This window comes from Impatiens glandulifera, chromosome 1 (genome assembly GCF_907164915.1).
Source record: "Impatiens glandulifera chromosome 1, dImpGla2.1, whole genome shotgun sequence".
Classification (NCBI taxonomy): Eukaryota; Viridiplantae; Streptophyta; class Magnoliopsida; order Ericales; family Balsaminaceae; genus Impatiens; species Impatiens glandulifera.
In genome coordinates this window covers 131,434,096-131,506,184 of record NC_061862.1, presented here as the reverse complement: position 1 = coordinate 131,506,184, position 72,089 = coordinate 131,434,096, and the positions used below count along the sequence as shown (strand labels likewise).

The 72,089-nt window shown below is 34.2% G+C and overlaps 2 protein-coding genes and 1 pseudogene across 3 annotated transcripts; 1 reads left to right on the top strand and 2 right to left on the bottom strand.

Annotated features, from left to right (window-relative positions):
* Positions 1-2,912: 2,912 nt before the first annotated feature.
* On the bottom strand, positions 2,913-6,557 carry LOC124919796. 2 transcript variants are annotated; one of them, XM_047460133.1, is made up of 4 exons: positions 4,566-6,557; positions 3,649-3,850; positions 3,360-3,556; positions 2,913-3,269 (listed from the first exon to the last, which is right to left on the bottom strand). In XM_047460133.1, exons 1-4 carry the CDS (start codon positions 6,391-6,393, stop codon positions 3,205-3,207), a joined length of 2,292 nt encoding a protein of 763 aa, XP_047316089.1. In that variant the 5' UTR covers positions 6,394-6,557; the 3' UTR covers positions 2,913-3,204. The 2 variants fall into 2 exon arrangements, with proteins under 2 accessions (XP_047316089.1, XP_047316088.1); XM_047460132.1 differs by having other exon boundaries at positions 3,354-3,556; positions 4,566-6,555.
* A 29,285-nt stretch (positions 6,558-35,842) lies between these two features.
* Positions 35,843-36,430, top strand: LOC124943437. Its single transcript, XM_047483944.1, has one exon. The coding sequence runs from the start codon at positions 35,843-35,845 to the stop codon at positions 36,428-36,430; it is 588 nt and encodes a 195-aa protein (XP_047339900.1).
* Positions 36,431-41,335: 4,905 nt separating this feature from the next.
* On the bottom strand, positions 41,336-42,175 carry LOC124932839 (annotated as a pseudogene).
* Between the last annotated feature and the right edge of the window lie 29,914 nt (positions 42,176-72,089).

Sequence of the window (72,089 nt, the reverse complement as noted above, 5' to 3'; positions counted from 1 at the left end):
TAACATAATGCAAATTCAATTATTGAAAGCATGATATTGATAGAGAAATTGAGAATATTACGAGTCGATATGACTATTCTCTATTCAATTGAACCTTGTTGATCTAAGATTACTTACAGGAGAAAATATTTGGGTGGAGAGGAAGATGAAAAGTTGATTTAAGTTTAATTGTAGTTATATACGTTGATATAATCATTATTTAATGTTAAATTAAATTAATAGATAATTATAATATGATAACTGAAAGTTTTTTTTATTCTTGTATATTTTTATATTTAATATTTAATGTTAAATTAAATTAATATAAATATTTTTTTTATAATTAATATAATATATTAACTAAAACTCTTATTCTTAATATATATATAATATTTTAGAGAAGAATTATTAAATTTATTTTAAAAATAATTAATAAAATATATATATATATATATATATATATATATATATATATATATAAAAGTATATATATAAAGGAGTAACGGATCTAAAATAATCAATGATTAATAGAATTCATGAAAAACAATTCATAAATGAAGATAGAGAAATATGAAAAAAATATCTTGTGATATGAGAATCATTTTGGAGAGAGCGTGATGTACACCCTCAACATTTCAATAAATTAATAGATAATTATAATATGATAACTGAAAGTTTTTTTAATCTTGTATATTTTTATATTTAATATTTAATGTTAAATTGAATTAATATAAATATTTTTTTATTATTAATATAATATATTAATTAAAACTCTTAATCTTCTTGCAGTTTTTTTATAAAAAATCAATTAATATATATAATATTTTAAAGGAGAATTTTTAAATTTACTTTTAAAATAATTAATAAAAAAATATTAATATATATATATAAGTATATATATAAAGGAGTAACCGACCTAAAATAATTAATGATTCATAGAATTCATGAAAACAATTCATAAATGAAGAGAGAGAAATATAAAAAAATACCTTGTGATATGAGGTGATATGAGAATCATTTTGGAGAGAGCGTGATGTACACCCTCAACATTTCAAATTAAGCGTTATTTTGGACATAATATGTGACTCCGAAAGTTTTTTTAACAAAAATTATATGAAATTATCCAAATGAACAATTTGTAACAATGCCTCAAATGAAAACTATCTATATATTTCCAAATGCCAACGCATAACGAGACGAGAACATTTGTTTACATCCTACCAAAGATAAACTTTATTACGGGACGAAGTCTCTATAATTTAAATTTATATAATAATTCAACATTCATATTTTATAATAAAGATAAAAGTTCAAATCTCTCTAAAATAAAAAAATAAAAAAAATATATATATATATAAGTATATATATAAAGGAGTAACCGATCTAAAATAATTAATGATTCATAGAATTCATGAAAAACAATTCATAAATGAAGAGAGAAAAATATAAAAAAATACCTTGTGATATGAGGTGATATGAGAATCATTTTGAAGAGAGCGTGATGTACACCCTCAACATTTCAAATTAAGCGTTATTAGATATATATATAGATATGTTACTTCCCATTATTATCATTGTTATTGTTTGTTTCCTGAATATTAACAAAACATGACCTTGTTAGTTCTCCAAACAAAACAAAATATTTTATTTCGTACAAAATATGTTAAAACGTACTATTTTTGCGAGCTACGGAGCTTGTTTCCGACATAGATTCGTGAAATAGGTCTCCGACAAAAAAATTGTAAATCATCTATATAGTGAAATCATAATCGTGATAAAATAATAAAATTGGAAGAGATCAGATCTGATGTGAAACAATTATGGAGATAAATTGACAGCGGGAAAATATTTGGGACTAAAACGGAATGATCAAACATTATTTTGGATTTTTTTAACTCGACTCATTTTAAATAATAAAAAAATTAGAAGCATTTTGATTGGTTAGCAATAGGGACACAAGGATCTTCTGCAATAGAAGATCTGACTGGACTCAATCATCCGATCACGTCCTCATTTGGATTGCATGGTGCATCTTTATATCGGTCGCACCACGCATCACGATCCATTGCGTGTCCCGTCTTTTTCGCCCATTGCGCGCCAAGTTTTGGACGAGTCAACGAGCCTCCGTTTAATTCAGTGAGCCCGATCGAGTTGACCAAGCGACTGAGTCTCACCTCAACCTACTCCTCCATTGTTCCTAGTTGTCGATGACTTGCCAAAAAATCCAGACTTAGCGATTCAAATCTCAAATCCATATTCTCATCATCATTCTAACATATTTGTTCAAAACATTTATCCAATATATCACAAAATAGTTTAATTCTAAAAAAACCTGCAAACTCAATTCTAAACTATTTTTCAAAATTCTTGATCTTTTGAATTTGAATTATTAATTTTAATGATAATATTTTTGCAGAAGAACATTAATGTAAATAAGACAAACATTTAATAAAATTAAAGTTGTGTCGACTTAAAAAAAGAATGTTATGAAAGTATTGAGAGAGACAATTTTGTTAATCTACACCAATGGTATTAAATAAAAGGAAGGTTACAACCTTTTATTTTGTTATATATTATTTTAAGTTTATGTATTTAGCTCCTGTTAAAAAAGGATAACACCATCTAACTGTTTTGTTTATTTTTTATCAAAAAAAAAAGTGAGAAACTCAAATTTAATCTATAAAAGTCTAGTTAGTAGTACACAAATTTGACATTAATTCAATACACAAATTCAATATTTTTAATTATTGGCTTAGATCAAGCATATTAGGGAATGCTTTGAGTCGAGATTCCCTTGTATAGAGTTTAACCATCCTTTGTATCGGAAAGATATGCTAGATTAAGATTATATACTTAGTTTTAAAATATGACCAAAAAATTTAACATAAATGACATTTCCAATTGAAAACCATGATCATGATCACATTATGGAGTTGAGAAAAATCAATTTATGGTGCACCTATAATGAATAAATGGATTCAATAACATAAGGCTACAACCCTTCTATGCCATACAACATGAAATTACTCTACTTAATTCTAAGCAAAAACAAAATCCTCTACATAATTACAATAATGCCATATCACCCATCAACTAAATACACTCACCACCCCACCCAAAAAGTTGGCCCCAAAAATAGTAAGAAAACTAACAGGAGATTGAGGAAGTAAACAAAATTTCTAACCAAAATTACTCAAGCAAGCTGATGGGGATACCTTATCTTTGCTATCTTTCATCATTATCCTCTCTACATTCCTTAACCCCTTCAAAAATCTCATAATCCTCGAATCCTGTAATATTGAAATTGAAGATTATAAAAAGAATATGAACATCATTATATATGAGAATAAATAAATCAAGAGAGTTTGAATTACCAGTACCCAGTTCTTCCACGTCATCAGTTGCTGGACCTAAAAGTGTTGGGTTTCCAATGGGTGGGTCAACTGCCATCCAATCGGAGCTGGCATAATCATCCAAGCATTCTTCCTTCACCATAACCCAGTCTTCTGAAACACCGATATTCTCATATGAAGTGGGGTCAACTGCCTCCTGTTGTTCTCTGTTCTTCCTACTACTCCTGCATATTTTAATTTCATCTTAATTAGTTTTTTGCAATTTGTAGACAGACCAACCAGTATTATGTTTTGTTTTGTTTTTGTTTCAACTTACATTTGCCTGAGTTGCAAGTTGTATTGGATGAAAGCAAGATCGCCAAGCCTCTGATGCTCAAGGCAGTTCTTTGTTTCACTCATTTGCTCAATGGAAGTCCTTTTCGGCTTACACATGTTCAAACTGCAAGTTTGACTGAGTATGCGGATTGCCAAACGAGCCAGATTTGGACACCCCCCTCCATATGTTGACCACCACTCATCTAACACAGCCAAGTATTAGTATAAGAAATTCAGCTTACTGCTCTACATAAAACACTTTTGTATAATGTGGCCGAGTAACAGCCAATATTGTTTCTGCTTACAGATCTGGATAGATTATTCCTATGATTGATCTTCTGATTAAACTCTGCATCCCATTTTATGGGTTAGCTGATGGCATTCCATGGAATTATAGTAGGTTAATGGTGAAATAAATAAAGTTTCCTTCAGTTTCCTTTTCATGTAAGTCAGTTATGAGGCTTTTCTAGGTTGAATTTAGTTGAATTGATTGAGTAAAAGGAAAAAATAGAATTTTTGTTATTATAGGAAACATTATTGAATCCGGTTTTCTTATATGGGTGTGGATCCAGATGAGATTCTTAGGTGTATTTGAAATTTAACCCTCCTACATCTAGATTTAGATCCAGATAAAAAAAAGAACAATTCTAGCTGCCTCATTTGAAAACACCTGTTTCTGGATTCATTTCAAGACAAATCAAATTCGGAAATTTATTATTGATTTTGTATCTGGAAACGAATAATCACCTTCATTCAATTTGGTCTAATCCTTTTTTATACTTTTATAAGGTTTCAGATAGATCAAATTAGTCAATACTATATTTATGATATAGGCTTATATTAGATGAACATCTTAAAAGACTTCAAAAACATGTTTGAAAATTACAGAGAAACTACCAACAAGGATTAGAGTATCACCTGGAAGTAAAGTATCTCTAGCTCTGACAGCCATTTTCCGCCCAAAATCTCCAACAGCATTCAGATAAGACGTTGTCTCTTTCACAATTTTGTCCTGAATTTTAGGGTCTGAAACAAGTTTCTCAATGCAATCATACACAGACGATCTGATCTGATGGTGTACGTCACCTTCTACACTGTAGAAATACTTAGGATTAAGGTAAAAACCAGCTGCAAGAAGAGGATGATACTGAAGTTGACCTAATCTATCGTCTATAATATTCCAATACACCATATAATCCTTTTTATCAACAAGCAACTTCTTAATCAACTCTTTCAACCGATAAATCGCTGCATAAGAATATCCCATAGCAGGCCTCTTTTCACTACTAACAATTCTGATCAGCCTTAAAACTGGCTCGGTTAACTGGACTATTAAGGCGCATGAAGACCAGAACGACGAACTGCTAATACAATCTAACATGGCAAGGCCACCTTGAGTCTTTGAAAACGGAGATTCCATCCATTCCTCAGATGTAACCATTGATTGCAAATTATGTTTAATTGCCAACATTCTTTTCAATGTCATAAAGTCTGTTGAGTAACGGGTACATCCTATGTCAATCAAATCAACACCGTAAGTGTACCTTCTCATCATATTCAAAACAACACTGTGATTGTGGATAAATCTAGATAAAGACTTGGATTGCTCAGTTATCGTGTTTATCCAATCAAGCTTGCTGAAATCTTGAAGAATTAAATCAACACTATGAGCTGCACACGGAGTCCAAAAAATTGTTGGTAAATCGTCGGTTAGCTTCTTTGCTGCTACAGAGTATCTTTCTTGGTTAAACGTAACCACTTGCAAGACATTCCTTTCGCCAATCTCTTCCACTACTTCTTTAAGCAAGAGATAAAGAAAGTCTGGGGAATCAATTGATACTGATAAATCAACAGACCTCAAAAACGTCGTCCCTTGAGGACAATACACTAGAAAATCGACGAATATCTTTCCTTTCTGAGAGACCCATTCGTCCACCAAAAGAGTGCATCCGTTCTTTCCCCATGTACCCATGCACTGATCAACATCGTTCCTGACTTCTTGAAGTGAATTCTTCAATACAATACCACGAAGATCGTGATAAGAAGGTGGAACAGTCATTCCCACCCCCTGTGCAGCAATTGAATCAACCATTTGCTGAAAAGAAGTTGAATTTAAAGCATCTAAAGGAATCCCCACTTCGTAAAAGAATCTACCTACAGCTGTACTAACATCACTATTTATCCTCTTAACCATATTTACCCCATTCAAAACAACATTGTTAGCAGCCGAAGAACGAGATGCTTTCCTTACTCTCCCTTTTTTCCTTCTTCCTCCATCTTTAACACCATTATCATCCTCTCTCACCAAAATCAAAGAATTCGATTCATCTTCTATCTGAACCATAGCCAATGACACTTCAGAGTTCAATGCACACTGATTATTGTTATTATCATTATGATCATTATTATCAACTACTAAAGCCTCAGCCTCAATTGGCTGCGGAGGAATATAATTGGTCATCTCCTCAGAAAGTTTTTGCTTCTTCCTCTTTTTCGCTACAACCCCATTCAAACTCTCCTGCATTAAGAGGCGAACATCAGGCTGAACTCTCAAGCAGGTAGATGCATTTCCTTTCTGACCGGCAAGATGTTCCTTAATCCTATGAATCCCTCCACCCTTAAAAATTTTCCCACAATACATACATTTAAGCTGAACTTTATCACCATGTTTGAACATCTGACAATGTTTCCATGCCGGGTCATGTTTCTGAGAAGTAACGGGTATAGGTTCCAACCCAGAAGCCATTTTCTTCTATCTCACAAAAAATGTTTATCTAAAACCTAATCTACCCACAATTCCTTTCCTCTAAACATGAAATTGAGGAGCAAAAAACACGAAGCTTGAATCAAAACCTATTAAAATAAAACGAACGGATTCATTTTTCAATACATGAAAAGAACAAAGAACAGGAACAAGAAGACAGAAAGGATATTACAGAATTTTTAACGTACCGGATTAAGGAGAGAGAAGCAGCCGAGTCAAGGGAAAGAATCGGGAAGGGGAATATATATGAAGGATGAGAATCGATGATAACCGGATGAACCGGTTAGGGTAACCAAGATTAGCTCGGGCTTACCGGATAATCCGGTTACAATGATCCGGGTTCATTTGTGGGCCGAATTGGGCCGGGCTTGAGGAAGAGTGGAAAACCGGGAATTTCGCTTGCCTTTATTGGGAAAGACCAGAGGGTTTTCTGCGGCGATTCACGGCCGGGTTTTGGACCGGTAGATTGTATCCGGTCTGTGATAATTTGAATTCTAGAGGGAGATTACATCCATTAAAATGATTTCTCTCTCTAATATATTCTGATCTCTGATAATAGGGTTTTGGGAAGAAGGAGATGGAAGAATGAGATAAATATATCTTCGTTTGATTATTAATTTTCATTATATTTTTTTTACCCAAAATTTTTATAAATGGGCAGAAAAGCATAACAAATACTTCAATCTACAATAGAATAATCTTTTGACATTTAAAAAAAATCTTAATCTTTAAACTTTGAAAGTCAGTTAACTCTCCATAATTCATTCTATGCATTCACTGATTTAAAGGAAACAAAAAAAAATTATATTTTTTATTTGAAAAGGAAATTCCATTTAATTAAAATCAGTGTAAATTGGACTAAAACATTTTTAAAAAACTAATATTTATAAATGGGTCAAAAATATGTGTTTTTATAAATGGTATGGTGTGAAGGCTTAAACTCATTGCACAGAGAGAAATCAGGTACGAAAATAGGTGAGCCTGAAAAAAAATATATATATATAATGATGATATTATTTTTAATTTCTTAAATTTTTTTAATATAATTAATTATTTGTTTATTTAATTATTAAAAATAAATAAAATTTATTTTTATTTACTCATTTTTTCTAAAATCTTTTAGTTATTATTTTAAAATCACCTTAAATTTTTTCAAGTCCACCCAAACTTTAAATCATAAGTCCACACTAAGAAAAATATATCTACGTTAAAGCTAAGGTGAGTTCAAGCCTATTCCGAATTTTTTAATTTGTTACGCTATGAATGTGATATAAACACTTAATTTCTTAATTTATTTCACTATTTATTATCTAATTCTCAAAAATATGAAAAAACTTAGGTTGTATACTTGTTGTATTTGTAATTTTTTTTTAAAAAAAATTAAGTTTATCTCAAACTTTTTTCGAGTTCATTCCCAAAATTTTAATTCCTCTATGGTCCCTGAAATATGGATATGAGTATATATTTTACTGGTCAAAAATGTGTTAAAGTAATAAAATATTTTAAATGGATTGAAAACTTATTACTTAAGTCAAAAAAGATCATAAATGTATTAAATTAGTTAATAATATATTAAAATTATGAAGAGAGATAAGTTAAACAATTACTATTCTACATATATAGAAATTAAATGGGAGGAACAATTGTTTACTTGTTCATTCAGTTGTTTACTTGTTCATTCAGTATAAACACTGTAATTAACAACAAAATTAAAATATTCTTACTAAAAACCAATTAAAAGTACAATAAAATAAAAATAAAACAAAATCTAATAACTATTGATTCATTCTTTTACTAGAAAAATGATTATGGTTTATTAGCGTATTTGTATTGAATTTAAATAATTTGAATGTTGCGACAATTATATAGTTTGTTCTCTTGAATAAAATGAAATTAAACTATTATGTGAAGTTAAAATTTACTCGTCCCACTCACTTTTAATTTTTAATGAAAGAAACTTAAATGGTAAAATAAATATGGAGATCATCCGTTAATTTTACTTTTTAAAACCTAAACTGAGAAGTATAAGCAAATTTAATTTATTAATTTATTTTTTAAATAGAGATAATGCACTATAGATAGTTGAACTTACGATTTGGTCAATTCATTGAGTAACAACTATGTTGTGTGAAGTGATCAGTCTCAACATTTATAGTTAATTTTTCCTTAACAATATTATAGGTTTCTTGGAATTTGTTTTTTTTTTTAAATAAAATAAATTATTTAAAAAGTAATGATTTTGAGAAAGTATGAATGTTTAAAAATACTATAAACTCAAGACACTTATCAGAAATCAAATAGTCAGATAGTCTTTTTTTTTTTTTTTTTTTTATTTACTGAAATACTATTGGAAACCTAAATGTATATAACTACCTAAAAAATATTCATTGTAAATATAAAAAATTAGTATCTCTACTATCTCTTTCAATTTGATAATAGAGCTCATTTGGACACGATCCTGTAAAATTGTTCTAAATATCATCCATTTTCTTCATTCCTACCCTCTATCTCTATGAGATTAGATCAACACAATTTTGTTATATAAAAATCGCAAATAATACCAGTTCTAATAGGAAGTCGACTATTCAGTTTTGTCTCCCGCACGAATCCTGCCCAAGACGCCACAACTAAATATGATGTCACTGATGACGAGATAAAACCCACCATCAATATCAATCACGCATTTGAAGCATGGGAAGAACAAGATTAAAGAATTATAAGATTATAAGTTGGTTACAATCAACTCTAACATATTCTTCTTCAAATCATTGAAGATGCAAATGAAACATATCACCGCGTCTGAACTACCACAACAAAAATAAGTCTGAAATGTGACACTAGTATTTACGACTGAATTTTTATTTAAAATGACACTTTACCACTTGTTCAACTATAGAAGTAACCTTACCCATAATATTTATGACATTTCACAAATCAGTCGTATAATAGATGTGTCTAACTCTACAACTCAAGTTATAATTTAATATGCGATAGACTTTGGCATAATTTATTATCAATAAAAGTTGCCAGTTGTTATTTATTTATCTGAATATTTTAAAATAGTAGTGAAACAATTTCTATTGATATAACAATAAATTTGTTATATATATTATTTATTGTAATTTTTTTTTATTTTAAGAGATAACTTTTTGTTAAGAATACCCATTGATTTTGTAATAAAAATGAGTTTCGAATATAGAATTTAGCATTACTAAGTAGAATAATTTTTTCGACTATAATTTATAAATATGAGAATTTATAATAATTTCTAACGATAAAAATTAAAATGAATAATTTTCCAATACGAATTATATTTACCTACTTTTGTTTTAAAATTTGTAATGAAAAGATAAAAGTCACTAATGGGAATTGTCTGCTTCATTCAGAAATATAGTTAGCGATTCAAAGTTCAAGCATTGGTTGAAAATCAGTTTAACAAAAAAATCAAACATATTCAAAGTAATTGTGTTGATGAATTTTGCAATCTTGTTGCTCTAACGGATAGTTGTGGGATTCAACATCGACTATCATGTCTACGTACAAGTGAAAAAATGGTATTGTTGAACGAGAAATGTGACACATTACATAAACTAATCGTGCCTTCTTAATGTCTACATGTTGCAAGAATATTAGAATGATGTTTTCTTACTACAACATATCTTAATCGGCTTCCTATGCCAGTTCTGCATAATCGATTCTCGTTTAATTTTTGTTTGAGCGCTTACCTAATTATGCAACTTTGAGAGCTTTTGGGTGTGCTTGTTATCTCTTCACTCATCCTTACAATCAACACAAACTTGATTTTAGATAAATCCGTTGCATTTTTATTCGTAACAGTCCTAATCATAAAGGTTAACTATGTCTTCATATTAATATTCATATTAATATTGGTCGCCTTTATATCTTATGTCATGTTATCTTTAACGAAATATTATATTATTTCTCTGTCTCCTCATATCTCAGACCCCTATCATCATCACAATCCTCACCTTCACCCCCATTTATCCTCCAAACTACCATCGTCTCTCCAAATCCTACTCATTTAACACCTTCTACACAATCACATATTCCACTTTTACAACCACCTTACCTATGCATACTAAATTTACTCAATCTTCCCCTATCATCCCTACTTTTCATGCAAATATAAATATTATCTCCTTTTCCACTTGTCATTCTCCAATTTGTTGTGCTCAGTCCTACTCTATACATCTAATGACCACACGAGCGAAAGCTCATACATATTTAATATGAATTAAACTATTTTCATTAATTAAATAGAAATAAAAATTTAATCAAAATAAATTTCATACCAAACTCAAATGAAAATTAATAATAAATTTAATCCAAATGAAATTCACACCAATTCAAATGTAAATTAAAGTGAAATTTAATTTAAATGAAAATTAATTTGTTAATTGTTACAATTAACATTAACGTATTGAATGAGAAAATTAACAAATGAAGTTAATTATTATTGTAACTATAAATACTTATTTATATCAATTGCTATTAAGTGCTAGCAAATTGACAATTTAATTAAGAGGTCATCAAGACTAACCATTTGATGAATGAATTAGTGGTAGTTGGATTAAAGAATTGATGAATGATTTTATGTTTAATTTCCAGCTATATATATCCATTCACTCTAATATCAAACCACTACATCATCTTATCATTTTTCACTCTAGAATTCTAAGAGTTCTTTTCTTATATTTGTGAAGGATCTTCGAGTTCTTGAATGAACTATTTCTGTTGAAACTTGGTAATCGATTCAAGTACTTTGTCTTATTCACTTCTTAGTGATTCAAGTGCTAAATCACTACTATATTCGTTGCACCTTAAGAGACAACTATCTGTGATAATTTCCAGCATAAGGGGAGACGAATGAACTATTTTATGAGAAATGTGTCTAACACATGTCTCGAATCAACATTGTATTCCAGTAATTTTGTTCATCATACATTGTCTTTTATTAATTTCTTTGTAATATTATTTAATATATATTTTCTGTAATTTTGAAGAAGAATACTAAGTTACTAACCATCTTAAAATAGTTGTGTGTGCTAAGTTATTTAGTAGCTTAAGCTATTAAAAATCTTTGTCTTTGATGTTTCAAAAATACGAATTGTAATGTTACAAAAAAAGATATGAATGTTACTTGAAGGATATAGCCGATTTTGAATCCTTCAAAATGAGTGGTTAATAGTTATTGTTAAATAACGTTAATGATGAAAAATGACAGTATCGTTAATATTTCCTTTATATATATTACTAAAGATAATATATATACATGTAACTAATAAAAAGACTAATTTTCAGAAAATAAGCTGAAAAAATCAGTTTTGATTTCTAACGAATTAATAGTCATTTATGATAATTAATTTGTATAGTAATTTAATTAAATATGACTAAAATAAATAGTGTTCATTTTAATTAAAATTAACCATGTGAGTTAAAATCATATATATATATATATATATATATATATATATATATATATATATATATATATATATATATATATATATATATATATATATATATATATATATATTGAGTGGTTGCTTGATATCTTTTGCTGATTTTAGGTTGAATCAAGAAAAAAAATGAATGGTTGACTGCTATGTTTCTTGTTTGAAAGCAACTACTTTGGGGATTTAAAGAGGAATAAAACATATTATCCAAAGAAAATATTGACATTATTTAATCCTAGCAAGATCAATTACTACCTATTATAAATAAATTAATTAAGCATGTGATAAAAGTGCTACAACATCGGATGCAAACGTTTGCATCACAATCAAAATATAAATGTTCAAACGGCTTCGGCCAAAAATACTTCAAACATTATTATTATTTCTTTTGTATAAATCATGTGGCCCTAGTAAAAAAAAGTGTTAATCGCGAGCGAATTCTCCGATAGGTCTAAAGACCAATCACTATTATTCAAACAATAGCGATTTAGTGTTCTTCGAGTTCTTGACTTAACTATTATTTCTCACTCTAGAATTCCAAGAATTCTTTCCTTATGTTTTTAGTGTTCTTTGAGTTCTTGACTTAACTATTTCTATTAAAATCCAGCGACCGATTTAGGTACTTTGTCTAGTTCGTTGTGTAGTGATTTCAGTGTTGAATCACTACTAAATTTTTTGTACCTTGTGAGACATCAATCTGCGATAAACTCTACCATAAGGGAGACGAATAAACTGTTTTAAGATAAATGTGTCTAATACATATCTCAAATCAACATTGTATTCCAGTGATTTCGTTCTCTATACATTGTATTTAATTGATTTCTTTGTAACATTATTATTATTATTATATATATATATATTTATGTAATTTTGAAGACTTATAATATTAACATTTTTCTCATCTGCTAACATTACTAAAGCCTCTACACTTGAACCAACTTGTGTCTCTACCGCCATTAAAAATCAAGTTGGAGAATATTCTGACTTCAGAGTATAATGCTCTACTACAAAATTAAACATGAGATCTTGTCCTCCACTCTCCTACTTAAAATGTTATTGGTTGCAAATGAGTATTCAAACTCAAACACAAATTTGTTGACACTATTAAATATTACAATGGTTGCTAATCAACCATCAAACATTTATTATATATGAAGGGACTTTTAGTCCTATTTTCAAGCCAACGACATTTAAAACAGTTCTTTCTCTTACTATCACTCGTCAATAGTCTATTAATCAACTTGACGTGAGTAGTATATTTTTTATTGCGCTTTACTTGAAGAAGTGTATGGAATAACCTCTGGGTTTATTATCAAGAACTCTGAATCATGTTTTTCATCTCAAAAAAGCAATGTATGAACTCAATCAACTCCTCGTACATTAAACTCCACACTCCGCAATGCCTTGTCAATCATTGGAATTGTTGAATCCAAGTAGGATACGTCATTATTCTTGTATAACACTAGCAATATATTCATAATTGTCTATATGGATGACATCGTATTTATTGGTAGCTCTCCTTCTCATATCTCATCTTGTATCACTTAATTATTTCCATCCGAGACATGGGATCACTTAACTATTTTCTAGGCTACATCACCAACATTTTGAAATGTGTGGATATATATTATGTCAAACCACTTCATACTCCAATTGTTGATGGTTCTTCTCTCTCCAAACATGATGGGGATCATCTTCATGATCCCTCATATACAATCATGATCTCACATATACCGCAACACGGTTAATGCTTTAAAATATCACATACATTCGTCCTGAATCTATATTTGTTGTTAATAGTAAAGGTTAGTTTATGCATTCCCACCACTACTCATTTGGCAACAATCAAGCACATTCTAAGATATATCTTTAACATACTCCATATTATGGTCTCCTAATTCGTCCATCATCATCTCTCCCTCATTGCCTATTTAGATGTTGATTTTCCTAATGATCAACTATCCACAACTGGATATTGTATATTCTTTAGTGACAAATAAATTTATTGGAACTCGAAAAAACATGCTGTTGCTCGCTCCAGTACTGTGTCCAAATTATTTTATTAACAATTCCCCGCGGGGATTCCCTGAAACCGAACAAAACCAAACGAGGCGGGAATGGTATTAAGAAAATCCCCAAAATAAAAATGAGATGAGGATAGTAAATGCATTCCCCGCCACGAACCGCCCCATTGTCATTCCTACACACTGGTAAAAAATGGATCTTTACCGAAAGATTTTACCGAGGGTTTTATAGAACTCTCGTTAATGGTCCCGAGAGGAAGAAAACTTTCGTTAATAAAAATAGATTCCGAGAGTTGTGTAAAACTTTCAGGTTTAATAATTAGTACCGAAAGTTCTACAAAGAACTTTCGATTTTGACCTTCCCAAAAAAACCAAAATAATTCTAAGTGTTGGAAGTGGGGTAATTGCGAAGATTATTCAAAAAACTTTCGGTTTTACCTTTCATGAAATTTTTAATTGCGAAAGTTTTACAATAAATCTTCGGTTATGACTCATCCCAAAAAAATGAAAAATATTCTAAGTTTGAGAATGATTAATTGCGAAGGTTATTCAAAGAACCTTCGATTTTTACCTTTTCTGAAATTGTTAATTACAAAGGTTTTCCAATAAACCTTCGGTTTTGACTCATCCCAAAATAATGAAAAAAAATTAATTTTTGTGATACTTATTTCCGAAGATTTATTGGAAAACCTTTAGTTTTAATGAGGGTCAAAACCGAAAGTTATACAAAGAACTTTCGGTAATGACCTTTATAAGAACAAAACCCTACCCCTTCTCTTCTTATTTCCGCCTCTCTCTTTTCCCCCTCTCTCTCTCTCTCTTCCTCCCGCACCGCCTACTCTTTTTCTTCCTCTCTTCTCCTTTCTCGCCTTTGCCGTCACCCATTCTCGTCTTCGCCGCCGCCGCCATTTTCAGATTAGATTTAAATTATGTGGTTATGTTAATTAGATTTAGATTTTTTATTTGTTAGTTTTAGGTTAGCTAGATTTAGGCTAGTTTAGATTGTTTTTTATTTGATATATGTTATATATTAGGTTAAATGTAAGTATAACTTTGTTTGATATATATTTGGATTAAGTTATAATTTGGTTGTGTTAGATTATTTGTTTGGTAATTATATGTTAGATTTATATTCAGGATGAGTAGTTGAAAGCGTATTCGGAAAACACTAGAGAAACTGTCCCGATCATTCCAGAACTTGCTAGTACAATCAAGTTCTGACCCAGAGTCTGTCGCGGCTGACCCAATGACTACTGCAAATTTTAAACCCGAGGAGGATGCGAGGCACCTAACGTCGGCATTGGAGCAAATTCAATTGAGGGATACGGAAAAAGCTCAATGCTTACTAAAATTAAAGCGGACAGGGATGAAATGACTCAAAAATTGGAGAATCTTGAACAACAAATTGAATTTTTCATGAGGCAGAATCAACCACCACCACCTCCTCCCCCACCTACTAACTAGATTACAGAATTTGAATAATTATTTGTAATCGTTTTCGTTGACTGATAACATGTTTTCGATAATTTGGTACGTTTTGACCTTTGTTTCGATCGACTTATGTATCTTTTGGTTTATTAATGTGGTTTAAGAATGTTTTTTCTATATGTATTGGTTTGCCTTTATTTGAGAAATTTATTTAACATTTTCGATTACACTGTTGTCAAAAAATGGGGAAATATGGTAATTGCGGAATATCTAGATGGAAAGACGACCAAGCAAGTGGGGCAGTTCGAAAGAAGCAAAATGGGAAATTCATGCCAACTAAGGTGTTAAGATATTTCCCTCTAATACCAAGACTACAAAGACTATAGATGTCCTAAAAAACTGCTCCAATGATGAGATGACATAAGGAAGAAAGAGTTGATAGTGATTTGTTGAGACATCCGGCTGATTCATTAACTTGGAAAACTTTTGATGAAAATTATACGGATTTTGCGTCGGATTCACAAAACGTGAGACTGGGTTTATCAAGCGATGGGTTTCAACCATTTATTAATGGGAAAAAGTCATATAGTGTATGGCCGGTTATTCTCGTTCCTTATAATGTGTCACCCACTACTTGCATGGATTCTAGCAATTTCATTTTATCTATGTTAATTCCAGGTCCTAAGAGTCCGGGAGATGCAATTGACATATTTCTCTAGCCATTGATCGACGAGTTGACTAAATTGTGGCAAATGGGTGTGAGAACGTTTGATGCACACACCTCGCAATACTTTAAATGCGAGCGACATTGTTATGGATCATTAACGACTTTCCCGAGTACGCGAATTTGTCAGGCTAGAGTACGAAAAGGAAATTCGTTTGTCCCTATTGTAACAACGACACGGTATCTCTTCGATTAGTTCATTATTCCAAACAATGTTACATGGGTCACAAACACTTCCTCCCACCAAAGCACAAATACAGAAGGGATAAAGAGTCGTTTGATGGTCGAACAGGTTATAGAGAGCCCTCTAAATTGTTAACGGGTCAAGAAAGTTACGAGCAAGCACGAGACCTAGAAAACATAATTCTTAGTACGGATCTGAACAAGAAAACCAAGATATATCATGAAACACGGGGAGACAATTGGAACAAACTTAGCATTTTCTTTTGTTTTCCTTATTGGAAATCACTATTATTGAGACATAATTTGAATGTGATGCATATTGAGAAAAATATTTGTGATAGCGTGTTGGGAACAATAATGAATGTGAAAGAGAAGACTAAGGACGATCCTAAAGCCCGTAAAGACTTACAACTCTTGGAATAAAACAATGGTTACATCCTATAAATGATGAAGGAGTGGTTCATTATCCAGAAGCGCCTTTCACTTTGACATCCGATCATAAAAAACGTCTTTGTAAATTCTTGAAAGATCTGATGTTGCCTGATTGTTTTTGCTCAAATAACGGCAGTTGTGTGAATTTGGAAGAGAAAAAAAATTACCGGATTAAAGAGTCATGATTGTCACATTTTATTGGAATAATTTATTGCTTTAGCAACCCGTGGATTACTGTCAGATCATGTGTATGATGCGTTAGCAATTTTGTCTCGGTTCTTTCGGTTGTTGTGCTCTAAAGAGTTGATTGCAGTGGACCTCGAACAATTGTACATGGATATTATATTGACACTTTGCAAATTTGAAATGATATTTCCACCGTCATGATGCATCTCTCGGTTCACTTGTAATTTGATGCTTTACTTGGGAGACCTGTCCAGTATCGATGGATGTATCCGTTTGAACATTACATGGGTACAATGAAAAAATATTTGCGGAATAAAAACAACCTAGAAGCCTCAATAAGCGAGAGATATCTTGTAAATGAGATTACTAGTTTATGTTCCAGGTATATGGAGGATGAAGACCAAGAAAATGCATAAATTGAAATCTCGGACATTTCAATATTTTCATCATTGGAAGACCTATCCAACGGAAAAATATACAACTTGGATTATAGCGATCGAGTGACATCGCATTCATACATTTTGAAAAATTGCCCCGAAGCAGAACCTTTTTATATGTAAGATTCAATATTTTGCAGTTATGGTACGTCTTATTAATTAGCATTAAAGAGTATGCTATTTAATATTCGATCTATTTACAGTGATTATATGCAGTATTGTAATAACAATGAGTCCTGTGGAGAAACGTATGCCACCTATTTCAAGCATAGAGTGAGTAAATTCAAAAGCATATCTAATAATTTTAAATTTATTTTAACGACTAAATTTCGAGAATGTATATATATATATATAGGTCGCTCAATTAGAAGAACATAACGACATATCAAGAGACCTCAAGATCTTAAGAAAAGGTCCAAGTTGTACTCGTCTTTGTATTTTGATGTAAAGTAAACAGATACAAATTACATACAAAAAAACACGACGAAGGTTTGACAACTCAAAATAGTGGGGTGATTGTTGAAGGGTACAACATGTCAGATACTATGTCATACTACGAAATTTTAACGGATATAATCGAAGTACAATACTTTTCTCACAAACGAGTTATCTTATTCAAGTGTAAGTGGTTTGATACACACTCGGGGGAACTAGGAGTGAAAGTGGATAAATATGGCTTCGTAAGTATAAATGTAAACCGAATTTTAAAAACCCAAAGTCAGGACTCGTATATATTGGCGAGTCAAGCAAAACAAGTATTCTACGCCCCTGATATGTCAGCCCAACCCGGTTGGAAGATTGTGACAAAAATAAAACCGCGGTTTACAAATATATAGTTCAGATTAATTAATTAGGTATATTTATGTTTTTTTAATTTATATTCATTCTTATTACTACTTTATTTCAATTATTTGCTCATTTATTAATGGTTCATTAAGAATGTCTGAAGGTCATAAAGAAACTTGGAAGAGTATGAGGAAAATACCCAGCAAACTGTCTAAGCCATTCCAAAACCTACTAGTACAGTCAGAAAACCTAAGGCTCTGAGAAGAGTATTCTAGAGATGAAGTACCTATTGTTGTGAACCCGATAGCTACTACTCCCCAGCAGATACACATGACGAGGATATTGGGGTTGAGGTTGAAGAGTTTGTTAAGAGTACGTTCGCTGATATAGGGATGAAAAAGAGGCTGACGACGATGCTCCCGAGAAGGATGACGAGGAGGAGCACAGTTCCACTCCCGACCCATCATCGATAGGTAACATGTTTACACTTAATGATTGTTTGTATTGATTTACATCTAATTATGAATTTTATAATTTTGAAGAATCTTCTGCCCGCAAGAGACGAGGGAAGAACAAGAATATCGCGCTATCGAGGAGGCCACTGGGGACAAAGATTGCTCAGACTTTTAGAGTGATAGATGGGAAGCCCAACGGTGTCGGCGAGGTAAGAATAATGTGATCTAGACATTTGGGGTCGGTTGTGCGGGACCCCTCAGCCGTCTCACACCGCCTCCTGAAGTAGAAGGCATTAATTGTTGATCAATTGGATTCGATTTGGATTGCTATGACGGTAATCATTACTTATTATAAATTAATAATTCAATACTTATTTATAACATTTGAATGATTTGTTTTTCAGGATCCATTTGAGTGTACTGATGGTTCTATTGATGATTATCGAAGATCTGGATTGGCACACGCCAAACAAATATGAGATAGATGGCACTCAGATTTGAATAGAGATTATATCTGAATTCATCAAGGAGACGAGGCGGCGGTATTTGTCAATCCTCCACGAGACTACAACCGAGATGATTGGGAGTTTGTGTGTCGAAACTATTAATTCACGGAAAAATTTAAGGTATGGTTTCATAATTCAAATAAAATCTGATATTAATTATTCTAACTTCATTTTTTATTTAAAATTCATAAAATAGTCGTACAAATATTGTTAACAGAAATAAGCTAAAATTCTCACATCATACGGGAAGTAGACTGTTTACTCAAGTGGAAGAAGAGTTGGTAAGTACATTATTTCTAATAACTCAATATAAAGATAGTTATTAATTATATAAATCATTTATTTCAACAGACGTTTGAAATGGGACGGACACCCTCTGTCGTTGAAGTATTCAAGATGACCCGTACCCCAAAATCTACCAAAGAAAACCCAACCCCAATCCCGGACGAACTAGCACAAGAGAAAATTGTAAGTGAATTGAATTTAAATAAATTACTTATAGCTAGTTTATTTATTATAGAAATGAAATTTTATTTCAAATGTGCAGGTTGAGATGGAGGAAGTAAGAAGTAACGAACTAGAAATATCTGACTTTGAGTTGACGGAGAGGGTGTTCCGACACCAAAAGCATGGGGGAGTGATCGATATGGGATCCGACGTCCGACTCACACACTTTCGAGAGAATCGTCGAAGTGACAACAATTTACAACGATCGACTGATCGGTTGTTTGAGGAGAATCAAAGATTGTCGATGAAAGTGGAGGAATTGGAAAAGAAGGATGAAGAAACTACTAGAATGATTCAAGAACTACAAGCGAAGAAGTTAGAAATGAGGACAAGAATGGAGGAATTTAAAATGTTTATGAGACAATATCGACCATCTACCCCTCCCCCACCAGCTAATTATAGTACGTTTCTCATTGGTTATTTCTACGTTTTAATTCGAATGATAACAAGTTGTTTGGATAATTAGTTTGGTTTAGAATTTTGGAATGATAATGGTTATTTGTATATTTGTTTGGCTGAACAAGTTTTGGTTGCGTACAAAACAATCGGCCTATTTTGTACATTTTGTAGGGAAAAACTGGAAGTTAAATGAAAATATTTCGGTTTTTCTTCAAAAGAAAAATCGAGAGTTATATGGAAACCTTTCGGTTTTTCCTTTGAAGAAAAACCGAAAGTTCTTCATACACCTCTCGGTTTTGTTTCAAAGGAAAAACTGAGAGTTAATTGGAAAACTTTTGGTATTTCATTTAAAAAAAACGAGAGTTAATTGGAAAACTTTCGGTTTGTCACTTTGAAGAAAAACCAAAAGTTAATTGGAAAACTTTTGATTTTTCCATCTGAAGAAAAACTGAAAGTTAATTGGAAAACTTTCAGTTTTTTCATCTGAAGAAAAACCGAAAGTTAATTGGAAAACTTTCGGGTTTTTCCTTAGAAGAAAAAACGAAAATTTATTGGAAACTTTCGATTTTTCTCTTTGGAGAAAAACCGAAAGTTTTCGAATTCACTCTCGGTTTTTCTCTCGTGTGTCTAAGCCAAAAACTCTATGATAACGCGCCTAGAGAGAGAATTTACTTTGGAGATTTTTTTCTCACTTCGCACACGATCGGAAAAATCATCGTCGGCGGTGCCTCCGACGTCAGAATAGTTTCAAAATTCTCCTGCTGGTGCGGTTCTATCCCCCTGCAATTTGACCAAAGGGATTTCAATTTCGTTGGAGGAATCGGGAGAAATCCCGTTTTTACTATTTGGATCGGAAATCTTCATCGGACTCCTACCGCGACTGAGCGTCCTCCTTGGAAGCCGACCGCCTCCCTCCTTCGCCTTCTGATCGATTTCCGCGCATCTTATGGCTCGCTGAAGCATGTAGCGGACTGACGCCGGTTGTCACTTTGCCGGGCTGTCAGAAGTATAGCGTTGTCAACCTCTGTCGGGACCTTTTGCTCGTTGTGGACTAGTTCAGCTTCTCCTCTCGTGTATCGTTTACATATTTTGTTGAGGTCTAGGCCTTGGCTTCAGTCCTCACCGCGGAGGTCGCGGGTCGGACCCTAGTGCACTTGCACTTCGCCTTTTGATTCATTCATCCACTTCGCATAACTGTTGTAGCACTCATTGTGTTGTGGTTCCATTGTAGGCTATCCTCTCTAAAGGATAGTCTATCTCATGACCGGCTCACGCTGTAGCAAGAGGTGTTGTCCTCAATCACCCATCTAGCTTGGAGAAGGTGCTCCCCGGTCCTTTAACAAGCAGCAGTTCGAGGAGGGCTAGAGTGTCACTGAAATCTCAGGGTAAACAACACAGGTCAATCAAGAGCAGTTCCGTGGGTGATGGAAGCTTAGGCTCTTCTAAACTCAATGTTAAATAGGCTCCAGGTAAGTCTCCTTTACCCCTTGACCCGCATTCTGAAGCATGTTATGCTTTGAGTCCTACCGGGGACCCATGTGTTGATAATTGTTTAGGTCCTGCTAGGAAATTGTGTGATGGTGTGCTTGATAATTGTTTGGGTTCTAATAGGATTCTGCAGTGTAGGATTGCGGAATTAGGAATGATAGTAACCCCTTTTATGTTGATGAATTTCTATCTCTAAATGCATTGGAAGTTACTGCTGCACAGGTTGATTTATTTGATCATAGTTCTAGTTTCTGCACCTTTGATACACCCTCTAAAATCCTTCATGCACTTCCCCTTGTAATCTCTCATGTTGAGCCTTCGGTTCTTATTGAGGTGTTATGTTCATCTGGGCCTAAACTGTATGTTGTTTCGAAGTCTGGGGTTATTCCGGTCTGCCCTGTGGGTCTCGAACCTATCGGGTCCTCTTTGGGTGCTCTTGTGGGCTTTGTTGCGGCTGGGTCTGAAACAGGTGGAGTGGGTCCTATCAGGTCCTTTTTTGGTGCTCTTATGGGTTATGTCGCGACTGGGTCTGAAACAACTTGTAGTTTTGATGCTTCTGGGTCTGTGGGGTGGTTGCTCCGTTGGGTTGTCGTGCAACCGGATCGGGTGTGGTGCTGTTTTGAATGCAAGTTCTGGTTGTAGTTTCATATCGGGTAATATAAACTTGGATGATGTCTTGTTGGCTAGGTCTAGATGTAATCTGGGGTTGAGGGTTAGTGTTGAGCAGGGTTCAAGTGCTAAGGTTTCAAGTTCTGCTGATGTTGTTGGGTCTGGTTCTGCTGGATGCAGTTTGGGTGCAGATTATATCAAGTCTGATGCTGTGTTGATAGCAGGGTCTGGGTATAATCCGGGTTTAAGTGATGGCAACTCTGGTCATATTAGCGTTGGTCTTGGTAGTGTGCGAAGGCTTGTTGTTTTAGGTGTTAAGTTGGGTCGATGTTCTGAGGTTTCAAGTCTTTCTGATTCATCTGGAACTGGTGGGGGTGATGGTTTGCTTGATATTGTTGATCAGCTTAGTTCTGGTGTTATTGATGTTATCGGGTCTGATGGTTCTGTTTGTTTGTTGTCCGGATGCTGTGGATTGCTGGTTAAGGATGAGATTCCTAACTCAGTTTGTAATGCTTGCGGTCCCAGCTCTGGGTCCAATGAGAATCTGCTTTCAAGTCATGTCCTTGGTCTGGACCGGTCTATTATGTTGAATACTGTTCATGCTGAACATCATGAGGATAATGGATAACCAGTTGTTTGATTCTGAGGATGACTTTAACACTAATGTCGTTTGTCTGACCATGGACCTGTCTGCAATGAAGGTTGGTTCTAACATGTCTGATGAGCTTGATTCTAGGGCTTGTCGGGGTCCTTCTTATATTGAGTCTAGTTTGAAACATGGGTCCTCTTTTGGGCCTAGTGCTGTTCATAATTTCGAGCTTCTTGCTGAGGATTTCACCCTTGCTAATGACATGAGACTTACTGCTTTTGTCAAGAATGCTAGCCCCTGGTCTTGGAGCTATTTCTGCAAATCCTGCTGGACTGGTGGGTAGCAGTGCTTATATTATTGATCCCTCTGCGTTAAAGATCTTGCCTTCTTTTCCTAAGGCTACTTCTGCTGCCGTTAGATCTTGTGAAGAAATGTTGGACCCTGACTTTATTGATGGTGATAAAACAGATCATGCCATTCCCGGAGCTAGAACAAAAAGGATGAATAAAAAGCTAAGAAGGAGGTTGAAATTGTTTGGTTCTAGTTTCCGGTCGGATGGCTCTGACTCTACTGGTTCCCCGATTCCTATTCCTGGGCTTGTGTGCTTTGTTGTGGTTGTCACTCGGTCTCCTAGCCCCATTGTCTCAGTTCAGCCTGGGAATGATTCTGATCCTGGTTTCATGGAGACTATAATCTCTACTGCTCACACTTCAACATCACATGCTAGCCTCGATCATATAATTCGGTCAGTTGACCCTACACATGACATATTACTGCAGGCCACTCCGGGCAAACAGTCTTCACAGGCTGATGACGTCTTATCCTGATCCTCATGTTCTAAAACTTCTGATAGTGCAGGTTTGTGCACAAATTCTAGTTTTTCTAGGTCAGTTGAGTTCAATAACAGCAAACCGAAGGCTAGGAGGAAGAAATTAAAAAACGGGTGAACTTTGATCTTATGGAAAATGTAATTACTGCGCTTGATTCAATCAACAATTGTCATGGAGTTGAAGACATTGCATTTGATTTTGAATGTGATGGTGCAATTATGGGTGAATCTGAATCTCATCTGTCCAAGCTGCAGAATCCTGATACGCAACAGGTTTTCTGCAGCAAGCCTTGTTCCAGACCTACAACAAGTCAAGGTGTTTGTACTGTTAATATGGCCAACTCAACTGGTTTTGAATTTTCCGATTCTTTTGAAGAAAGGCAATGTGATGTTTTAATTGTTGAATTCAAGTTAACTAACAAAAAAGATGGGATTGATGTTAATCCCTCCACTCCAGTTTTTACTCATGATCCTGTCCCTAATGTAAATTTGGCTGCTGATTTTGAACTTTCAAACCTGGGGTCTAATTATATTGGCATTTATTCTCCTCTTTTTGATAATGACCCTGAGTCAAGGGTTCATGATGGGAAAGGTTCTCAGCGATCTGTAATTGTGGATGGGACTGGTCCATGGCTGAAGCCTAACCAAAGTAAAAGGGTGTGACCTCAAACTAGAGGGACAAATACTATAATATTATGAAAACTATACCTATACAATATGAAATATAGGTTTGACAGTACCTTAGTAACTGCCGATAAGATGTGCCGATAAGATGAGAGATTAGAGGAGTAGAGAATGAGAATAATTGTAGATCTGCAATTGATAGGAAAAGAGATTAGACGAGATGTAGAATGGGAATAGGAAGAGTTAATCAGGGTTACCTGAAGAGTCAATTCATCAGTCGTAGTTTCTATTCCAGTTCCGCAAGTATTTAAGGCAGAATCATTCACCCCTTTACAGGACTCTCTAACTGCCTTTGCCAGCTGGCAAGGCCAGCTGTTACTGCCCATTATAACTAATGCAGTTATTCAACTGTTAGAAGACCTTTCATATGCTGTGTAACAGCTTATTCCAAACTAAAAACCTGCTGTGTGAATACAGCTTATTAACAACGAAATTACCGAAATTACCGAACTTGCCGACTTCGTTAACAATCCATCGACTTATTAAGGGTTAGAAAACCTAACCCTAAAATCCTCTCGTAACATTAGCCTCCCCATCAACACTTGTTCGCCCACGAATAAGTTGATTGAAAGAAGCTGTGTCTCCCACCGTCAACACAAATTGAGGATATTTTGTCATCAACCATGACTCTTCCTCCCAGCTAGCATCATCATTTGAAGCGTTAGACCACTTGATCAGGAATTGTCCCGTACTGACTCCATCCTTCCAAATAATTCTCTCATCTAGAATTGCCACTGGTTCCACAAAGCTGTCCTCTTGTAGGATAGGAATATGAGGATTGGCTACTACATTTCCCACCTTTTTCTTTAGCTGAGAAATGTGAATAACATTGTGCATTTTTGCTGTGGACGGAATGTCAATCTTGTAAGCCACCTTTCCCACCCTTTCCATTATTTTAAAGGGTCCATAGAACTTAGGGCTGAGTTTGTGCATTTTTCCTCTCACCGAAGATTGTCTGTATGGTTGTAGCTTAACAAACACCCAATCCCCCACTTGGTAAACACAGTCGACCCTTCTCTTGTCTGATTGCTGCTTCATCCGATGTTGTGCCCGTTGGAGATGAAACTTCACAAGTTTCAATGCCTCTTCCCTTGCCGACAAACTGCGGTCCACTGCCTCAATCCTTGAGTCCCCTACTAAGTATGGATGATGAACTGGTGGAGGTTGACCATACACAATTTCATATGGTGACGATAACGCTGCCGAGTGAATGTTTGTATTGTACCACCATTCAGCTACAGGAAGCCACCTTACCCATGACGTAGGTTTTTGACCTGCCATACAACGCAAATAAGTTTTCAGGCTTCGATTAACCACTTCCGTCTGCCCATCGGTTTGTGGGTGATATGCTGATGACATGGCCTGCTCAATACCTTGCAATTTACACAATTCCTTCCAAAAAGTACTTACAAAGATTTTATCCCTGTCACTTACAATGGTCAACGGCATTCCATGTAATCAAAATATATTATCCATGAACACTTGAGCAATATCACTAGCAGAAAATGGATGTTTCAACCCAACAAAATGAGCCATCTTGGAGAGTCTGTCCACCACTACAAAAATAACAGAATACCCATTGGCTTTAGGCAGACCTTCAATGAAATCCATGGAAATATCACTCCAAATTGATGTAGGAATAGCCAAAGGTTGCAACAACCCTTTATACCCTTGATTCTCCCATTTCTGTTGTTGACAAATAACACAATTTCTCACAAATTCTCTAACATCTCGTTCCATTCCCCTCCAAAAATACGCTTGACGCAGTTTCTGATATGTGACCATTACTCCTGAATGCCCGCCCACTACTGAATTATGCATTGTTGAAATAACATAAGTTCTCAGATCTCTATCACAACCCACCACCAAACGCCCTTCTTTACGCAGCTGACCTTTGATGAAGGAAAACCCTTTTACCCCTGACGGATCTGTCTCTAATGTTGAAATGATCTTCTTTAAGTTCAAATCTTGACTCCACGATTTCTCAATTTTTTTTCAATAAAACTGATGAAAATTCTGATATTGCTGAGCAAAATCCCTCTTCTGAAATTCTCGATAATGCATCTGCTGGCACATTTTCTTTGCCCTTCTTATATTGTACTAAAAAATCGAATCCCACCAATTTGTATAACCACTTCTCCTGACTCGGGTGTTTAATTTTCTGCTCCAATAGATGTTTAAGCGATTCGTGATCCGTTTTAATCACGAATGGTTTAAACTGTAAGTAACTCCTCAATTTCTTAATCGCATGTAACACTACCAACATTTCTCGTTCATATGTTGATGAGGCTTGAAGTCTTAGCCCTAACCCTTTGATGATGAATGCAATAGGATGTCCTTGTTGTAATAAAACGGCCCCCACCCCTATTTTACTTGCATCCGTCTCAATAACGAATTCTTCTTCGAAATTTGGCAACTTGAGCACCGGTGGCCTCATCATTAACCCTTTCAGCTCGTTAAAGGCCTTTGTTGCTGCCTCGTTCCACTCAATTTTTCCCTTTTTTTAACAGCACTGTCAAGGGAACCACAATGGATCCATAATTTTTTATAAACCTTCGATAATAACCTGTGAGTCCCAAAAAACTCCTCAATTGTTTCAGATTACTCGGTTGTGGCCACGATTCAATTACTGCGATTTTAGACATGTCCACAGCCACCCCTTCTTGTGAAATCACATGGCCCAAATAGTCAATCTCCCGGCAAGCAAAAGCACATTTTGAATACTTCAAAACTAACCGTTGTTGTCTTAACAACTCAAAAACCAGCCTCAAATGCTTCACATGTTCATTCAAATTCCTGCTGTATATTAAAATGTCATCAAAGAAGACCAAAACAAACTTCCTTAGGTGAGGTTTTAAAACTTCATTCATCATCCTTTAAAATGTAGAAGGGGCATTGGTTAACCCAAATGGCATTACTACAAATTCATAATGCCCCTCATGAGTTTTAAAAGAAGTTTTACAAATATCACCTTCATGCATCCTCACTTGATGATAACCCGAACGCAAATCCAGTTTTGAAAAAATACAGCTACCGTGTAATTCATCCATCAACTCCTCAATTAAAGGAATTGGAAATTTATCTTTAATGGTTACCTCATTTAATCGTCGATAATCAATGCACAATCTCCAGCTTTGATCCTTCTTCTTGACAAGTACCACCGGGGAAGAAAACGGGCTATAACTTTTTCTAATCACCCCTGCCTCTAACATTTCATTGATCATGCATTCCATTTCGTCTTTTTGAAGAGTAGGATATCTATAAGGTCTCAAGTTGACAGTCTGCGCTCCCTCTTTCAAACAAATTCGGTGATCATAGCTTCTATTAGAAGGTAAACCAGTTGGCTCTTGGAACAAATCGTTAAACTCATAAAGAAGATCTCTTATCTGATTCTCTATATCCGTCTCAGGTAATGAAGACAGGAATGAAAACAATTCTGTATTATTATCTTCTTGATGTTTGATACTCAGCATAGCCACCTTTGCTCCCTTTCTGACTGTAGTTCCCAAGGTTCGGCCTTCTAACATTTCCACTTCCTTGGTAGTATGACCGTGTAAATTCACCATTCTTCCTGATTGTTGAAAGGACATTACCAATCCATTAAAATCCCAATTTAGATTACCCAAGGTTGACAGCCATTCGATCTCCAAAATGATATCATATTTTGGTATGGACATCAGTCTTGCATTAACAACAAAATTCTCACCCTAGGAAGACCATTTCAGACCCCTGCATTCACTGCTGGTTATTAACTGATGCCCGTTCGCCACTGTTACAGTTAACGGTCTTGTAGGAGATGTGACAAACTCAGTACCTCAAATTACCCTGGGATTCACAAAATTATGTGTGCTGCCTGAATCCACCAGCACATATACAGTGTTCTTACCCACATTGCCTTTGATCTTCATTGTCTCAAATTTGGTAGCTCCTTCGAGGCTCACTGCCAATGCCTCTACTGTTATTTCTTCTGTTTCTGTTCCGTCAATATCATCCACTTGACTTTCAGCTTCCATCACTTCAATACTCATAACTACAGGCCCAGACTTACATCTATGCCCATATTCCCACCTTTCTTCACAATAGAAACATTGATTCTTCTTTCTTCGTTCATTCAAAGTTTTTTGGTCGATATTAAACCTTCGAGAACTCTGATTAGTGACTGCTGGTTTCGACACTGCTCCATCATTAACAGCAGTAATAGAAGTACTCGTACCTGATCGATTATAGCCTCCCAAGTAGTTGCTTCTGCTGCCAAATGCAAGTTGCTTAGGATTGGGCAGTAGAGGACTCCCTTTATTTTCTAGATAGCCCCGGCGTACCAATGAATCACACACTACCTCTTGCAATTTAATATTTGTTCTCTCTTGTAGTTTAGACATTCCCATAGCCTCCGATAATGATCTCGGTTTTTGAATTCTGATTGGATTTGCAATCTCCTCTTTCAATCCGTTTAAATAACCTTTAATCGAGTACTCTTCCGTAAGGTGTGGTAACTTGTAGATGACGTCCAAGTAATTCTTACCAAATTCCTTAACTAAAGCTGACTGTTTAAGATCTTTCCATTCGTCTAACGGATCATCAAATTCATTCGGACCAAACTCTTTTAGTACCAGCGCCTTTAACTCCTACCAAGTCATAGCTCTTCCCGGTAACCTGTGTTATAGATGAGAACTGAACCAACATCGGGCTCTTCCTTTTAAGTGTGCACAAGCATATTCTAATTTTGATTCTTCCAATGTGTGATCCACCTGAAAGAACATTTCCACTTCATATATCCAGTCATCTACCTCCTCGCCATTAAATTTCGGGAAATCCATTTTTGATAGTCTCGTCGGTGGTTGATACATATAATCACGTGGTTCTCTTTCTTCAGGATGTTAACCTCGATATCTTCTTTCTTCACCACGTCTGCGATCAGGTTGGCGTCCACCTCCGTATTCACCTCCACCTTCACCTCTCGGATCTGGATTATTGCTACTGGATGCTGGAGTTAGCCGTATAAGTGCATCGTTCATTGAAGTCATCATTGCCTCCATCCGATCGAAACGATTTTCTTGCGCTTGTAAACGTTCTTCCTGCGCCTGGCTACGGCTACGTATCTCATTCAGTTCTCCTTCCATTTGCGTTTCCACCATAATGCCAAGAAAGTTGCTCTGATACCAATGATATTATGAAAACTATACGTATACAATATGAAATCTAGGTTTGATAGTACCTTAGTAACTGCCGATAAGATGTGCCGATAAGATGAGAGATTAGAGGAGTAGAGAATGAGAATAATTGCAGATCTGCAATTGATAGGAAGAAGAGATTGAATTAGAAGAAGAGATTAGAAGAGATGTAGAATGGGAATAGGAAGAGTTAATCAGAGTTACCTGAAGAGTCATTTCATCAGTCGTAGTTTTTATTCCAGTTCCGCAAGTATTTAAGGCAGAATCATTCACCCCTTTACAGGACTCTCTAACTGCCTTTGCCAGCTGGCAAGGCCAGCTGTTACTGCCCATTATAACTAATGCAGTTACTCAACTGTTAGAAGACCTTTCATATGCTGTGTAACAGCTTATTCCAAACTAAAAACCTGCTGTGTGAATACAGCTTATTAACAACGAAATTACCGAAATTACCGAACTTGCCGACTTCATTAACAATCCATCGACTTATTAAGGGTTAGAAAACCTAACCCTAAAATCCTCTCGTAACATACTAATGTTGATATTCTATTAAGGGTTGGGTCTTCTAACATTGCACCTACTGGTATTAAACGGGTTAGGTGGGATGAAAAAATTAATAATGAGCATAAAGAAGGGGTTGCCCCGACTGGGTCTGCACCTGAAGCTAGATGTAAGGCTTCTGAAACAGATGCTTCTCATGTTTATAGTCAACCAAAGCCTGTTGGAGGTCCAAAACCTGCTAAAGCTGGCGCTACTTGGGGGTAACTAAAAATGAGATCTCTAACTTAATTGGGTTACAAAATCAAATTAGAAAGAAGTTGTCTCAGATTGGACGGCAAGAGATTGTCATTGCTAGGGATTGGTGTGATATGCTCAATGTCCAATTTAATGCTCATTATATGTCGGACTGGAACCTTTTCAATAGGGACCAATATGATACTGTTGTAAATTGGTCGGTTGATTTCATTAAAGAGGTCTCCAAATGCCCCAAAGCCCAGGTTTATTCTGTTAGAGATAATCCCAACAAGTCTTGGCAAAAAGGAAACGTTTGGAATAATTCAACCACCCCGGACCCTGAAAAAGGGAAGTTCAATATTGACACTACTTCTTTGGCAATAATTACCCTTGATCAGCCATACAAATTCAAACTTCCCCCTGAAGTTGAAGAAACATGTGTCAAGGCTTGGGAGTCTGTTTTGGTAGGTCATTTTATGGGTAATACAAAGGTCTAATTCAACATTGTTAGAAATTCTTTACTAGAATTATGGGAAAAGAGTGGGCTTGAGAGGGTGACCATTAATGATTTTCGGTTTTATTTTCTAAATTTCCGCAATGGTAGTGGGCTCTAAGATATTATAAATTCGGAATATTCCTTCATCAGAAATCGCAGGTTCAAAATTTATAAATAGACTGAAACACTTAATACAAATTGCAAGCCTCCTAAAATTGAGCAGATATGGGTTCAACTCAAGAACGTTCCTCCACATATCTACAATCCTGTTGGGCTAGCTTATGTTTCTAGCATGCTTGGGAAGCCCTTGTCGTTTGATCCAGCCATGGAGGGTTATGAAAGGGCCTTGGTGGCTAGGGTCTGTGTGGAAATACATCCGGCCAGCAGTCTACCTTTGAACCTTGAAATGCAGGACAGATTGGGAAATGTTTTTAATATTGGAGTGCAGTATGAGTGGAGACCAAATCGTTGTATCCGATGTAGCACTTTTACCCACTCTATCAAAAACTGCCTTGTCAACAATGCTTGCTCTCCCAACAGTGTTAATCACTCCAATTCCTACGCCCCCTCTTCAGCAGTTGAATCATCTCAGCAGCCTGATCAGAACCATATTAATATGCCCTAGGTCGAGAGCTTTGGCAACCGGTCTTATGCTGACACGACTGATGCTGATAGGGTCAATGATCTATTTAAGGTTTTGAAGTCTGGGAGGATTGTAGGTATTGGTGCTGGAAATGAAATAGTCGATGGTTTGAATAAAATCTTGAAATTTGGGAAACTGGTTAGCATTGGTGTTAAAGCTAAGGGTAAGTCAACTCTGAAGCGTTTGATGAAACAGAATTGGGTTAAAGCTAAGAAAGCGATTGCCAAGCGTGATTGGGCTAATAACAGGGTTAGGAGTCTTGGCAAATTGAATGTTCAGAAATGGGACCTAATAGTTCATGCTCCTGGTCATACTATGAGTGGATGTCTAATGGCTAATACTAGCACTTTAGATACTAGAGGGTTAGCTCAGATGCAAGTTGACAAGGAAACCTTTGGGCTGAAAATAAAGAAAAAGAAGTAGCTCAAATAGGTTTGGGTGCAAAAGAGAACTATGAATAAGAATAGTCACTCTCGGAAAGGATTGTGTTCCTCCATGTCAAAATGTTGGGTATGATCGGCAAAACAGTTCTGCTAAGACCATTTTTTGTGTTGGTAAGGATGTTAGTATTCAGTGACTTGATGAATTTATACAGAATCGAGGATCTATTCAGCAGGACCGCATGCTAGCCATTAAGGATTTTGAGGGTCATTGTCAGGATACTGTCTTAAGGTCGAAAGTTGCTATTTCTGGTGGCAATCCTAACATTCATGGGCATGAGCTCCCATCAGCATTAAATCCTCTTATGAATGATTCTGGATTTGATATTTCAGGAAATGCTAAGGTCTCTAGCCGTGAAAGCATTTAGATTTCTGATAAGACTGAGGTTCGCTTGCAAACTGATGTCACACCTCGGTCTGAAGGTACTAATTGGACTGGTATTGCTATTATGGATGATAAGTTTGACATTGCTGGTTGTGATCTGCATAAGAAAAGGGTTGGGCTTCAGCAGGTTCTAAGTAGTAATGATCTGACTGAGTCAATAAATAGTGAAAGCCGCATGGTTGGTCATGAGATTGATGGTTTTGAATTTTGTCGATCTGAGATTGGGTTGGTTGCTCCTAAAGCTGATTTGGCTTGTTATAATGGGTTGACTGAAATTGATAATGCAAGGTCGGATGGGTCCTTTGAGTTGACATTGGCAGATCAGTCTAAATAAGGGTTTGTTGTCTCAAAGGCTGATTTGGCTGGGCATTCTGCTACTGTTGATATTGATGGGTCTGTTGGATATGAAAGGGTTGATCTGAATGAATCTGGGTTGAGTTTACTTAGAATTCCTATTGTTGATCCTATTGCTGATCCTATCTCAATAGATATGCGTGCTAGAAACAAATTTGACAACCATGAGAATCATGTTGACTTATTGGGCAGAAACTTGATTGAATGTGGTTCTCATTCCTTCAGCAGGCCTAGCATTGATGTTGATCACTATGTGGCTATTGATGACAATAAAGACGGTGATTCCTATGGGTTTTTTGAAGGCGAAAGCAGTGTTGAGGGGGATAACAGAATGACTAGAAGTCTTCCTAACTGTAGCGACGTTGAAATTTAGGAGTCCAACCCGTATATCCATTCATGAATATTATGACATGAAACATACGGGGCCTCAATAATCTTATCAAATGCAAGGAAAATCGCAGAATCATTGAGGAGCATAAGCTTACTATTTTAGGTATTTTTGAAACTAAGATAAAGGACCGCAATGTTGATCTCATCAAATGCCTTTGTATGGGCAACAATTGGAATATTTTACACAATTCTAAGAGCAAAACCGACAGAATCTGGGTTGCCTGGAACAGTGATGTGGCTGACATCAAGATGATCTACTCCTCTGATCAAGTTATTATGGTTGAAGTTAAAAGCGAAGTTGACGACAATCTTTTTCGTTTGGCTATTGTTTATGCCTGTAATTCGGGGTTAGATAGGAGGATTTTGTGGAGCTGTCTGAAAGCCAAGATTGTTGATGAGGATCCTTGGGCTGTTATTGGGGATTTCAACGTTACTATATTTGAAAATGAAAGGAGTCCTGAATCTGATATCACCCAAGACATGATAGACTTTAATGAGTGTATTCGTGACATTGGGTGTGTCGAACCGACCAACTCCGGCAACTTGTTTACTTAGTCCTCTACGAGGGGTGATGAGGAAATTAGAAGGAGCAAAATTGATAGGGGTCTTATTAACTCGACTTGGGCTGCTAAGTTTCCTAGAAGCCATGTTCATATCCTTAACCCGGGAATCTCTGATCACTGTCCACTTAAGCTCTATTGGGAAAAGAAAAAGAGAGTGAAACGTCCTTTTAAGTTCTTCAACTTTTGGATGGATAATGATAAGTTTAAAGACATTCTCCATGAGGTCTGGAACACTCGCGTGGATAGCTCCAATATGTATCGGGTGTCGGAGAAATTGAGACTTCTTAAGAATCGGCTCACTAAATTTGATCGTAAAAAATTTAACAACATTTCTAAAAGAGTCATGGCTACGAGGGTTGATCTTAAGGAGGTTCAATCCCACTTTCTTCATGAGGACATTAATGTTCTCCTTCGGGATGAGGAAAAATATACTCTTGCTTCTTTTAGAGAGTTCAGTTCTATGGAGGATAGTTTTATAAGACATAAATCAAGACAGAATTGGGTTTCTCTTGGGGATAAGAACACGACTTTCTTTTATCGGAAGTGTTCTTCCAGAAATCTTCGAAACAACGTTCATAGACTCAAGAAGGATAGTGGGGACTTTGTGCATGGACAGGAGCAAATTCAGAACTTGGCTGTCCAATTCTACTATGGGCTTATGGGTACTAATATCGGGCAGCATCCTAGTCACCTCAACACGCTTTATCAGATTGTTGACAAGAGTATCTCTGCTGAGGATAGTTGGGATCTTATCAAGGTTGTGTCAAGGAATGAAGTCAGAAAGGCTCTCGCGAGTATCAATGGTAATAAGATCTCGAGGCCTAATGGTTTCAATGCGGAATATTTTAAGGTCAATTGGGATATTGTGGGTAATGACATTACAAAAGGGGTGCTTGAATTCTTTCATAATAGGAAAATGTTAACCCAATGGAATGTCATTGTGCTTAATCTTATACCAAAATATTTCGTGCCTGAAAAAAGACAAGACGTTCGCCCCATTTCTTATTGTAATGCTGTATATAAAATCATTTCCAAAATTCTTGTTAAACGCTTTCAAAGAGTTATTTCTAAGTTAGTGAGTCTAGGACAATCTGCATTTATTCCTGGTAGGTCCATATCGCATAACATTCTTCTAATGCAGAATCTTCTTAAGGGTTATGGGAGAAGGAAGATTTCACCTCGGGTTGCATTTAAAATTGATATTCGCAAGGCTTTTGATTCTATTAAATGGGGAACTATTCATGACTTTCTTGTTATTTCTGGTTTTCCTAGAATATATATTGATTGGATTATGCAGTGTATCTCTACCTCTCGCTTTGTTGTTTGCGTTAATGGTGTACACGGGGGCTATTTCAAGGGCGAAAATGGTGTGAGGCAGGGATATCCTCTCTCTTCTTACATCTTTATATTGATCATTGAGGTCTTTGAGAGTGTCTTAATGACATTCCGAAAGAATCGACATTACACTTTCCACCCTTTCTGCGAGGAGGAGAAGATCACCCATCTTTATTTTACAAACGACCTATTCTTGCTTGCACATGCTGATGTTGAGACCATTCAAACTATAAAAGACGTGCTTACATTCTTTTCTGATGTTAAATGTTTATCAATTAATGTAGATAAGAGTGCAGCGTTCTATGGTGGGGTTGATGATGAGACAAAGGCAAGGATACGAGACATTATGGGCATCTCTGAAGGGTCATATCCGGTACGTTATTTAGGTATTCCTCTCACAACAAGGAAGATCCAAGTTATTCACTATAGGCCGCTCATTGAAAAAAAATCAAGAACGTCATTATGGGTTGGGCGGTTAAGAAGCTTTCGTATGCGGCCAGAATCAAGTTGGTTGGAAGCGTGGTCATGGGGTTAATTGGATATTGGTCTCAACAAATTGTTCTCCCAAATAAAGTTATGAAAGAGCTGGACACCATTATGCGTAACTTTATTTGGGGCAACCAAGGTCGTGGGGGCAAGAAACTCAAGTGGACCGACGTTTGTAAACCGAAAGACGAAGGTGGTATTGGGCTGAGGAGCTGTGTGGAATGGAACTGGGTCTTTACTTACAAACACCTTTGGGAGTTGCAAACAAAACAGGATTCCTTAAGGGTCAAATGGGTGCACTCCAGGTTCTTGAAGCGTGAATTAAGCATTTGGACATGTAGAATTACCGCCGACATGACTTGGTCTTTAAAGAAGATTTTGAAACTGAAAAACAGCCTTGATTTGATCTTTCATATTCGTCTTGGAGATGGGCGTGGCACTCTCTTTTGGCATGATCATTGGTTCGAAAACCGACCGTTGATCATTAAAGAGGAATTCTGAGGATTGAGAATTAGAAAGGATTGTGCGACTGCCACAGTTTGCGATATTGATGTTGGGCTTTGGGCTTCAATTATTAGACGGGTTCCGGAAGGAAGACGGGTATTAAATTATTTGAGTAGTATCCGTCTAAGTGATAGGGCTGATGTTCACTCTTGGGTAGCTGAGGAGGATGGTAAATTGAAGTCGAGAATGGTTTGGAATGCTATAAGAGAAAGAGGTCAAATTGTCGATTGGGCTGCTCTCGTTTGGTCTTCAAAGGTTATTCTGATGCATTGTTTCATCCTTTGGTTGGCTTTCCGTGGTAGACTTAGTACCCATGATCGTATTCTTGCTTATATGGATATTCCGGTCACCAATTGTATTCTTTGTAGTGGGTTTACGGAGTCCATTGATCATCTTTTGGGTGACTGTTTTTTTGCTAAGTCTATTTGGAATCTTTTCACTTTAGCCATGGGAATTATGAGCTTGCCGGGGTCTTGGGAGGATATAAAAGTTTCTGCCCATGTCTTATCTAAAGGTAGTAAATTTCATGCTAACGTCTTTAAGTGTGGGTTTGCTGCCATTGTTTATCATCTGTGGACCGAGAGAAATGCTAGAGTCTTTGGTAGAGTTCGTCGAAACGTTGATCATGTGTGGAGCAACATTGTATTTGATTGTGGTGCGCTAATTAGAACGTGGAGGCGGGTTCCTAAAGGCGAGCGGGAATGGGTCCTTTGTCGCGAATGGAAAGTCAATTATGATGAAGTCACATCTTTTAAATGTTTTAAGGCTAGCTAGTTCTTTATGTTTTGTTTGTAAGTCATGTGTGTTGCTTTGTTAGAATTTTTGTTTCTTGAACTTTAATTTAACTTTCTAGGTTTGTTAGAAAGTTAGAGGAAACTATGTCCGTTTTCTTTCCCGTTTGAGGATTTTAATAAAATGACACTAAGTTGTTTTCTAAAAAAAAATACTCAATTATATTTACCGAAAGAGTCAATACCGAGGAATGGTGAGAGTCATCCAAACTTTCGGTATTAGGTCAATACCGAAAGATATAGGGTCATTACCGAGAGTTTTTACTCTCGTTTTTGACCCCTTTTTCACCCGTGACAGTCAAGCCCCTACATTATGGTATGACAACATTGGAGTCGCGTTACTATTTGTCAATCTAGTTTTTCATGCCCAACTAAACACATTAACAATGATTTTGACTTTGTTTGCGAACTAGTTGCTAGAAAGACTCTCACCATTCAATGCATCATTATTCAAGATCGGATTGTAGATATTCTCTCACCAAACTATCAACTAATTGATTTTCTCTTCTACGTGTCAAGCTTACGGTGTGTAACCCCGTTTCTCTTACGAAATGTTAAAGGGGATGTTAAAGGGGATGTTAAAGAGACAACAATCTTAAGACACTTAACAGAAATCAAAGAGTCAAGATAGTCTTTATTTTTCCTATTTATAGAAATACTCTTGGGACACCAAATCCTAGTTGGGACACCAAATCCTAGTGTATAAAACTATCTAGAATATACTCTATGTAAACATCAGAAAATATTATCTCTATTATCTCTTTTAGTTTGATTTTTTTTTTAAAAAAAACTTTAAAATGTATTATTATATAAGGATAAAATAAAAAATCATAATTTAAAATAAAAAATATTTTAATAATTTGATTAATAAATTAAATAATTTAATAAATTATAAATAAAGTGAAATGATATTAATTAAGTTAAATTATTTAAATAAATTGAAACCAATAAGTCTGATGTCAAATTTTGCAACTTGCTTTTTTTTTATTCTAATCAAGCTTTTAGATTTCCATATTGCATGATTTGAGGATTTTCAAATAAAACTTTTTGATTTTGATGTTACATTATTTGACTGTTTCAATATAACTGTTTCAGATTTTTTCGATAAATTGAATTCATAATAATGACTACATATTTTTATTTGATGTCAATTGAAAATAATTATGACCATTTCACGCCAAAATTATTTATGATATTTTTTTCTATAATTTGAATTCATAATAATGACTAAAATTTTAATTTGATGTCAATTGAAAATATTTATGACCATTTCACACCAAAATTATTTCAGATATATTTTTAATGGTGAATTGAGTTCTTAATAACTACTAGAGTTCTCAACCTTTCAAACTTCTAAGTTCAGCAAGCTCCACAACTACGCATCCTCCCACATAAGAAAATAAATCTCATTTTTTTATTATTTGAAAAGGAAATTCAAGCAATTTTGAGATGAATTTTAAGAAGAAAGTGATCTCTTTAGAAAATCTTTCAAGTCTTAATTGTAATGATAAATCACTAAATTTGTAGTTGAGTCATATCACAATTCTATTTGAAAAATAAAGTTGTAAGTGGATAATTGTGACCCAAATGTTTTTGAAGACATGTGCATTCATATTTTGCGGGGACGATGACCCGACACGAAATTAGGATCCCAGAGTAATGTATTTTTGGGTTTGGGTCAAAATTAGGTTAATCCATTTAACCTGATTAATAAATAGGTCGACCTGAAATGACCCATAATTGACTCGCTAATCCGTTTTTAATTTTCTTTTTCTTTTTGTTGAATTTTGTATTTATCATTTCTACTCATTTTCTTTTGTAGAGTTATTTATAAATGGATTTGTGATTTAGTTTTATTGTTCTTTTGTATTAATGTTATTTTGATCTAAAATATAGACATGATATTAAATAAATCGAATTAATTTGAGTTCACTTAAGTTAATAGGGTTAATTTGGTTGAGTTCAGATCAATTACAAATAAACATGTCGGGTTCAGGTTAAATATTTTGACCAAAATTACTAAACATGCCAGGTTCATGCTACTATCGCTCAACCCGCTAACCTGTCAACCTAGATCTGTCAAACCAAACTCGGCCTAAATTGCCAAACCTCTAATATTTTAATTAAGTTTTAAGTTGCATAATAAAATTAGATCACAACTTTAATTATTATAATTTGATATGTTATTGTTTAACAACAAACACAATTTTGAGTAGATATAAATAAAATATAAGAGAATAATAATTGTTTGTATAAAATGATTTTAAATAAATCCTTCTAGAAATAAAGATAATAATAAATAAAAACAAGTTATAATTATTGGATTTTACATACTTAATTAATTAATTAAAATATTATTTATATTTTTTAAAAAAAATTATCATTATATTAATACTTTTTATGTACTTATACTAAATACTTCACTTTTTAAAAATCATTATAAATTAATTATGTTAATAAATTAAAATTATTTTAATAAACTTGTAAGATTTTATTAAAATAATAAAAAGGGTATAGAACATGTTGAGTTGACTAGTGACTACTATAGAGTGGTCAACGTGTCTATATGATTTGTCTAGCTGGCATAGGGCTATTATTTCGACCCATTTTGAGTGTAGTCCATTGAGAATGTTTTGCTTGGCCACGTGTCGGACCATTCCAGTATTGTCATAATCCAATTCTTACATCCTTTGCCAGATTGTCGATTAAATTAATAAAGAACAAGTACTCAAATAATTGAATATCTTCCACTTTAGTGACCGGACCCCCTTTTCTCAACAATTTTTTCCTACATGGGTTCCTTTCAAGTTTGAACATTTAAGAAGTTTGTTTTTGTTCATTTGTGTTTTGTGATCATGAGTTGTAAGGAGCAATAGTTATTTCCTCAAGGAGATACAAATAGACAAGCTAATTGTTTCAACGGGTACATAGTTGTTTTTTAGACAAACAATCTTTCGATGGAATAATGTCAATGTGTGGATAATAGTTTGAGAGTTCTTATTTGATGTCTTTATCGTTTATCGTTTTGTTGTTGTTCTCTATTTTTTATTTTAGTTCTTTATTATTTTGTGTTTTAACTTTTTACCATTTTTACGCAACTAATAGTAATCAAACTTTTATTTTTAGTATATTGTTGTGTTACGGGAATCAAAACCATTTGTCCCCAATCTGGATACATTGTCTTGTGTTCGTATCTATTAGTGTTCTTCATTTATTTCTACACGCATCATTAAAGTTATATTGAAGTTAATAGCGCAAATTATTTTGTTCATGCAAAATTGGAATAAAGAGTTGTAGTGGGGGTCGAATTCAAATCTTTTGAATCCTATCTATGAAAGATCTTCGAGTGGGTCGGATTGGATTGCCATCAAGAATTATGAGTTCTATTTTTTATTTATTTATAAAATCAAGGATTATGATTTCATCAATATGTTGGAAATGAGAGAAAGGGACATTTATGTAGCTTCTCTAGAGATTATTCCTTTTGAGGAAGTGGATATTTCTTTACAATATATGTGGTTGATATTATTACTCATATTTATCACATCTATGATTTGGATTGTCATTTAAAAATTATAATAATTACAAAAAAATAATCTAATCATTATTTAAAATATAATTTGATCTGAATTATAATATAAACAATAATCTGTATATAGCAAATGATACATTATAATATGGGTGATTATTAAAAAAAAATTGATTTCGATCATGATTAATCTTACAACAAAAAAAAAATTGCTTTATGTTGTTTTCAATTTTAATTTTGATAAAGTTTTAGTTAAATAGTGTAACTCTAAACTATTAGTTTATCCACTGAATCCTTTTTAATTTTTTTTTATTCTTTTAAGAGAAATATTTGAGAAAACAATAACAAAACTAAATACAAACAAATTGAAAGAAAACTAAAAAAACACAATTAAATCAAATCAAAACAAGTTGTGACGAATTTAATGATTCTGATTGTTGACAAATTTATAATAAGATCTTAATGGTGATCACATGTTAAAACATTTTCTTTATTCAAGATAGTTAGTTGTTTAAGGAAATATCTAAAAATAATAAATATAAAAGTAAGAGAATATCATTAGAAAAAATACAACTAAATCAAATAAAAACAAAATAAGATGCGACAATTTCAAATTAACGATGAATTATACATCAAGACTTCCCTTGTATACACGAAAAATATCATGTAAATTCTGAGCCTTACTTTTCCGAGCTATTCAACCTTCCACCAAATTGAAGTTAATTCCATATTGTGTTAGATCAAATTATGTTTGGTGTTCAAATTTTATCAATGATAAAACAATTTAGACTAATGTTTTTTTTTTAAAACAGATTAGTGTCATTTTATTAAAAAAAAACCAAAAAAAGGGAAAAAAGTTCAAAAATTTAAGAATCAGATCTAGACAATTTCTAGATTTGACAATGAAACAATAATTGAATTACAGCTAACAACAACAATCAATTAGCGCCTACACGCCAACAACAACGATCAATTAGCGCCTATAACGTTTTTACTTTTATTCTACTTGTGACCTTCTCAAACGAAATATATCTCACAAATGTTATATCAGCTTGTATTAAATTTATTCCATGTTAAATATTTACCAAATATTTATCAAAAAATCACTTTTATTATTCAATTTTTACCTTAAAAAATTAAATCACATCTATAGACAATTTAGAAATTTGAGTTGGATGAACTTGAAAAAAGTTTGGATTGTACTTTAAAAATAACAAAAAAATTATAGATTAAACGAGTAAATAAAAGTAATTTTATCTCATTTTGTATGAATTAAATAAATAAATTGTCAAATAAACAAAATAAGAAAATGAAAATTAGGATCATGTAAGATTTTTATAACACAGATATGCCTCCTCAATCACATCTTTTATATCAAATAATCGGTTCCTGATCACCTCTTTTATAACAAATGAAAACAAAAACAAAATTACTGACCATATAATAGTAGTTTTCAAAAAAACACTCATTGTCCAAATTTAAACCAAGGTCCAAGGAGGCTGTATTATGTCAAAATTTATAAATTGAAAGAAGAAATTCATCCAATTAAAATTTAAACATCTCATTCTTCCAAATCAAATCAAATCAAAAATCAAAAGAGGGTTAAGGAAACGGAATTTGACCAAATTCACCAGTCAAAGCAATGTGATCTGATTCCATCAAACTCCAATCAAAACCATCCCCAAATCCAAAGTAAGACGAAGAAGAAGATCCACCATAATCACCACCACCACCACCAATATTCTGACCACCATTCGATCGACAAAACTCTTCATCCGTCGTTCTAACAGCAGAAGCAGCAGCAATATTAGCAACACAATTCGCCAACTTACTTCTAGCAACGGCAAGATCTTGCTGTAATTCAATCATTCTCTGTTGCAACAAAGCAATCGCGCCAATACATCCGTAAACAGGATCGCTGAGTCTGACTTCAGCCTGATATACGAGAGAATTAGCGGCGTCTTCGCGGCGATCTTCTGGAACTTCGGCGAGAATTTTTGGCGACGTTACTTGCGCCGAATACTTGTGAACTTTTGCAAATTTCTTTGATTCGTCGGAACGGAAGTAAGGTGCGAAGAGGACAGCCGGCGGTGCATCTTCGTTTGAGAAATTTGCAGGCGGCGCAGGAAGAACTTGAGCGAGGGGCGACGTGGGTTGATTTCATTTCTCACTCATATGATATGAACTTGAAATCATCTCTCTTCACTAAATAGCCTAGACTAATATCTTCGGCTTGTGGGACTCTCAAAGGATGAGGGCCTATATCAAAAACTTAAATATATTTTGAAATTTCATATATTGTTTTTATAATTAAATATTTAAATGAGTTTTACTTTGGGGATTTTTTTTTTTTTTTATTATTATTATTATTATTATTATGTCTTGTTTGATTTTGGAGGACCCGGAAACACCGTTTATACCATATTCATTCCTATATATAATAAAATTATATAACCGAATTTTTTTAATATATGTAATATATTGAAAATTTATATTATTATAAAGAAATAAACTTAAAATTTTTATAAAATAATGAAAAATTAATATATCGATGATTTTTATATATTTAATTGTGTTTATAGTGTTCGGGTTGAGGTCGGGGCGGGACACAAATATCATCCCGCCCCATCCCCGATAAACCGGGAGAAAATCGACCAAAACGAGATAATTTGATTTAATTACCACGAGTCAATTTTAAATTGTCATCTAATTAGCTCCACTAAAATTTAAAACTTTATAGGTAAAAATCAAACCCAAAACTTTTAATCTCTTATAAACCATTTATTACTTAATATACTTTAATGGGTTAAATCATAAAATATATATTATTTTTTCTTACTTACATAAATCAAATAAAAGAAAGACAGTTAATATGGAAATTGTTATTTAGTGAGTAGAGTAAAAGCTTGTAGGATGGTAAGTTTTTTATTTTATTTTTTATGATGGATTGTTTGTGTCGGTAATTTTTGGATATTTAAAAAAAATAATATTAGATAAATTTATAATAATTGTGTAATAACTTATACTGAATTATTTTTTTTTTATAGGTTTTCATCTAAATTGATAATGACATAAATTTTATCCTCTTAAAAAAATTAAATATATTATGTATGAAATACATGATAAATAATTATTGTTGTTTAAAAAAATTAAGAATTTAGGAATGAAGATTGCAAGAAATTGAACGAAATTATTGAGATTCAATAATACTATTTATACTTTCAAGAATTGATAATATTGATTTTATTAGTGTTACTTTATGTTACAAAAGAACATGCATTTAAAAGAAGATATTATAGTGTCAATGACAACATCAAAGAACATTCCCCTCACACATTGGTAAATTGAGATTGGTTCTTTCTTTAATATAAGATATAGAAGAAATGAACACACACTTCAAATAAAAGAAAAAACCGATGTAAAAACAAAAATCTAGATACTTTAACTTCTATATATATTATATATGATTCAAGATAACAATATATATATATATAAGAAGTGTGATCTGCACAGGCGGCACGACACGATCGGCACGGCGACACGGTACGATCGACACGGAGGACGATAGACACAGACAGCACGACACGATCGACACAGGCAACACGATTTTGTTTTGCGCCGTAAGTCATCAAATCAACGTCAGAATCACCATTGATTAAAGGAAGCGCAATCGGCACAAGCGACACAACACGATCAGCACGAGCGGCACGATAGGCACAAGAGACACAACACGATCAGCACTAACGACACGATATAGTCTTGCGCCGTAAGTCAACCATTAAGTGTTTCTAATCTAGGGTTTCTTGTGCATTTGTCAACCCCGCTGAAAATTGCCCTCGATTGTAGTTTATCTATGATTATCTCTTAGGGTTTCTATAATTACTTGTTCTATTACTTTATTTCTGTCATCATGGGGAAGGGAAAGAACAAAAGTAATAAATCTAAAGAAGTAAGGGAGTTTATTCTAGAAGAAATTAAGAATTTTGCAAGAAAAGAAATTGAGATGATAGTTGATGAAGTTATCCAAAAAAGGAGGAAAGCAATGTTAAATCAATAGATCTTGTAGAAATTTATGTAGATAGAAATGCAGGAAAACAGGGCAATAAAGAGGGAGTATAAATGTTGTTATAATGAAAGAGCCAACCTGTTTGGTCTTAAAAACCAGATTACCAAACTCTTGATACATACTAATAAGTGAGAAAACACAATCAGTAAAGAGGAAACTCAACATATAATTAACAATCCAACTCAATATTCATTATCTCCAGGACTAGAATTTGCTGAAGAAAGAAGAATATGACAAGATAGTTAAATGGTCAATTGATGCAATGAAGGAGCTGATGAAGGCTCCCAAATCCAAGACATACACTATCAGGAGTAATTTAACATGGAAAGTCAATGAGGTATAGAAAAATAAAGTAGAAAAGAAATCTGAAGACCATGCCTACAAAGGAAAAGTCTATTTGGGGGATATCCAAACAAAGGTAGAGGTACTCAAGTCTCCTTTTGAATTCAAACTGCCTTCTAGAGTAGAGGAGAAATGTATTGAAGACTGGAAGTTTGTGGTGGTTGAAAACTTCATTGGGAAAAATATAGTATCATTCTCAACTATCAAAGAAGCTCTAATTAAATAGTGGGGAGAACAGAGCTTGAAAAAGTTTATGCAAACATACATAACCTCTACTTCCTGCAGTTCAAAAAGGGCTCAAATCTAAAAGAAATCTTGGAGAAATGGCATACTTACATAGGATCAATTGTATGAAGCTGAAAAAGTGGTTAGAAGAGATGAATCTACAAAATAGACCAAAAGAAACAGCCCAAATTTGGTTCAAGCTTTAGAACATTCTAGCCCACATGTATAATGCTGAAGTAATTAGTCATTTTGCAGGTATAATTGAGAAACCATTATATATGGACCAAATAACTGAATAAGGAGAGCATTTGTCATTTGTTAGAATTAGCATTGAAGTGCATCCTAAGAGTTTCTTACCAATGAAAATGAAGTTGTTGACAGAAAAGGAAAGCACAATGTCATGAAGATCTCTTATGAATGGAAACCAAAGAAGTGTTTTTCTGTAATATTTTCATTCACAATAAATGTGATAAAACTAAAAAAGAAGAACAGAAAAATTAGAAAAGCTAGAAATTAGAAAAAAAACAGAGGAGACTAAACTTAAAGATCAAACAGTTATAGAAGAAAAAACAAGAAGGATTCTTGGAAAAAGAAAACGGTGAACGAAAAAAGTAAAAGGAATCAAAGTGAAGAGGAAAAGAAAATTTTCTGTAATGCGAAGGATCAAGATGAGAATGAAAGATGAACCTCAAGTTGTTGTTGAGAAAACTCAAGAGGAAGACACCTAAAATTTCAAAGCTAAAACAGAGAGTTCAAAATCCGATAAAGAATATTCCAAAACCGACGTGGAGTCTGAAGCTAAAGCCGAAGATAATGAAGAAAAAAACACAGAAATTCAAGTTGAAGATAATAAAGGTAAAAACATGAAACTTTCATAAACAATTCTTTCTATCAAATCAGAACGGGCTCGTATAAAAAGAGTATTCAAAATGAGAAACAACAATACTCATCATCCTCTTCAATATAATCTCCTTTCATCGTCAGAGGAAGGGGAAGAGGAATGGGAAGAAGGTCTCTAAATGAAGATATATGACATGCAAAAATCCCAAACTGGGATGGTTATGTTTGAATGTAGTCTTTTCTATTTGTAATCTCTATTTTTTAGAATGCATGAGTGCTACTAATCAGTTTTTCTTAAGATTTTTTTGATTGTCACCCTTAATCATAGCTAGGGTTTATCTAGCTTTGATTTATGACCCTCCCACTTTTGAGATTTTAATGAATTGGTTTTAACCGTTTTCCCAAAAAAAAGATGACAAAAAAAACCATATTCGGAACATGGGCAACAAAATTGAGAACGAAAACATTGCCACAAATCTAACGTGACTTGTCACTCGTGTAGGAGAAATAAATATAAAACAAATTATACTAAAATAATAAATAATAAATACATATTTTAATAGAATGTAAATTAAAAATCAAATTAAAAAAATGTCTCGAACATGGTCATGTTCGCAAATCTTCCAAACATGGCAATTTTCTCGAAAAAAGAAAAAATAATTTTTTTCACTCTCCTGCACATGCCGGACAAAAATCTCATACATATGGCCATGTCCGGGACAAAAATCTTCGAACATGATCATTTTCCCAAATATATATTTTCCCTCTCATATACATGTGAGACAAAAATCTATCGAACATGGCCATTTTTCCGGAAAAAAATCTCTCCCCTGCACATGAGGGACAAAAATCTCCCGAACATAGTCATCTTTGGGACAAAAATCTCCGGAATATGACCATCTTCGGAACAAAAATCTCCAGAATATGGCTATTTTCTCCGATTTTTTTATTATTAAATTCTTCTCTCTCTCATGTAAATGTGGCAATCCACGTTGGATACGTGACATTATTTTTGTTATAAATTCGTTGTCTAAATCATTTCTCCTTTACATATATATTCAATTCGACAACAAAATTGTTTTCATGATATCGGAATTGGGCACCTCCAACAACTCGATCATGAGTTGCCTAAAGGAAAGGCTTGGACTCAAACTATTCTAAACTAAGAAAATGAAGGAACAAAAATTTCATTGAAAGTAGTCACACAATTATGATAGATATATATACATATTTGAGTTGTGAACTTATAAGCAAAATAATATATATAGTATAGAGAAACTCCATGCCATAAATTGCATTGATTTAATTTCACATGCATTACCTTGTTTTTCCTTTTCTTGTTAGGGATGAGAGTTGTTTTTTCAACTTGACTTATTTTATTTTTTTTTTAAATTAAGAAGTTAGTATAATCTCGTACAGTAATACTCCACTTCAATTTAATTTTTTTTTAATGATATTTAAAAATGAATATTTAATCTCTTAGACAATACATTCAAATCTGTTTAATAATAATAAATCATTTTTTCATTCCGATAAATATATATTATTAATAAGAAATAGTAAAATGTCTAATCATAAAAGCATTCAAGATGAAGGGTGTGCATGCTTGCATATGCTTTGGTTCCAATAATTGGTTTTGAAAACCTCTAAAGAATGCAAAAACTCATCATTGAAGCCAGTTTGAATTTCCATTGCCACTTTGAAGGGACTTAAGTGCTTTGTTATCTATTCATCAATTGTATTGATTTACATATATATTACCTCATCATGACCAAAATTGAAAAGTAAATATAATAAAGAATTAGAAAGGATTGGGATAGAAAATTTGGAAGGAAATTATGTAACGTAATCTAATTTGCTAAGAAAATAAAAATTTTCTCCCTTTTCTCGTCATTTATCATTTTTCCAATTAGTAATGTATTGACACGTCATTCTCTCCCCTTTTACTCTCCCAAATTTATTTCCCCTATCACTCAAACAATTTTCAAATGGTATAGGGAGAGGAAAATAACAATATATATTTTTGATTGTTTGTAGAGAATTGAAATCATGGTGTTAAGAAGATAGATGAGGGGACAGATAAATGCATAGTGTCCACCAAATAATTTACAATAGTGAAGGAATGCATAATGTCCACCCAAAGTGCACAAGGGCTGCCTCCTGCTACCTAACAATATTAATGTGCAGTACATCATCTCTTTTCTTTCACTATCTTATTATTATTATTTTTTTTTTTGTCAAACGTCATATCAGATGTGTACGTGAGAAATTTTATTTTGAAGAAAACTCAAAATATTTTGGTAGCATAAATGTGTCTCTCAATTATTTTATTTTTTTCTCTACTCTATTCGAGTTTTCGATAATTTTGACAACAATTTGTTCATATTCAACATAAAAGTCATCAGATTTCTCTCGTTTCTATGTCTAGGTTCATCAAAATTAGAATAACTGATCCCCTCTTCTAGCCTAGTGGCAACAAGAGGTGGATATCCCCAGGCCTCCATGAGGTCCTGGGTTCGAGCCCGTCAGGCGGCAAGTTCTGCGCCTGGTTAATTGGTTAAGTATGCTTGCGGGCTATGTATTTAACCCGCGGGGATTAGTCGTGCGCCTGGTTAATTGGTTAAGTATGCTTGCGGGCTATGTATTTAACCCGCGGGAATTAGTCGCACTCCATAGGAGCAGCGGAACCCAGCGTTCTCAAAAAAAAAATTAGAATAACTGTCCTAAGTGATAAATCAATTAACTGGCTGTTACAACAATTCATTTTCTCTAGGATTTGGATGGTACTCTAGATGTTTGTCTTCCATCTTTACTTAGTCTTTTCGGTTTGATCTTCATTGGTAACTTGAGTTTGATTCATTAAAATTGTAATGCTAAGTGTATTTAGAAAAAGATACATGGTTAGTGAAATGTGGACTTTGAATTTTGAATTTATTAGGTTAAGTTGTTTGACTTTCTTATTTCACTTTTTAAAATTTTTGTAATTTGCATAACTAGTACATTGTTTTAAATTTCACTGAAAAAAATTTCCACAAAAATAAACTAATTTATATATGTTTTAAGATTTACTAGTAAAAAACCTACCAATCTTTGTTAATTCAAAAAATTAGGAATGTGAAAGTATACATAGACTGCTCAATTAAAGAACAGGTTCGGTTGGATTTTAAGAAAAAAAAATCGACCATTTAATCAACTACCATATTTTGATATTTTAAAATGGAATAACTCCTTAATCTACTAGAGTTTAATTTTTTGGTCAAATATCTCCTAGAGCCTGTTTGATAAGCTGACTTTGAACATTTTTTTTAAATTTATTTAAAATAACAAATTTTACAATATCTGATTAGGGTGTTGATTTAAATAAAATAATATTTTAAAATATATTTTAATTATATATATATATATATATATATATATATATATATATATATATATATAAATTTTAATAATGTAACTTTACTAAAACCTACAGACCAGACATTTTATTATTTGTTAGGTTCAACTCATTTTTATATTCACTTTATTGGATTTTCATTTTATTTAATTAGTAGTATAACTTTTAATTTTATTTTATTAAATAAAATGATTTAATTTATTTAAAATTTTAATAATTTAAAATAAATTTAGTAACTCACATACTGATGATTAGGAGTTTGAATTTTTATTACCAAACCATTAATTTTATGTAAAATATAGTGCATCTTATAAGTTTTTCATATTTTAGTTTATTGGTAAGTAGTTTTTTGGTTAAGTTCTTCAATTACTAAAATGGTCACAGTCAAAAAAAAAAAAAAAAGATTTTATAACCGACCAAATTAAATTGTTGTTCAATCGCTAACCTAAGGTTTATTTTAAAAAAAAACTAATATCAACTATAAAAATAAATCAACCGAGCTAATCCGTTCCGTAATTCATATTACTGAAAATACTTAATTCATTTAATGTGTATACCAAACTTATTATTATCACTCTCTTATAAATGAGTTCAAACAAAGATTTGTTACACCCAAGCATATCTACACACAAAAAATAGGCTGCAAACTTTTCACATTTTCCAGTTTTTGTTATCCAAGCTACATATGAAGAATCTTCACCGAACCTAGAAATTACAAGTCTAATTGAGATGATATCAAATTTTAATTGTAATTTCTTTAAAGTTTTTAGCTAAAGGGGTCTATTTGTGTTATGACCCAAAATTTGACACCTTGATTAATATCTTGTACACTATAAAAGAGAAGCTTGCTTTACTTACATATACATACTTTAATTTAAATTTCTTTCTCTCTTGCTAAACTCTTACTTGCATTACATCTGTTCTACAATATATTGTTGTTCATGATCTCAAGAACTCGGGTTGAAGTTCAAATCGACGAGGAACACTCTTACCGACGCTTAAATAAAAAATTTCGGCGCAAGTAAGTGTCGTTAAATGATTTTCCGGACTTCATTTGTAAACCTATAGCGCCGCTAAAGATATTTTAATTTGAGAAGTATTTTATATTTTAAACTTTATTTTTTCTTATTTCCAATGTTCACTTTTATTTTTTCGGTTTTTTTAGCAACCATCGCGAATTTTATTTTCACTGTTTTTTAGTGTTTTTTTTTTTCAAATTTTGCTAAAATTTATATATAGGAACACATTTTTCTCCTATCATTAAATCCTCCCCCACAACCCACAGTCCGTTTCATTAGATTAGAGTAAATGGTTCGAATTGTTAATTTGCGAGTTTACCGCCTATAAAATTTAAGTAAGTTAAATTAAAAAATATGATTAAAAAAAAGAAATATATTTGAACTATATTCATTATATAAATATACCACCACTCTAAATTAAATTATGAGATACATTTTAAAATTAATTTTAAATATTATTTTTCACATTAACATTGTATTATCAAATATAAATCAATAATTAAATATTAAAAATTGACATAAAATATTTTTTTTTATAATTTTCCTTTTAGTTAGTTGAAAATTTTCAAACCTTTTATAGAGATAATGTAGACAATAATAATGTTATAATAGTGTTGAATTTTTTTTTAATATGAATATGTTATTATGATGACTATGTATTAAGACACAAAACTATATATATAATATATAAAATTATTTTATATTTTCGCATTATGGTTTATAAAATTCTTTAACTAATAACATTATAATAGAACTATTTTTTAAAACATATTTTTTTAATTTTTTCAATTAATTTTGTCCTTTGAGGATCTAACCCTATGTGGAATTGGCCCAATTTGGTGTACCTCAATATTATGTACAAAAAGAAAGGAAGATATGTGCTATTATTTATTGGATTTAAAAAGACATTAAATCACATAATGGTAAAGATGTAAATCAAATCGTATTATTATAGAAATTTTAACTAAATCTCAACGAGATCATATCATGGTGGAGTTGTTAAAGATATCACATGAACTTTACCCCAATTATGAATTCTAAAGCCTATATGTATTGTAAACAAGAGGAGTAGTATGAGGCTAAAACCTAAAACAAACAGAGAGAGTTAGTTTGTAATTCATATTATAACTCTATTGAATCGATTTTCGAAAGTACGACGTAGGACATTGTTGGTCCGAACCTAGGTAAGATTCTTGTGTCATTATTTTATTCTTTCTTACTTTCACGCTATTATTCTTCATTCCACTATGGTTGCTATTATTCCGCTTTCATTCTTAAGGTGATAGTTTTCACCACAAACTGGTATCAGAGTCAAGTTGGGGTTGAGAAGTTCAATGTGACAAAGAACTTTTGGTTGTGAAAGATGAAGATGAGAAACACTTAGGCAACATGGGAGTTGTTAAAACACTCAAGGGGGAATCGCAATTACCGGCCTCAATGGACACAGAGAAAAAGATGGAGGTGTTGGAAATGGCCTATAACACCTTGATTCTTAGTCTAAGTGATAAAGTGCTGCGAGATGTTGCTAATGTCACGATGACAACAAAGGTGTGGTATCAGTTGGAGTCTTTGAATATGAATAAGGCACTATCGTCTTAGATCTACATCAAACAGAGATTCTTCAAGTTTAGAATGGCCGAGGGGAGGACTTGCAAACGCATCTCGAAGAATATGTCAATATTTTTATTGATTTGGAAAACATCAGGGAGAAATACAAGGATGAGAATAAGGCATTGGTGCTTTTAAATTCCTTACCGAAGTCGTATGAGATGTTCGTAAACATACTCGAGCATGGGAGGGAGGAATTTACCCTCGATGATGTGATGAGTGCGTTGAGATCGAAGGACCAAAAGAAGAAGAATTAAGAGAGAAATATAACTAGAGATGGACTCTTGGTTCGAGGGAGAACCGAGAGGAGAGACAATAAAAGCAAGAAGAAAAGGCATTCGAAGTTTCTCAGGAAGAAATCTAAGTGCTACAATTATGACAAAGAAGGACACTTTAAGAAAGATTTTCCATATTTGAGTAACGATGGGAAGAAGAGCAGAGAAGTGGTAGTTGTTCAAGAGGTCGAGAATGGGTACAAAAGTGTGGACGTTCTCGTTGTCTCCACTAATTAGTTCGACAAGAGTTGGATTATGGATTTCGAGTGTTTGTTCCATATGACACCTAATGATACTTGGTTCAAGACCTATGAGAAGACTTCGTTGGGCATGTTTTGTTAGGTAACAATAAGTCTTGTAGGGTGTAAGAGATCAAAATAGTGCGTTTGAAGACTCATGATGGAATCAAGAGGGTACTGACGGACGTATGACACATCCCAGACCTTCGGAGGAATTTAATCTCTGTCGACTCACTAGACCAACTTGGTTTTGCATGGAAAGTGAGAAGAACTTATTGAGGGTCACAAAAGGGTCTTTAGTAGTAATGAAAAGTGGGTGAGAGAAAAGTCTTTACGTCTTTCAAGGAATCACTTTTGTTGGTGATATGGAGGTAGTGGCGGAGCCTCGAGATGTATCACCCACGAGTCTATATCATAAGAGATTGAGGCACGTGAGTGAGATGGATTTGAAGAAGTTGTGTAAGAGAGTCTATTTTGGCAATGAGAAACTTGATGATTTGAAGTTTTGCGATAACTACATATACGGTAAAGCTACGAGGGGGAAGTTTGGGCGGTCGATTGAGGTGACACGGGAGACGCTCATTTATGTTCACTCAGACTTGTGAGTCCCATGAAGATATGTTCACTCAGACTGCTGCAGATATCTGAATCATGTCTTACCTAAACAAGATTCCAATGTTCTCAAAGGAAGAATATGATGACTAGAAGATCAGAATGCAAGCACATCTAGCGACACAAGATGATGATATGCGGTATGTCATCACAGATGGTCCCATGAAGATACTGAAGGTCAACACAGACACAAATACAATGGAGGGTGCTCCTGAGATGAAGGAGAAACCAAGATACGAGTGGAATGTTGAAGACAAGAGGAAGGTCAACCTCGACAACGTGGCCAAAGACATTCTATACAAAACTTTGGACAATAACATGTTTAGTAAGATCAAGTCACGTTCCACTGCCAAAGAGATATGGGAGAAGATGACTCAACTTTGTGAAGGCAACGACCAAACAAAAGAAAATAAGCTGATGTTTGCTACACAAAAGTTCGACAGCATAAAGATGCGTCCAGGTGAGACTATGACTGAGTTCGACGAAAGATTCAGCAGCATAGTCATAGAGCTCTCATCCCCGGGAAAGGTATATAGCAATAGAAAAGTTGTTATCAAATCTATGGGAGCTTTGCCCCAAAATGTGATATCAAAACGATGGCTATGAGGGAATCCAAGGACCTTAACAAGATCGAGCTGTATGATCTCTTTGCCGATCTGAAGGCCTACGAGTTTGAGATAAACTCAAGCAATGAAGAGGGGTCGTCCACTTCCATCAGAACACAAGCACTAGTGACCGCGGAAGAGCCACCTTCTTCGACAACTGCGAAGTTTACTGAACAGATCAACGACAATACAACGTCACTATTTGTCAAGAATTTTGGCAAATTCATGAGGAAGAATCACTCTAACTCTAATTCTAACATAAACAATTATAAAAATGAGTCTAATGCTAACTTAAGATGTTTTAATTGTGAAAAATTAGGTCACTTCAAGGCTGATGGTAGAAAACCTAGAAGGGATGAAAAGAAGTCATTCGAGAAGAAAAACAAGAAGGAACAGAAGGCTCTGTTGGCTGAGGAAAGTAAGAGGAAATGGACTAAAAGTGACTCCGATGAGAGATCCTCAAGTGAAAGTGAGGAAGAAACTGTCAAATGCTTTATGGCAGATGACAACGAGGTATTTGACTTCACCTTTGACGAATTCACAAGAAACGACTTAATTACTACACTCAATGACATGGTCATTGAGTACAAGAAACTTTCATATCTTCTTAACGAAATAAATTTGAAAAACAAATATGATAGTAAGTGTTTCAACTCAAGATAATGAATCAAAAGTTTTGAAAAATAAAATGAATGAGATATCAGCTGAGAATGAGAAGCTCAAAGAAATAGTTCAGAGAGATTTTCAGCTGAAAATCAAAGATTAAACTATGTGGTTAGTTCTCGGAAAAAGTCTGGAAATGCTCTCAAACATCTGCATGAGTAGCAATCCATCTAAGTCCCGGAACAAGTTGAACATAGTAAAAGGAAAACTTAATTCCATAAGTGTTGTCAAGGGAAATTTAACTGACATTCGAACTAATCAAAGTTGTGATAACTTGACTTTGAAAGATGAAATCAAATATGTTAAGCCAACTGACAAAAAATCAAGCTGGCTTAAGCCCAAAAACAGGCAGCCAGCTAGTTTGGTAAACAAAAACCTGACAAAAAGCTAGGAATGTTTTATCAAAAATCATCTTCTAAAGTCAACGGATCATCAGCAGGCAGAAAGACATCTACCAAGTCTAAAATATACTCACTATTGACAACGCAAAATGGGAGATCCATAAAAATAACTCAAAAATGGATAAGATTGTCCCAGTTATTTTACTGTTAACAACGTGCTATTGGTAGAAAGTATATGTTATAACCTAATTAGCATAAGTTAAATGTACGATAATGGGTACAAAGTATAATTTCAAAAGCATGCATGTCTTGTTAGAGATCAGTAGGGGAACACCCTGCTGATAGGAAGTAGAGTAGGAAACTCATATAAAATGAACTAGAAGAATAAATCATCTGATCACGTATGCATGATTGTTAAAATACTCAAAATTAGGTATGACATAAAAGACTTAATCACTTAAATTTTAAAAAAATTAATAATATTTGTTCAAAATATCTTTTAACTTGTATTCCTAAACTAAAATTTAATAAAGACATGGTGTGCACAACTTGTCAATTGGGCAAACAGGTCAGATCAACTTTTAAAAACAAAGGGAATATCCAATCTGATAGATGTTTAGAATTACTACACATGAACCTGTTCGGTCCAATTTCAGTAATTAGTTTAGGAGAATGGGATATACTTTGGTCATAATTGATGATTACTCAAGGTTTACTTGGGTAATATTTTCAGTTTCTAAGGATCAAAATTGTGTTAACTTAATTAAAATTCTTAGAAGAATACAAAATGAAAAATCATTAAGCATTATAAAAATTAGAAATAATAGAGGAACTGAATTTACAAACAAGAATCTATCTTATTTCCTTGAGGAATCTGGTATTCGACATGAGTTGTCTAGTGCCAGAACTCCATAGAAAAACGGTGTTGCTGAAGAGAAACAGAACACTGAAAGAAGAAGCTAGATCAATGCTAGCTGATTCTGGTGTGTCTCAAAAACTTTGGGCAAAAGCTATCAATACAGCATGTTATACTCAAAACAGATCGATGATTAATAAACGATTTAATAAAACACCTTATGAAATTTACTATGGCAATGTTCCTAAAATATCATACTGTAGGATATTCGGCTGTAAGTGTTTTATTCACAATAATGTCAAAAATCATCTAACTGTTTTTGATGCCAAAGAAGATGTTGGCATCATGCTAGGATATTCTTCAGTTAGTAAAGCTTATAGAGTCTTAAATAAACAAACTCTAACTATTGAAGAATCAACCCATGTTATATTTGATGAATCTATTGAAAATAACTCTAATGAAATTAATGAATTAGTTAACAAATTGGAAGAAAATAATCTCCAATCTAATAGGGACGATGAAGTTCAGGTCAACATAAATAATCCATCTAATTAGCCAGCTGACCCGGTTGATGTTCAACTAGACAGCCAGACTGAAAGTCAGTAGGCAATTGACATTTCTAGATGTTGTTGGAACAACTGATCAAACGACTAACCCTCTAGGACCGAACTTTAGATGGAACAAAAATCATCCACGAGAATTAATTATAGGAAACATATATGCACCTCTTAGGACTAGAAACCAATTGATTGATGAATATGCAAACCCTGCTTTTATATCTCAAATCAAAACTAAGAAAGTAGATGAATCATTGCTTGATCCAGATTGGATCAATGCCATGTAAGAAGAACTAAATCAATTTGAAAGAAACAAAGTTTGACATCTAATTCCTAGACTAGATGGTTTTAGAAACAAACTAAATGAAGATGGAATAGTTATGAGAAACAAAGATAGGCTAGTAGCTCAAAGATACAAACATGAGGAAAGAATTGACTTCGAGTAGTCATTCGCTCATGTAGTTAGGTTAGAAGCTATTATTATCTTCTTAACTTATGCTGCTTTCAAAAATTTTAAAGTATATCAAATGGACGTTAAGAGTGCGTTTCTTAACAGGATACTAAATAAGGATATTTATGTTGAAAAACCTCATGGTTTTCAAAATCATACTTTACCTCATCATGTTTTCAAATTAGATAAAGCGTTATATAGACTTAAGCAAGCACTTAGAGCTTGGTATGATACTCTGTCAACATTCTTATTTGAGCATGATTTTATTATTGGCACAATAAATAAAACACTTTTTAAATTTATTAAAGACTCACATATTTTACTTGTACAAATTTATGTGGATGACATCATCTTTGGGTCAACTAACCCCAAATTGTGTGAAAAGTTTTCTAAGTTGATGTAGGACAAATTTGAAATGAACATGATGATTGAGCTGACGTTCTTCCTTGAACTTCAAGTTTGGCAACTTGAAACTGTAATATTTATAAATCAAGCTAAGTACACCAAGGAATTACTAAAGAAAATCGGTATGGAGAACTGTTCAACTGTCTCAACTCTCATAAACTCATCGAGCAAACTGGACAAAGATGAAGGAGGTCAAGATGTTGATAGCACAGCTTATCGAGGGATCATTGGCTCCCTGCTATATCTGACAGCTAGCCGACTAAACATCATGTTTATTGTCGGCGTGTGTGGAAGATTACAAGCTAATCTTAAATAATCTCATTACATAGCTGCTAAACGTATTTTGAAATGTCTTAAGGGAACTAAATTTGTTGGACTGTGGTATCCAATTAATTCAAGTTTCAACTTAATTAGTTACTCTAATGCAAACTATGCAGGTTGTAAGATTGATAGGAAAAACACTAGTGGAACGTGTCAGTTCCTTGGTGCTCATCTGATCTCATGGTTCAGGAAGAAGAAGACGTCCATTACCACTTCAATAGTAGAAGCAGAGTTCCTTTCTACTGACAGCTGATGTGCTCATCTATTGTGGATTCAACAACAGTTGATGGACTTTGGAATTAAGGCACATGAGACGTCAATCTTCTGTGACAACACTAGTGATATAGCGATCACGCATAATCCGGTGTTTCACTCAAGGATGAAACATATCGACATTCAAAACCACTTCATCCAAGACCATGTACAGTAGAAGCACGTTCGGCTGGAATACGTGTCAACCGATCAACAAGTGACTGATATCTTCACGAAGCCACTCCCCGAGACTAAATTTTATTACTTTAGAAATATTTTTTAGGTCTTTTAGATTTAAATTAATTTATTATGCATAAACTTAGGGGGAATTTGATTGTCAGCTGATAAGCCAGACATGTTGAAACAACTATCTCTAATTCATCTGAAAGAAGAGTCGGTTGATGATATTGTACATCAGACGAGGCTGTGCATAAGTAACTTGTAATTTCAGCAAAGTAATGAAACTAAGCTGATAGGCAAAGTCTATTGTCGACAATCAACTGTTGTTGTGCGTCAGCAGCACGCCTTCAGCATAGTAGTGACACACAGCTAAAATACAAGACATGCGGACAACATGGTACGACAACTACCTCAATGAATATTAGAAGACTATTCATTAGCTGAGTGGAACAACTTTTCGATCTTATCAATACGTTGTCGTATTATATCCCTGAGAATAATGAACGGTCACATTTTTTAATTAAATTTTTAAAAATAAATATTTTCTTTTATTTCTTTTTGAAAACAAATAACATGAAGACACGTGGACTGTCATGTTATATAAATATGTGACAAACATTTCTAAATAATTCATATTCTCAAAAGTGATTTACATTACTCTCTTGCGATTTCATATTCTCTCTTGCGATTGGAAATCCTAAATTTATTCATCTTTGCTCTGAAACCCTAAATCTCTATATCTTCATTCTCTAAAACCCTAAGAATCTGTAATGGGATCTTTCTCTCAAAATATCATGCAGGTAGATTTCAAGTTTGTCTATGCCCTAAAGCTTCCTAAGATTGTGGAGATGTTTTGAACCATAGAAGCATCCGGTCTGAAGAAATTCCTCGGGGGAACTAGCAGCGTACACAATCTTGAGGTACGTCAGTTCTTTTCGAATGCGAAGATTGTCGGGGACAACATCTAGTGCTGGGTGAAAGGCACTAAGATTAATGTTTCCGAAGAGGCGTTCGCCGGATACTTTAAGCTTCTGACGAAAGGGCTCACAGTTTTCGACCAAATTCCAACAGATGCGATTAAGGAGATACAGACGGTCTTCTCGGATTTATCTCAACCCATTTGTACTCATGGAAAGAAGAGGTTCATGAAACCTGAATATTGTCTACTAAACGACATTGTATCAAAATATCTTCGAGCGAAGGTAGGATCCTTCGATGCTTACACACATGACCATTTTGAGATAATGGTGGCCATCACCAAAAGAATGTCCATCAACTGGTCATCGGTTCTATTCACAGCCCTAACAACCATGGTGACGCTCCCAAAGAAGCAGTATTCTGGATTTGTTGTGTATATTAGTAGGTTGCTCGAGCATTTCAATGTAAACGCAGGAAGGGAGTGAAAGTCCATCCTTCCAGGATTTTGACTAAAAAAATGGTCAGTGCCTACCTTTTCAGATTAAAAGGAGTGCATGACTCAAGCCTTGAAATATTCGCACAACAGTCAAGCAGACAGTCAACAACCTTCTCAAAGTGATCAACACCAAGGAAGAGAAGGAAGCTGGTACTTAATGAATCTACTGATAGCTCAAACAGCCAAACCCTTATCTCAACAGAAGAGTCAACCGAGAATGCTTTTGAGGCAAAGAAGGCAAGGCTGGAAAACAAAATAACAGTAGAGTCAATATACTCTGATGTAGTGATGGAAGTAAATCCCACCATAGTCATTGTCTCAATTCCTGAGGTAACCCCAACAGTAGAGGAAATTCCTAAGGTAACTCGTGAATTGGTATTGGCTGAAGCAATGGCTACAGAGTCAGCTGATAAGTGTGTTGAAAGACCAACAATAGCAACTCTAGTAGCAACTATTCTTTTAACAGATATTTCACCAACAACTATCGTAACAATAGCTCCAGCTACTAAAGGTATTGAAATAAGGGAACCAATTTGAGCTGATGCACAACCTGTCAAAGTTGCAGGTAAAGGAAAATAAGTTGTGGTTTTTCAACATAAAGCTCCCTCCCTAGAACAACTCCACATTGATCTGATTATGGAGGAGGTCGAGGAGAAAACTAAGGAGAGGTTGAATCTGTTCGACAACTAGAGCAATAGGATCCTAACCTAACCTGAAGGTTCTCTAACTTCCGACCAAGTGTCGATCCTAACTTGAAGATTAGAGTGTTGATAGTGTAAGAGAACTCTAACCTGAATTGGACTTTCACTAACAACATTCAGGAGGCTCTCAAAAGAAGAGAGTTAGTTGCAGTCGATGCTAAAGGAGGTTCCCTGTACACACTCCTTCACCAGAGAGTGGCTAACTACAAGCCATTAATGAAAACCGCATGGCTGGATGCTAGAGTAAATGAAAAGCTACAACAAATCCTAGATTCACTCAGATCGAGAGCCACGACAATTGTACATGGTGTTGAGTCTTCTAGGGATGCTAAGCTACAATGGGCTCTAATTATTGCATCTAGCACTACTCCTCTATCCTCCCACCCGATGGAAGTGCCCGACTCAATTCCTCCACCAAAGTCAGCTCAAGTCCAATTAGAGCCTTCCAGCCCAGTTGTCGAGTAGCATCTTTCAGATGCTAAGAAGCAACCCTCTCCAACAGAGCAGTAGACTTCCCTGGTTGTATCAAATCACTCTACAGCAACAACTGAAATATTCGAAGACGATTATGCAAAGGCTGAGCAGTTCGAATTCACATCTCCAACGCTGAATTAGGTGCTTTCTTCTCAATCCTCTCCATCTTCCAAAGGGCCCGATCCAGCTGTTGACAATGTAGTAACCTTTCTGGAAAGTGAAAAGGCTACTCCCCTTCAAATATTATCAGTCGTCTCCACACATCAATAGTCGACACCTCATTAAATAGAAGAGTCATCTCAAGGAACGATGGATATCCGTGGCTTCATCTAAGACTCCCTAGATCCCTTGAAACAAAGCATTACCACTCTCTTTGGAGATATGGAATCTCTTAAGGAGTAGGTGTCAGCTGCCTTGACAGCATCGACTTCGACAACATCGGTTCAGGACAAAATCCTTGTCTATATTAGATCACAAAGAGTAATATTGAGATTGCTATAATCAAGGATTCAATGAGCAGGCTCAAGCACGTATTGAACAATTCCCTCGGCATTTACAACCAGGAGCTCTCCGCGAAGATTGATGCTATCAGAATACAAATTGCCAAAGTAACGGACTTTCTTAAGCAAACAAAGAATTATCGATCAGGGGTTGTTGATGTTAAAAAGGGAGAAAGTAGTAGAGGGGGAAGAGCAGTGAGGGGAAACCAGGAAGAGGAAGGTAACAAGGAAAAGAAGCCAGTTGAAGGCTCAAGCTACAAAGGAGGAAGAATTAAAAAAGGATAAATTTATATTATGAATATTTTGATTATTCATGTCTATATATAAATTTATATTCAGCTCCCTACTTTCATAACTTAGTTTTAACACCATCAAAAAGGGAGAATTGTTAGTTTAAGTTAAAAAGGGAAAAGGGGAAAATTGTTAAACTAAGATTAAAAGGGGAAATCGTGAATTAAGAAAAACGTCTAAATTAACTAAAATGAACTTAGGATAATTAAAATGAACATGCGTAATTTTGATGATATTTTGATAAATGAATAAAACTAAGTTTAACAATGTTTTAATACGCATGTAAATTCAGCACACACGCTGGTAGCAGAGTTTCCATTAATAGAGATGAAGAAGCGTCAACAAATGAGTTGCCATCAGTAGTGTTGCGTCAATAGTTGAGTAGATCAACAAATGAGTATCCCAACAGTTGTGTTGTGACAACAGTAGAGTTGCGCCAACAGTTAAGTATCCATCATCAGAGTTACGCCAACAGCTGTGTTGCGCCAACAGCTGAGTTGTCATCAATAGGGTTGCGCCAACAGCTGTGTTGTGCCAATAGCTGAGTTGCCATCAGCAGGGTTGCAAACACAGCTGAGTTTCCATCAGCAGGGTTACGCCAACAACTGAGTTTCCATCAATAGAGTTACGCCAATAGCTGAGTTGCCATCAACATTGTTGTGCCAATAGTTGTATTGCGCCAACAGTCGAGTTCACTATCAGCAATGTAGATCATTAGTAGAGTTCGTTATCAACTGAGTTCTACATCAGCTAAATAAACGAATATTCCATTCTCCTGTGCACTACTCGTACAAACGAATATGTCATTCGTCTGCTCACTACCCCGTACGCCAGGCGTACGACAAACGTACCACTGTCACGTGTAAACAAAATGGATTCGACCGTTGTCATGATTCAAAGATAAAAATATATCAGAGAACAACGGTGAATTCTCTCGGTCATCTCGGCGAAAATTTATTGTTCAATCTTTTTGACAAATCACCAAGTTACGTTACGAAATGATATACACTTAGAGATGTTATAATCTTTTATAATCATATTATTTGTGTAAGTTGAACAGAGAGTCGTTTGTTCAACAATATAGTGTGAGAGCTAAAAGTTCAGAAAATGCAAGTGTTAAGACCTGTGATCTGAGTGGGTTTGTGTAGAGGCTATACAAATCAAAGTCTTCTAGTGGAATCCTTCTGGAAACAGAACAAGGGGTGACGTAAGAGCTTTATCTCCGAACATCCATAAAATCTTGTATTGTTTATGTATTATTTCATTCAGTCTTATATCTACCACTTCAAATCCTGAAAACATTTTCCGCACTTAAAACTGTTCAAGACCTTGCTACGATTTGTTCGAGAATAGAAACAGATTTTTAATCTCTAACAGGATTAAAATCGCAATTAAGTGAAAAATAGAACAATAGTATTCAACCCCCTTTCTACTATTGTATTCGATCCTAACACCGAGTATATCGCTATGACGGAGGGCGTCAATGAGCACTTTGGTTGAAGGGTCTCATGGGTGAATTTGGGTGAAGCATGATAAAGTTGAGTTTTTTTTGCGATAACCAAAACGCCAAACACTTGTCCAAGAACTCGATGCTTCACGAGCACATAAAGCACATCAACATTTAACTTCACTACATTCGACATGTCATATCGAGTGGAGCGGTAGTTATGAAGAACGTTCACACAAATGAAAGTCCCACAGATATGGCCACAAAGGTGGTGACGGGAATCAAGTTTCGGAAATGTTGCGACTTGATTCACGTCATAAATGTTGGAACGTAATCGGAGAAGTAGGAGGATCGGTTCTAGGGTGTCTTGGTGATGAGACTCATTCGTTTGACAATAGACATAGAGGTAAGGTGGAGAATTTGTAGAATTGGGCCTATGGTTTTGAGGCCCAATTTGGTGTGCCTCAATGTTAAGCATAAAAAAGGAAAGAAAGATATGTGCGATTATTTGTTAGATTCAAAAAGGCATGAAATCACATAATGGTGAAAATGTCAATCAAATCGTATTATTATGAAAATGTCCATTAAATCGTCATGAGATCATATCATGACAGATATGTCAAAGATATCACATGATCTTTACCCTAATTATGAATTCTAAAGGTTTATATATATACATTGTAAACGAGAAAAGTAGTTAGAGACTAAAACTCAGAACAAACAAAGATAGTTAGAGTTTGTAATACATATTATAACTCTATTGAATCGATTCTCCGAAAGAAAGAAGTAAGACATTGATGGTCTAAACCTGGTAAGATTCTTGTATCGTTATTTCGTTCTTTCTTACTTACGCTATTGTTCTACCTTCCATTACGGTTGTTATTATTCCGTTTTTATTCTTATGGTGATAATTTTCACTACACTCTGGTTTATAAGATTTGTTTGCGATATATATATATATATATATAAAATCATTTTTGTTACCCAAATTCTAATCAGGTGTCAGAATCTACTATACCAAAGGATAAAAGGACCTAATTGAGCTTTAAATCTCAGTTTTGTGGGATATTATTGTCTTGATAAATTAGTTTGGACTAAGAAAATATTTTTTCTAAAATAATACCTCAGAATTAATTATAGAATAATATTGATACTAAAATAATTATAGTAAACACTTATTACAAACAAATGGTTCTTACAAAACAAATGGTTTGGTAGTCTTAAATACATAGCGTCCATAAGACCTAACATTTTGTTTGTAATTGGTATGGTTATAGATATATTGAGCATCCTACAAAACTGCATCTAAGTATAGTGAAAATGATATTTCGATATCTGAAGGGAACACTTACCACATTAATTCTCTAGTATAAAGGAAGGATGAAAGATGATTTAATTAGTTTTACTTACAATGATTATGCAGGAGATTATGATAATAGAAAAAGCACCTCGGGTTATGCCTTCCTATGAGAAAATGTGTTGTTGCATTGGCTTCAGAGAAATAACCAATTAATATTAAATGTTGAATATGTGGTTGCTGCTTTATGGTGTGTCAAGGAATTTGGATGAAAACAAATCTTGAAACACATCATCATTCTCAACAAAAGTGTTTGAAATTATATTATGATAATGCTCCTACTATTAGATTATTTAAAAATGTATTTTTAGATGATAGGAGTAAACCTATTCATATAATATATCATTTCATTTGAAATCTATTAAATTAAAATTGTTGAAACTGATTTACTGCCAAAACATTTGAAGACTGAAGCATTCCAGCAGTTAAGGAGATCGATTAGTGTCACAAATTTCACTAAACTAAATGCAGATGCATATTAGTTTACTAGAGGAAATGTTAGATAACTTTTTTAATAAAGAATTATTTATTTTTTGTTGAATAAATAAGTTAATGATTTTTTGTTAAACTGGTATTTAAAGCCCTGATTATAAATAAAAAAAAATAGACTTTTGGCTTTGAGTGATTTTTATTCACAAAAGGATCTACGTGCATCTATCAAGTCATTGAGGTGAGTGAATTCTAAGTGCATTTGAATTAGGGAAGAAGATTTAAAGCTTTTCTTTAGAATGGTGGAGATGATTCAGGATATTGACAGAATCTCCATATGTTGATTAGTGGTTTGGTGGAGATGACATATATTTTGGGTGGGAGAGGGTAGCTCTTTAGGACCATCCTGACATCAACTACAAGCTATTTCTGTTGATGCTTCTTAGTTATTCCATATTTGGTTTTTAGGCTTACTATGGAAGAATAAATCTATTTGTGGAATGAATTTGGTGGTTTGTCATTACTTCTTTCGATTGGATACAGTGAACGATGATTGTGTTGTCTGAGTTCTTTTCAAGTTTGACAGTTTTCATCTAACAAATCTTCAATTGACCTTGACATAAATGAGTACCAATCAATTCATGATATGCCACATAGATCTGACAAAAGGATATAAAAACATATCATATCATGATAATTCTTAGTGCTCAGATACAACTCAATCTTTATACTACAATGTTACAAGTGATTTGTGGTGAATATCAAGTTAACTTCTTTTAAAGCTAACCAGTGTGTTTTCTAATATTTGGTATTGACATTGATTAATGCAATTATTGAGATTAAATGTAATCATAAAAAAAAAAAAATTATAAACATGATCCCATAGATCCCATAAACATAGCCAACATTTGCATGGAATAGTCATAAAAGAACTATGAAACTGGCAAAAAAGTCTTATTAGAAATCTTGCATCTTATTATTAACAAAAAGAAATAATTGTTTAAATTTATAGTTTGTAGCTGAAATAAACCATGATAATGTTATAACTTGAAAATGCAATCAAAGTATGTGGCATTTTTTTTTTTGTGATTTCAGGATATCAGTTGAAAGTGTTGTTCTAATAAGGTATGTGCTTTCTTAAGTCAAATTAAAACTTTTTGTGATATTCCTCTTAAGATAATTAGTAAGTAACACATTGTTGTATTCTTTTATTTTTCATGTACAATCATTAGCCCTTCTATTTTAATTTTTATTGAGTTTCATTACATTGGATTGAAAACATGAAAATGTCCTCCCATCATTAGAAGTTACACCACGGTCCTTGCAATTCTTCTTAAACAATTTTAAAAGTCTCAATTAATGATTAGTTTGCATTATTAATTTGAGGTAATTATATTTTCTTGTAAAAGATGTTTGTTTAAAATTTCAGAGATGTTTATTTTATAATGTATTATTCCTAAACATGTGTTGATGTGTTGTCTAATAAATGTGTTTAATTAGCAAGTTTTCTAGAACAACAAACATTGGGTTGATGTTGATGATAATAATGGTTATGTAACCTCGACTTGTCCTCAAGTTGTTTGAGTTGGTACAAGCCTTGCATTAGTAGATGTGAGGAATTTGGAATTTGGAATTTGCATATGTATTTAACTTCTGAGATAATTACTATATTATAATAAGTGTACCAATTTTATTGATACATTTGAATATTATCTTATAATGTATTAGTTTAAATCATTTGTCTTTTTACTTTCATCTCTTACATTATAAGTTCAACCGCTAAAAATAATGTTGAACAATTCATTGGTTTTGAAATTATGTTTCATGTAAGGAAAACTAACTTTTTTTTGCCTTTTAAACATTAGAACTTCAACATCTCACAATCAAATAGATAATTAGATAGATGTATTTAAATTGTAATAAGAATGTCTCTATTCAATTTTTGTTAATACTTTTAATAAAGTGAATATGATAGATTAGAATGTAAGAAAATGATTTTAATCTTATTTTCTCTTCCAAAAAATTGTCATTTGAACTTATCATTATTTAATTTCCAAATCTTGTAATAACCTTTTCGGCTATCATTTCCACATCTTGTAATAACCTCATCAGCTAAATAAAATATTGAAAGTATCTTCATCCTTGCAAACACAGAGTATCACCCTAGTCCATAAACTTGATGTGCTCCTTCTAAATTGGGAAATTTGAGCAAATGACCCTAAAAAGGCCTTAAATGTGTCGGTGGTAAATGCATAATTTTAAATGCGTTGGTGATCACTTTATGTTTTTTTTTAACGAAAATACCCTTTCACGTAACGCGATGGGAAAGAACGTAACGCGATGGAAAAAGTTTTAAAAGTCCAGAATACCTTACTATTTAATATAATTTCGGCATCTTTTTTTCATTTCTCTTCTCCTCCTCTCTCTTCCTGCTCTTTTCCTCCTTCTCTCTAAACGGTGGCGATCTTCGATGGGCACCACCATGAGCACGACGAGCACGAGCACTATGGCAACTAGTATTCTTCTTCCTCGATGTGTTTGTTGTTTTTATTGTTTATTTAAATACATGTAGATGAGTTCATCTTGTCGATGATGATGTTTGCAGATGATGATGCTCTGATTTGGTTCCGTTTCAAGGAAGATTCATTTGCTTCTCGCGAAGGGCCTTCCCTTTTCGCGACAGGTCACGAAGGGCTTTTCATTTTCGCAATGGGTCGCGAAGGGACATCCCTTCGCGAAGGGCCTTCCCTTTTCGCAACGGGTCGCGAAGGGACATCCCTTCGCGAAGGGCCTTCCCTTTTCGCGACGGGTCGCGAAGGGCCTTCCCTTTTCGCGACGGGTCGCGAAGGGCCTTCCCTTTTCGCGACGGGTCGCGAAGGAACATATTTAATGAACATAAATCCATTCGTATTTTTTATTGCAGCTGAAGTTTTCGTTTTTTATAATGGAGAGTGGAAATTTGATGATGATGGTATAATGTATTTTTATGAAACTTCAATCAAAACTTTGGATTTACCCTAAAATACTACGTTTTCCGAATTAGTTGATATCCTCTATGATAGACTTAACGTGCAAAAATCTATATATTATTTAGTACTTCAAGTCAAGTATGATGTTCCGCGTATCACAAATCCTCCCTGTCTTGTTATTGATCAAGATCAGGATATGAGCACATATTTATCACGGTTGATTTCGGGTCGCACTGTGTCACCACTGTGTGTCTCTACATGTTCAAGAAAAGTCACCACATGTTCAAGAAAATATACCACTACTTACATACCCAACTCAAGAAAGTATACTACCACTATCACTAATCAAAAAAATCTTCCACTTACTCAAAAAAGTTACCAGGAGTTGTACCCTCGCAGGATGTCTTTGAAAGTCAAAATGAAGCAGCAGCAGAAGAAAACTCTTTGCCTCATTATGAGATACTCACTCAGGACTTGCATGTTACTACTAGTGTCGCACCAGAAACTACACCCACGCCTCAGCGAACATCAATACCTACACCATATACTCCAAGAGCTTCATTTCAATCGACAGAACAATCATCAATACCTACGCCATCTAGTGCAAGAGAGTCAATGGCTACACCATTTAATGCAAGAGCGTCAATGGCTACACCATCGACAGACCCGATAGACCCATCACCAACAAACCCCTCATTTGCGATGACATTAAGTAGTGAAACTGTATTGGAAGTCGGTGTGTTGTTTGATAATAAAAAAAGAACTTCAACTGAGGTTATATAAATATACGATGACTAATCATTTTGAATTCAAAGTGGAGAAGTCAAGAACACATCTTTGGTATGTGAAATGTTTGGATGAGACATGCAAGTGGAGATTGCGTGCTGTGAAAGGTAAATTATCTGAGATGTTTAAGATTCGGAAATTCGACCAACAACACTCATGCTCAGTTTTGTCGAGGCCAGAGAGAATAATGCAAACACTAGCATGGGTTATTGGGTCGTGCATGAAGAGTAAGTACATGGACCGTCACCATGACCACTTGCTTAAGAAAATAATTGAAGACATGCATACAACTTATGAGATACATTTGAGTTATAATAAGGCTTGGAGGTCAAGGGAAAGAGCTTTAATGGCAGTTTGAGGAATAGTTATAGAAAATTGTCATCATACATTTACATGTTAGAGAAGAATAATTAGGGTACCATAACATACATTCAGACATATGAGTTCAGCCACTTCAAGTATATGTTCATGTCCTTAGGCCTCTCAATTAGGAGTTTCAAAGCCTCTTGCTGTCCTGTATTGTGCGTTGATACCAGTTTTCTTAAGCACAAGGTGGGAGATCAACTATTGGTGGCTATTTCATTGGATGCGAATGAGCAACTATATCATGTCGCATTCAGCATTGTTGATTTAGAGAATAATAACTCGTGGACTTATTTCATGCCAAAATGAGAGAAGTAATACGATTAGTTGATGATCTCGTTTTCATATCCAATAGAGACCCAAGCATCGCCAATTCCTTGTGTGTTGTTTTTCCAAAAACAGACCACGGTGCGTGCACATATCACATAAAGATGAATATTATGGACAAATTCAAAACTGATAAATGTCATCTGAAGTTTGATTTGGCTTCTTGTGCGTACATGATCTCCAACTTTAATCGGTTTTTTGACAAGATCATGGTTAAAGATCAAAGGATTACTGTCTATTTGAAAGAAATTGGGTTCCAAAGATGGAGTAGAATATTTTTCCCCGGTAAGCGATACAATCAACTCACAAGCAATTATGATGAGAGTTTTAATAGTCAGAGTAGGGAAGCCGGAAAGTATCTCATTTCATCAATGGATGAGTATTTAAGATTCACAATACAATATTGGTTTAATGATAGAATAGAAAAAGCGTCCAACCACCAAGAACTTTTATCTCCAACTTATGAAAAGTTATTACGTGAGGAATTCGAGAAGGTCAGATTCTATATCGTATCATCGCTTAACTGATTCGAGTTTTATGTGCATGACAATGAGTCTCATTTTAATGTCAATTTGAAAGACATGAACTGCACTTGTAGGGTATTTGAAGTATCTGATCTTCCTTGTACGCATGCACTAATTGTTGCCCATCAACGGAATTTGGTTTCTTATGACATCTACTCAAGGTATTCTTCAACTCACATGTTCAATCTATTTAAACAATTGTTTAATTGTTCTATTTTCCTTGCTCATAGATATTACACAACTGAATCTTGGTTGAATGCATATGCGGCGACATGTTATCATGTTGGTGATGAAGACAATTGGAATGTTCCCGAAATTATCAAACAACGCGTGTGTCTAAAACCACATATTAAGGTTAAGAAAGGGCGACCACAAACAAAGAGTAGGGCATCCCAATGTAAGGTTTGTAAGGTCCCGAGATGATCCAGCTCATGTGCTGGACTAGGACATAATAGGGCAACATGCAAAGCAGTGATGCTTGTACCATCTAATGCAAGAGCATCATCATCTCAACAGGATGAGTCATCATCTCAATAGTATGAGCCTTTAGCTTGAACCATTTATTATAACTCATCTAGTGTACTATATTTTTAAGATTTTAGTGGTTTAGGATAACTCATCTTATGTTGTTAATTGAATAGACTAAAGAGATCAAACTATAGTAACCTCAAACTAGTGCATTTCTTAAACGCCAATCTTCAAACTAAAAGTTAAAGTATAAAGTTAAAGTTAAAGTGGAGGATTTTGAAGTTAAAGTTAAAGTATATAAAGTTAAAGTTACACTTCTTTTTATATTTCTTTTCTTTATAAATGGAGGTAACATTTACATTGAAGGTTATCTTCAAGTTTTACATAAGGTTATATTCAAGTATGAATATCAGGCAAGGAAGGATACTCAATTTAGTAGCCTTCCTTACTGCAATTCAGCCTTGAAGTTTCACTTACACATACACGAAATGAAGGTTTTCACTTCCAATTCTTTTGTATGTTTTAGATGTAAAGTTCATGTTCATTTCTTTGGTATGTTATCATGTTTGAATCTTGGTATGTTTTAGATCTTGGTACCCATCTCGAGACTTGAAGTCCCATCGCAAAACGTGAAGTCCCCTTCGCGAGACGTGAAATCCCCTTCGCGAGACGTGAAGTCCCTCGGGAGACATGAAGTCCCTTCGCGAGACGTGAATTCCTTTCAAGTTCAAGTACAAATTATCCAATATAATGAATACAAAATAAGACAAAATACAAAATATACAAAATTCATTTCAAGTTCTCTACAAAAATTTACTTCAAGTACAAAATATTAACATTACATCAACTTTACAAAATACAACAACTATGGTTCTATAATTTGATGGAATAACCTGACCTTCAACTTCTTTCTCCAAAAATCCATTTCATCTGAGGTCAAATTTTGTACACCTTTGTTAGCACTCAAGTATTCCATATACATTACCATGAAGGCACCACAGTCCTCACTCTGGGTTGCTCTAGGGACTTCCCCTCTCTTAGCTTCATTTTTTGCTTTGGGATGTGGAAGTCTTTTGTATGTCATATGCTTGAAACTGATCTTAGGAAACCTTTTTTTCTCAAGAGGAGAGGTTGCCTTTATAAGTAAATATGGAATCATTTCACACAATGGTCTCAAGTATGGATCAAGATTCTTAAAAAGATAAGAATCGCAGTCTTAAACGTCAATGCGCCACTATTGTAGACGAGCAACGCACAATATACATTGCTTGTTAATAATGTTCACAGGCACATATATATCGTCTATTGATGTCCATTTAAACATATATCTATGTTTAGTAACCCAGTAATATTCGACAAATTCTTCGTTTTTATACCTTTCATGATCTTTACGAAAAGTGTCATACTCTCGCCTGAGCTTATCTCCGAGTAAGCAATCCCCTATTGTTACTTTAGATTTCTTATAAGTCTTGGGATATGTTGCAATCTTTTTTTTCAACAAGTGGCAGCATGCGTCGATTTCCTGCACAATGAAAATATTCAGTATTTATATCAAATAACCTTGTTAGAATAACAATAATGATGAATTGCACAACTTACCATATCTTGAAACCATGTGAACCTTGTTCGAATTCTATCAAACATCTCATTCTCTGCTTCGCAAGTATGGAGATGTTTTTTTCATTTTTGGTATCTGGATCATTCATCAATATTTGTACTTCATCCAGTAGATGATCTTCAAATTTTTGAAGGGAATTGACTCTTATTTGATCATTTGTTTTTTCAGTTTTCCTGAAGGGTTGGTGTATGATTCATTTATCTTTGGCTTTCTCATCCTCTTATTTCGCCCAAATGTTGCTTTAAGAGGATTGTATACTTTGAATTCATCATCATCTTCATCATCTTCTTCTTCTTCTCAATCTCTTGTCGCATAATTTCGCTAAGCACCATTTCATTTTCCTTCTTCTTCTCCACATTCTCCTCATCCTCCATCTTCTCCACAACCTCCTCATCCTTCTTCTTCTTCTCCACATTTTTCACATCTTCCTTCTTCTCCTCCATCTTCTCCACCTCCTCCTCATCCTCCATCTTCATCTCCACCTTATCCTCATCCTCCATCTTCTCCACCTCCTCCTCATCCTCCTTCTTCATCTCCACCTTCTCCTCATCATCCACCTTCATCTCCACCTTCTCCTCATCTTCCACATTCTCCTCATCCTCCTTCTTCTCCACCTTCTCCTCACCTTCACCTTATTTTACCTTCACCTCATCCTTCCCTTCATTCGTCTTCATCTCCTGCAAAATAGAAAAACATTATGGTTAGTTGCATTACTTCATCGCGAGACATGAAGTCCCTTCGCGAGACGTGAATTCGCGAAGGGACTTCACATGTGGCGAAGGGACGCCCTTGTCAAATTTCAATATATAACCTCATCCTTCACCTTCTTCTTCTCCTCTTTCCTCTTCTTCTTCCTCTTCTTCTTATCCTCCATATTATCTAATTTGGCTAATAATATGGCCATCTTTTGATTGGATTTGACTAATAATAATTCATACATACTAATAACCAACTTTTTCATATAATCATGGTGAATTTCTTTGATGGTGATTTTCAGTTTTTTGAGCTCCTCCTTTAGCTCTATTTTTAGCTCTTTTAGTTCCTCCTTCAGCTCTATTTTCATCTCTTTTAGCTCCTCCTTCAGCTCATCACATTTACATCCAACATAAGGTGTTGGAGGTGATGTATGACTTGACGTCGCAGTGGGGGACTAAGAATGCTGGCAAGTTTGGAATAATATTCGGGGGGAATAGA

Bases quoted from the DNA above. Each gene is read 5' to 3' on its own strand.
- LOC124919796 (XM_047460132.1), bottom strand. From the start codon at position 6,393: ATGGCTTCTGGGTTGGAACCTATACCCGTTACTTCTCAGAAACATGAC. The intron at 3,851-4,565 runs GTGATACTCTAA...TGGCTGTGTTAG, and splicing joins TAGAGATACTTTACTTCCAG to ATGAGTGGTGGTCAACATAT. The intron at 3,270-3,353 runs GTAATTCAAACT...TCAATATTACAG, and splicing joins CGTGGAAGAACTGGGTACTG to GATTCGAGGATTATGAGATT.
- LOC124943437 (XM_047483944.1), top strand. From the start codon at position 35,843: ATGGTTTGGAATGCTATAAGAGAAAGAGGTCAAATTGTCGATTGGGCT.